This window comes from Saimiri boliviensis, chromosome 3 (genome assembly GCF_048565385.1).
Source record: "Saimiri boliviensis isolate mSaiBol1 chromosome 3, mSaiBol1.pri, whole genome shotgun sequence".
In the NCBI taxonomy this organism is placed as follows: Eukaryota; Metazoa; Chordata; class Mammalia; order Primates; family Cebidae; genus Saimiri; species Saimiri boliviensis.
This window is the reverse complement of record NC_133451.1, coordinates 11,762,517-11,834,605: the sequence shown is the minus strand read 5'-3', so window position 1 is coordinate 11,834,605 and position 72,089 is coordinate 11,762,517.

Sequence of the window (72,089 nt, the reverse complement as noted above, 5' to 3'; positions counted from 1 at the left end):
TGCTGAACCAGCTGTCAAATGCAGTATACCTACCGCCTTGTTCTGTGCAAAATTTTAAAACTCTATTTGGCTAAGTGGATGTAGTGGTTTTTTTTTTTTTTTTCCCTGAAAAATGGCACTGATCATATACCTCATTGACACACCATTGTAGATAAGAAAGAAACAGAACTATTAATAATATGGCATGAGATAATAAGGAATATTAGAATATTTGGACTTTGATGGGCTATACAGTATTTTTTCATTGGGAAATGCTGGAAGGGGCCATTCTACATACAGAAGCAGAAATACAAAGAAGTTTCTCTAGTTCAGCTTAACTAGAGAAGAAAGTATTGGTGATGGAATTGAAATACTATAGTAGGAGAAACTATTAGATAATGTTTTGATTATTGGAATGGGGAAATCAGGCATTTTAAGTCTGCACAGATTACCTTTGATAATGAGGTATAATTTACAGACATTCATAAGAATATGAGAGAAATAAGGGATATCATCTCTTTAGCTCTTCAGATACTCTGGGCTCTGTGTTTGCAGACTGGAATATATGAAAGATACGAAGAACTGAAATAGCACATCCATATTAATTGATTCATGCTCTGCATTCAAGTCACCTTACTTCTCTTTGTTTACTTAATGTTTATTCTTTGCAAAAGGTTTGATTTCATCAGGCATGTTTGTCACTGTCCTATACAAATGCCCTTATTGGAATGAGATTAGCATCAAGTCATTTCAGATACAACTGACCTTTGTCTTGTCCACCTCTACCTAGTTAAATTTAGTTCACTTATGGCTTCAATCACTTGTGGACAGGGTAGCAAAATTGTTTTCTTTCATAAGTGTCATAAGCCTTAAAATTTATCAGAGTTAATTATGCCTATTTTCTTTGAAAAAAAAAAAATAGTAGTCTTGGTTGTGGTAATCTCCTGAGTTCCATAATATCTGCCTACAGTGGGTGAAGTACAAGGATATTGTAAGGTGATAGGGAGAGTCAGTAGAGAAAGAGTGAGTACAAATTCAGAAGCAGGTGAATGACTGAGAGAATAATAGCTTAGAGGAGGCAAGAAGTGATGGGATCAGGCACTCAGATGAGTGGGGTGGCTGGAGCTTACATCTAGTTGAGAGTGTAGTTGGTCTGGAAGCCAGTCTCTAAGATGGCCCAAATGATATTGACATCTCAGTACCAAGTCTCTAGTATATCCCCACTGGAATCACACCAGGGTTGATCTGTGTGGCCAGTAGTATGTGGTAGAAGTTGTAGTATGTCGTTTCCATGATTGGTTGATGAAATACAGTAGTCCCCTCTTGGTTGTACTCTCTCTCTCATCACTTTGTTAGGTCAGGCATGCTAGTGCTTCTTCCCCTTCTTATAAGGACGTTAGTCATACTGGATTATGACTTCACCTTTCTGACTTAACTCAACCTCCATTACATTTTTAAAGGCTGGATCTTAAAATTTATTCATGTTGGAAGTTAGGAGTTCAGTATAAGTTTTGGAAGGGGATGCAATTTCCATAACACTTCGGAGAAATCCAGCAACCATTTCATGAGAATACTTAGACTAGGGAGAGGCCTATATTGTGAAAACCAGAGGTCAATAGCCCAGCCAAGAGCTCTGACTTGACAGCAACCACATGAGAGATCTTGGAAGAGGCTCAGAAGTTCAGAAGCAGGTGAATGACTGAGAGAACAATAGCTTAGAGGAGGGAAGAAGTGATGGGATCAGCCTCTCAGATGAGTCTGGTGGCTGGAGCTCACATCTAGTTGAGAGTGTAGATGGTGTCAAAGCCAGCCAAGACTTCACCTAACTGCAGTCCCAGTTGATCACTTGACTGCAACACCATGGCAGACTCTGTCTACCCATATCCAATATCATCCAACTAAGCCAGTCCTGGATTTCTGTCCCTAAAACTATGAGATAAATGCTTGTCGTTTTAATCTTCTAAGTTTTTGGGTAATTTGTTGCATTGAAGCAAATAACTGATACCAGCAGGTATGGGAAAAATAGACATATAGATGAGAATAATATTGGTTAATTAATGCTAGTTGGTCCCAGATTTTCCATTAGAGGAGAGTGATTTTAGTAGAAGGACTAGAACTGAATGATGAGTTTGGAGTTAGCATAATGAAAAGAGCAGCAAAACAGAAGAGTGAAAAAAAGATCCCTATGGCTGGGCGCGGTGACTCACATCTGTAATCCCAGCACTTTGGAAGGCCGAGGCAGGTGGATCACGAGGTCAGGAGATCAAGACCATCCTGACTAACATGGTGAAACCCCGTCTCTACTAAAAATACAAAAGAATTAGCTGGGTGTGGTGGCACATGCCTGTAATCCCAGCTACTCAGGAGGTTGAGGCAGGAAAATCGCTTGAATCTGGAAGTTGGCAGTTGTAGTGAGTCAAGATTATGCCACTGCACTCCAACCTGGTGACAGAGGGAAGCTCCATTTCAAAAAAAAAAAAAAAGAAAAAGAAAAAAAGATCCCTGTGGGTTCAGCTGATGTTGCAGACCATGCTTCAGTGTCCAGCCACCTAGATGTAGAGTTAGGGTTTTGTGTTTTAGGTGTGGTAGAAGGCAGAGAACACAAGAGGGCTGAGGATATTGGTGAACAAGAACTGTAATCCACCATGGATACTCTGCTAAACTTTTGCTGAAGATTTATCTGCAGTTTGCCATGTGTACATCTTATGCATACCTGCTTCACTTTGACACAGTGGTATGGGCTCATCTGGACACTTGTCTCTCCTTGAGGGTACCATATTACTTTTATGTTCTGGTCTCTGTCATCCTGGGCTTATCACTGCTTCCTGAACTCCCATTCTAACAGCACTCTCAACAATCCTGTGAGATCTGCAAGTCATGGACTGTTTTCCTGAGCTGAAGTCCAGGAAGGCTAAGGGATTAATCCAGACTCCCACAGCTAGCCAGTGGCAGAGCCAGGCTCAAGACTTGGAACTTCTGGCTCCTTGTCTTATACCATGGTTTTAAAATTTCTTTTTAACGTTTTACTTATTCTCACTATAGAAGACCGGACCTAACAGGTACATTGGGAGCAGGCCATTGAAAGATGAGCGAATTGAGCTGCATTTAGGATTTGTGCATCCTAATATCATAAAATATTTTTCTAACATTTTGGGTTTGGCATAGCACATTGTGCCAACATTCCTTTCCTTTCATTTTTAAACCCACATGTATTTTCAGGGAAATTAACCTCATATGTTTCTGATTCATTTACTGTATAACTCATCAAAATATTGTTTTATAACAGTTCTTGGCAGTCCATGAAACCATTTAAAATATAGACTTTTCCCCTCCTGCTACCATAGAAGCCATGTTTTACCAAGAGCACAGGACAAATTAACTCCAAAAGGTTTCCCGGATAACCTTTACATGAACACTTAAAGACTTCATTGCGTTTTCTGTGACCACCTAGAATGCAAGTCAACACATATCCACTGAACATGCACTATGTATATGTCAAATGTGTTGGGATCTAAAGGCATAATGATAAATGAGAGATGGCCCTGGATTTTCAATGACTGCAGTGATGGAGTTAGAGAATGGTGACAGTCAAAATATTTGTTAAGCACTTTGAATGTGCTTGCAACTGGGGTAAGCCCTTTATAAACATCTCATGTAATCCTCTAAACCACTATATGTGTTGCTATCCCTATTTTACACATAAGGGAACTGAGGCTTAGGGAGTTTATCAAGTCCTACAGTTGGTTGGCAGTGGATCCGGATACAATCTCTGGCAGTTTGGTTGTAGAGTTCAGTCTTAAGCTGTTATTTAGATTAAGAAAGGAAGACCAGAGAGGCTGAGCTTCATGCCTAACTTGTTGGAGGTAGAGATGGAACTTCAGTGAGTTTCATTACCATTAATGACATATAATTTACTTCTCTTTAAACTTTAATTTTGACCACAAGCTAATTTCCTTCTGGGTTCTGTGTTTGCATTGGAGGAATTCTTAGGTAAAGATCATTATCATGCAACAAGAAGTACTGCTCATGCCTTGTATGTGGCTTACCTGATATGTCGGCTCCATAATCATGTGAGTAAGTGAGCCTTCTTGAGTAATGAGGCCCTGTAAGAAAAACTGTCACCGGGCGCGGTGGCTCAAGCCTGTAATCCCAGCACTTTGGGAGGCCGAGGCGGGTGGATCACGAGGTCAAGAGATCGAGACCATTCTGGTCAACATGGTGAAACCCCTGCTCTACTAAAAATACAAAAAATTAGCTGGGCATGGTGGCTCGTGCCTGTAATCCCAGCTACTCAGGAGGCTGAGGCAGGAGAATTGCCTAAACCCAGGAGACGGAGGTTGCAGTGAGCCGAGATCGCACCATTGCACTCCAGCCTGGGTAACAAGAGTGAAACTCCGCCTCAAAAAAAAAAAAAAAAAAAAAAAAAAAAAAGAAAAAGAAAAGAAAAAAGAAAAACTGTCATGTGCACACTTTAGAGAAGAATCACATTGTATTCTCTCTAAATTAATTCCTGTATGAAAAACATCATTATTTATATTCATATTATACTAAGAAGATTTTGAATGTTTTTATATATTTTGAATGTTTCTGTATGCCAGACATTGTTAAATGCTTTCTTTAAATTGCCCAGGTTTATCCTCACAAGAGCCCCCCATGGGGTACATAATGTTAGTCCCTCATTTTTCAGAGGAACAGAGGGATAGAGCAGTGAAGTAATCATTAAGAAGTAGTAGTCTCCTATACTCAATAGCATGGGATTTGAAAATGAATGAATGAGAAAACATGATTAGGAATAATCTGGCTATTTATGGTATGGAATTATGCATTTTTAGAATACTGGAGTTTTACACAGTGATGAGATATTTGAGATGAAAAAGACCTACATTAGGGAACTCATGCTTCTCAATAGCCAATCTGAGAACTAGTAGTATAAAAATAAGAAAAATTATATATATGTGTGTGTATATGTATATATGTATGTATAACTTACATAAAATTTATAAGATATATATATGTGAATATACGTATGTGTGCATACATGTGTGTGTGTATATATATATATGATCTGATGATGCATAATAATTAAATAAACACCAGTTAATCCAAGATCTAACACATTAACAAAGCCTTCCATGCACCTGTGGGTCCCTGTCCTGACTCAGCTCCATGCTAACCAAGCCCAGGTAATCACTATGTTTATCCTTTTTCTTCCTTTCTCATAAAATAATATAATGCCATTATATATATATATATATATATATATATATATATATATATATATATAATGTGTTGTCTAATGTCACTTATTTTTGAGTTTTTTATAAATAGATATTCCGTGTATTACGTGTATTAGTGACTTCTTTACTCAAGACTGTATTTCCAAGATTAAACTATATTGGTGCAAGGAGTTATATTTTAGTCATTTTCACTGTCTTAAAATATTTTAATTAGAGAATATATAGATATTATATATATATATATATATATATATGATTTGCCATCTTTATTATTGGTAATGGTCATTATGGTCATTAGGATTATCTACTTTATTTGTATTTTGTTATTACCAACTTTTAAAAAATATACTAATTATTGTAAAGGACTTTGTTTCTTGAGGGTGTGTGTTTCTCTTAGTAATACAATTTAAACCTGCTGGTTATGCAAAGGTCCACAGAAATCAAGTAATGCTAAATCATTTTTCAAACTAAACTTGTTCTTTTAATTTACACTTCCAGTAGAAGAATATAAGGGTTTCTTCATTCTTGAAGCTATGTGAACTATTATTTACTTTGTGTCAATTTGGTTGCTGTATTGTCTTAATTTTTATTTCCTTCTGATATTATTGAAGCTGGACACCTTTTCAATCTTATTGGACATTTCTGTTTTAGTCAAGATCTAATGAAAAATACAAAAGTGACTTCAAGTATTTAAGCAGCGGATATCGTTGTAGAGCATTGGTTAGGTAGGCAACAGCGTTGCAAAGAGTTGAACAAGAGATTAACAACGTCACAAAGCACTGTCACCCCTAGGCTGGCTGGCAGACAAAGGCAGGAAGTCTTGTCATCAGCACCAATGACCGGGGCCTGAACTGAATCTCTGGCTTGATGTTGACTTTGGGGTTCAGCTCTCCTAACTGTCCTAAGGATAGAGGAATGCTAAAGGACAGTGAGAAAGTGGTGAGTTCCACAGTGTGGAGATCTCCTGAGGGTAGAGAACTGATGCGAGGGTCATTAGAGCAAGGACACCCAAGGATGGAAATGGGGATAAGAAAATTCAATATTTAAATGAAAGATTTTGAATGAAGTGCAGGTCCTGGTGACAACACTGTGCTTATGACCCACAGGAGTGAATATGTAAAGTCAGGTGGAAAGAAAACTCACTGGAGATTAGGAAAGTGAGTAATGGGGAGGTGAACAGGGCCACAGTGCTGTGCAACTCTAGGGAGAGCCCTTCACTTAGTCAGCCCGACCCTGTTCAGGCTAAGACACAAAGGTCCTCTCCCATATACACACAAATACGTGAAAGTAGAAATCTTTCCTTTTTTTTTTTTCTTGTTCAACACTGTATCCCTAGCAACTAGAACATGGTCTTCAACAGGTGAATAAACTAAGGCTGATGTCAGTGAGAATGAGAACGAGATAATTAAATTCACAGCTAAAGGCTTTAATAAATGAAGGAAGTTGACTTGGAGGTCAGTAAATGACTGTAACAAATTGGCAATGATGGAGCTAAAACAGAATGGCCTGACTTTTATAAGCAATGGGGGTTCCTTTGCTTTTACGGTATATGAGGTGCATAATGACCTAGAAGCTGAAATGACAAGCCAGCCTTCTCCTAAGCCACATGAGATGTGAGTTAAAAGATGGTTCACTTGAAAACACTGTAGGAGAAATGAACTGAGGACTCAGGTAGATTTTTAGATAAGATGGTCTGGGAGGAGACCAAGGATCAAGTAGAATTTGCTGATTATAGACAGGTAGTTCCTAGGCCCCTCGGACAGAAATAGAAGGGAAGATGTGTTAATCAGAGTCCTGACAGAAACGCAAATTCCACTCAAATTGTTCAACTTTAGAGATTTTTAATGAAGGAGGACCATTTGGCCATGTGTAGGCTGGGTTAAGGAAACTGGCAAGAAAAGTGAAGGCATCCTTAGGCTAGCAGTGATTGACAGCCGTTACTCTCCAAGAGTCTGCAATGGCAAGGACAGGAAACTGTGAAGGAGCCCGGTGAGAGCCGGGAATCGTATCTAAGGGAGCAGAAGACTAGAGCCACTGCCTGGACCACATCAGAGAGCCAGGGAGGAAGCAGGGGAAAATAAGGACCCCCTCTATTCTCTCTACGTAACCTAAGATTTTCTGCTTGAATCTTTCAATGGCTGTACTTACCTGCAAATTAGAGGACGGGGAGCCTGGAAGCTGCCATTCATAGGAGTTTGCTTCTAGGGCAAAAGTGGGTAGATAAGGGCAAAGCATGCCTTTGGGGTGTGGGTGGTGGGAGAATGTAGACTAACCAGCAAAGATGGAAAGGAAGGAGGGCTGAGTAAGAGGAGGGATAAATAAAGAACACTAGAACACTAGAGATCAGAGTCTGGGTGGTAATAAGGGGCAGAGTTAAAGTTGTGTGGGGAACGAGATGGTTTGGAGTACACACTAAATGTGCTAGAGAGGGTGCAAGCACTCCCCTCCTTGCACTAATAAAATCTGGCTCACTATGAGGAGTCTACCTTTTACTTCATGTTCTTGTGATGTGTTCACTGGGAGCACATGCTTTCTTAAGCATTCATTAGAAACACGTGCTATAGTGGAGGCTTTGGAGCTGGGACATGGTCATGCTCTGCTGTTCCTGGACAAGAACAGAAATGGGTAAAGGCAAGGCCATGCTGATTAGAGACAGAGGTTCCAAATTGCTCCAATTGCTTCCCAATTGTACCTCCAGGGTGCTGCAGGGACCTTGCAATATGCTTCCATCTGGAAATAACAGGAGCAATTTGGCCTAGCTAAGCATGATCACTTCGTGAGTCTTTTCCATGTTGAAAACTTAGTTTTGTTCACCATCACAATACCTTCTTCAATCTATCATCACCTCTTAAAATAAAATATGTCCTTTAATATGCCCCAGATTACCATCTATTTCAAGAAGTTTTCCTATTAAAATTCCCAAATAGAAATGGACCTGTGTTGAGTTGCTTTTAATTAGGATCTTGTCTGTAATTAATGAAATTAAAAATTAAGTAATTGATTGTTAGAGAATGTATAATAAGAAGAACACACTGCAGAATGTAGAACACCCAAGTTCTGCTCTGGAAAGCGAGGAATCCGTGTATGTGTCTACACAATGATCTTTGTGTAAAAGAGATTATTATCCTGGTGAGAAGAGAAATGTCAAGGCACTTATAATGATGGTGTCATTGGGGAAAGGGCAGAACATGTAATATTATTCACTGATAGATTCCATTCCAAAGGCTTATACTTGAACTTGGAGTTTTCTTATCTGTAAGAGGAATGTAATAGTATCTATAATGCTTAGGATTGTAGTGCCACTTTCTCTAAGCAGCCTTACCTCATGAAGGGAACATTTGGTAATACATAGGGTGTTTTTTGTTTTTATCAATGATGAGGCATGATGCTGGCATTCAGTGTTTGGGGAAAGCATTAGGCAGCATCCCTCAATGTGATCACAGTCCTGTCCAATGAAGGATGGTTTCACCCAAAATGCTAATAGGACTCCCATTGTGAGATGCTACATCAATTACATGCAAATAAGAGGTTTTATGTCTCCTGGTTCTATGTTTTCCACCCAGAAGTTGCTTCTTCCCATTTCAGGATCTGTGCTCCCACCCTCACTTCTCCTATGGATCCCTGGTCACTTTTCTGTTGGCTGCAGTTCCTTTTGATGGTGTAAGGGGTATATATAGTCTGACCTTTAGAGTTGGAACTATTTGAGTAAAATTTCCAACTCTTCTACTCCTTGGCTGTAGGCCTTTGACAAAATCTATCTAACTATTCTTAGTTTTAAAATACTCCTTCAAAGAAGACACTTAAGTGCATCTTCCTAGTCTTGTATCCTTTGGAAAATCTAGCAAAGTATGCACACATTTAAAATAATTTCTGACCCACAGCGGTCTTACGAAAATTAAACAGATGATATCTGCAAAGAGCTTTATATAGAATATGACACATGGAAGCCATTGGATAAATGGTGATTATTGTTTCCTGTCTGCAGAGTGAATGTAACTGATATTTCATGGCATGATGAAAAACTCAACAGTTAGGTCTTAGAATATCTAGTAGATCCTAGCAACAGAAAATTTTTGGCAGTCAGAGGAGGCAAATATAAGTTAAATTTTATAAATCTGAATAATGAAATCATTTTAGAGGTGGCTAAAGGTTAAGAGGCTGGATTGAGGAGGAAATGTTATTCTATCTGAATGCATTCACCTAATCATGCACATTTTAGGATAATACCAGGTTGTATTCTCCTGAATAGAGAATTTTATGTCTAATTTCCACCACTTGCTTGCAGAGAATGGCATCCTATGTAACAGCTCCACTATGCTATCTGATCCTTGCTGAAAGCTCTAAAGATGGAGCATTCAGGCTTTATTTTGAACTTCCTAGATTGAGAAAACTTTGCCAAGCCCAAATGTTGTTGTACATATTTGAGTGTGGATTTTAACAAAGTACAACTCTTCTGAAATAATTGACCAGCACTAAAATGTTCACTCTTCAAGTTAGACTTTTGTCATTCTTGAAGCAGGAAATGGTTCTCTGCAAATATTTAGAAATGCTGTGGAAACTCTGAAGTTCACAGCCATGGCAACCCTCAGGATTGCAGGCTGTAAAAGGCATCATGTCTTCCTTAACATAATTATTTAATTTCTAAATATTTGTCATAAGTGAAAATATGGGGCTGTCTTAGAAGAGAAAAGCTCTTCCAGTCCATTTTCAGAAGGCCCTGGTTGGCCTCTGACCCCTACAATCCTATAAACAGCAGCAGAAATTCCCTTTCCACTTAAACTGCATCTGCTAGGCAAGGTTTCAATAAAGCAGCAATTCACGAAAAGGTTTCCCCCTTACTGCAAATGTCAAAGTTCTCCTTGTTTAAGCTAACTGTTAGCAAAGTGTGCCTGTCCTCAGCTGTGAACTTTGCCCTGTGGCCTCATTGACAAAAATAGATTTCACATCCAATTGTAGCATGTACCAAAGCTCTACATTTACATGAAGATGATGTGAAATCAAATAGGATGAAAAATTGTATACATTTTATAGGTTCCTGAAATGAATCTGGTCACATATAATCAATTTTATCTGAAAGTTCTTGAAAACTTGTATTTGCCTCTATTTACGTGAGTAAATACACAAAGATGAATGTACCAACAAATACCAAAATAAATGTACAAAGAAAAGCCATTTGGCGTGGAATCAGGAATCTTGGTTCTAAAATACATCTTTGCTTCTTTATTGGCTAGAATTTTATTGATTGACTACATAGGTTAAAGATAACTTCTCTTTTTTTCTTTTTCACTGTGTCATTGAAGAGATAGACCATAGAGCTATTTAAGTCGGAGAATACAGGTGAGAGAGAACTCATTTTTTTGTGAGAAAGATAGTTACTTCAGTTTTGTAATTATATTAAGCTTGAGGTTGAGGCCCCGTGGAATGTTTCTCGTGGAGTTGGGTATGGTCATACGACTTTCAAAAAGGAAATAAAGTTTGGGTATTATTAACATTTAATGAGAGTTGAGGTCTGGGTATGGATGTAGTCACTGAGGGTGGGTTCTTCTTTTCTGAGAAGAGAAGAAGTCTAAGGCTAGCATGTTAGCTTAAGAGGCAATGAAAACAGCAAAGCCAGCAAGGAAGGCTTACCAGGGATGGGTCCCCTATGGGTGGAGAACTGGGAAAGCCTTGTCAAAGGAGACATCCAAGGGGGAATGAATTAAGACTGCTGGATGCATCTGAGGAGTGCAGTGAGGTCAGGGTGGCTGTTTGAGCAGTTTTAGTGAAAGTGGATACCAGGCTGCAGCAGGGTGAAGAATGTAGTCATTTAGCCCAAAGAGAAGAAGGATTATGGCTGCCTTCAAATGTTTGATAACTTCTTGTGGACACTAGCTCTCATCTCTTTACCTTTACAGGACAAAACAACGAGCAATGCAAGGTCAGTTTGGTTTATATTTAAGCAAATATGCCTAGCAGTTAAAATTGCTAAAGAAGTGAAGTAGCGCCTTTAGAAATTGGTAAGGTCCCATTGCAGGAGTCATTTTGGCAGAAAACCAAGAGAGAAATCGAACACAGAGATGGTTCATTGCATTCTGCCTCTTCGATTCTGTGAGTCTATCCTAAAACCATTGAAGAGCAGGGGTGGTGCAGCCTGTTCATTATCCTTGCAACCTTAGGTAGCCAGCAGCTTATACCCTTGTTCATCCTTCCCAGACCACAGAGGCCTGTAAGACTAATTATTATCTTTTCCTGTAATGTCCAATATCAATGGGACAGAATTCATTGTGGTGAGCTGTTGAGTGTTGAGCTCAGACATGAGAAAGCCCAGGACTGTCTCAGACTTTGCCAAGACTCACCAGGGGATTCTCCCAGCAACTCTAACCTCATTTTGCTGCTGCTTTGGGAGAAGACCCTTGGCATTTATGTATGTCTGTGCTGCTTCACTAGTTGATTAAAGGAAAAATAAACACCACTGGGTTGGAGGTCCAACTTTTACTTGGGGCAAGACTACATATAGCTTCTGAGTTTCTCAGTGGGTATCTCAGAAGTGGCTAATCATTGTGCTAGTGCAGAGATTTTTCAGGTTGTGAGAGCTTCTCTTAGTAGGCATTGCAAAAGTACAAATTAGGAGCTTTGACAGCAAAAACAAAACAAAACAAAACAAAAAAGTTAAAAAACTCCAATTCAAAAGAAAAAAGAAGCAGGAACTCATCTAGAAAAAACATGAAGAGACAGCCAAAAGAACTTCAGTGACTATGAGCACCAAAAACATTATGGAGCCCCATTCCCCTTCCTTTGTATGAAACTTATAAATAGTAATTTTAAGAATGTCAAATGAAGTTTTTATTTTTATAATGATGATTCTCATATTTAAAAAACATTCAAAACCTTTAAATAATGATATTCATGCAAGGTTTGCTTGTACCTATTGCTGAAAGTATCCGTGTGTCAATGTGCACCTAACACATGATTGTAAGTTTGCAGACTAGAAATGTAACATCAACTTTAATAAAAAGGAATTATGTATCTTTCAGAATTAATTATGTGATAAATTTAAATACATGAAGTACTAGATGGAGGGATATAGATGTGAAAAAGACAGTCAACATAATTGCCTCAAAAGACTCCCCATCATTTCTCTTTAAGTGACTTTGTGGGTTTTTTTGATATATACAACATATAAGCATATAAAAAATATTTCCTCTTATTACTTCCTTGAGTTTCTGTGAATCTCAGATATTCTTTTGAAATAATTTTAAAATATTAAATTTAAGAGACTGCAATTATATTTCTGATGGCTATTTCAAATAAAGTCAACTCACTAATGTACAAAAAAATCTGGTGGGTAAAGAGTTTCAGAAAATAGCTTATTTAATACAGAAAAATTTTGATGTTTATGTGGGAATATAATACTCAATTTTCCATAAGTCTCCAAGTTTGCCAACACTATCCAAGCTCATAATGTCAACCAAGACACTTGGAAAAATTGACTTGGCACTGTGGCCAAGTGCCTGTAATCCCAGCACTTTAAGAGGCTGAGGTGGGTGGATGTCTTGAGGTCAGGAGTTCAAGACCAGCCTGACCAACATGGCGAAACCCCATCTCTACTAAAAATATTAAAATTAGCTGGCTGTGGTAGTGCACACTTGTAATCGCAGCTACTAGGGGGGCTGAGGCAGGAGAATTGCTTTAACCCACAGGGAATAGGTTGCAGTGAGCCAAGATCATGCCACTACACTCCAGCCTGCAAAACAGAGCAAGGCTCCATCTCAAAAAAAAAAAAAAAAAAAGACATTGAACTAAAATAAGTAGACAAATTAAAATGTCTATGTAGTTATTTATACTTACGTATATTTATGTACTTGTGTGTATACAGGAATAAACTTTATGGAGAACAATGAACCTTAAGTAAACCATGGACATCAGTCAATCCTTCTAATACCTTTTGCTATGAACATAATGTTGTTATCATCCCAAAATTTATATGATAAAGTCCTAATATCCAAAGTATTTGAAGGTGAGGACATTGAAAATAATTAGATCATGAGAGTGAAGCCTTTATGAATGGAATCAGTATGCTTATAAGAAGAGGCATGACAGAGATCATCTCTCTCAGACATGTGAAGACACAGCATGAAGACAATTGTCTTCAAACCAGAAAGATATCCTTCACCAGGCATTGAATCTGCTGGCACCTTGATCTTGCACTTCTCAGCCTCCAGAACTGTGAGAAATAAATGTTGCTTAAACCACCTAGTTTATGCTATTTGTAAGAGCAGCATGAACAAACTAAGAGAATAATTGGTACTGAGAGTGGAGGTGCTGCTGTAACAAATATCTGAAAATGTGGAAGTAGCTTAGGAACTAGGTAAAGGGTAGAGTCTTGAATTTCATGCTATAAAAAGCTGATATTGGCCAGGCGCAGTGGCTCACACCTGTAATCCCAGCACTTTGGGAGGCAGAGGCAGTCAGCTCACGAGGTGAGAAGATTAAGACTATCCTGGCCAACAGGGTGAAACACCATCTCTCCTAAAAATACAAAACTTAGCTGAATGTGGGGGCGTGCACCTGTAGTCCCAGCTACTGGGGAGGCTGAGGCAGGAGAATCTCTTGAACCTGGGAGGCAGAGGTTGCAGTGAGCCGAGATCACACCACTGCACTCCAGCCTGGGCAACAGAGCAAGACTCCATTTCAAAAAAAAAAAAGGTGATACTGCCATGAAGAGACTTTTAATAGCAACTTGGGTTTGGGTAAGGGCTCAGAAAAGAAAGAGGAAAGCTGTTGTGAAAGTTTCACGTAACCATGTCTAGAATGTTGGCAGAAATATGGATAGTAAGGACCGTTCTAATAAGGCCTTAGGTGGAAATGCAGAATGCATTACTGGACAATAGAGAAAAGGTGATCCTTGTTGTAAAGTGGTAAAGAAATTGACTGAAGTGACCGGGTGCAGTGGCTCATGCCTGTAATCCCAGCACTTTGGGAGGCCAAGGTGGGTGGATCACCTGAGGTTGGGAGTTCAAGACCAGCTAAGCAGTATGGAGAAACCCTGTCTCTACTAAAAATACAAAATCAGCCTAGAGTGGTGGTGCATTCCTGTATTCAGGTACTTGGAAGGCTGAGGCAGGAGAATCACTTGAACCTGGGAGGTAGAGGTTGCAGTGAACTGAGATCATTCCATTACTCTCCAGCCTGGGCAATAAGAGCAAAATTTTGTCTCAAAAAAAAAAAAGAAAGAAAGAAAAAATTGGCTGAAGTATGTTTATGTTCTGGTGTTTTGTGGAAGGTAGAAGATATAAGCAATGAAATTGGATGTTTAACTGAAAAGCTTTTCTAGTGTAGTGTTGAAGGAGCTGCTTGGGCCCTCGTGACTGCTCATAGTAAAATGAGAGAAGAGATAAATAAACAGAAGACAAATTTGTTATTCAACAATGGTCCCAAACTAAAAGATTTAGAAACTCCTTAGCTTGTTTATATTATAAAAAAGTGAGAAATTATGTTTGGAAGAAAACACCAAAGACATGGTGGGCCAACCATTGATAAGGAGATTAGTGATGGTGTAAATCAAAGCACTAGTCAGTCACCCCAGCAGAACACTGCCAGTTTAAATGAAAGAACTAAGATGAGACAGAATGGAGGAAGAGAATCAGAATTCTTAGATTTTACAGGAAGGGCTTATAGGGTTATTTGACTGTGAATGTGCACTGTTTTTCAAGACAAAAGGACAACCATCAAAGGTTATTAATAAATAATTAGTGTTACCTCCTTGATTTCAAAAGAGAGAACCATTGTCTTGATTTCAGCAGGCCAGACAGTCTCCACCAAAAGCCCTGGGCTGAGGCTACCCAGGGTCATGAGTGTGGGATGCCCCGTTTCTCACTGGGCAGAGTCCTGGGGACCAGACTCCTACCTCCAGAGATGTAGGACAGAAAATAGAGGCAAGAAAAATTGTTCTTGAGCCTTAAGTATAATGTTTTCCTTGCTACGTTTTGAACTTGCTTGAGACCACTTTCCTATTTATCTTTCTTTCCTGTTTATCAGTTTTGAAATGGGGATGTATATCCTACACTTCTGCCATCGTATTCTGGAAACACATAACTATTTTGGTTTTCTAGGTTCACAAATGGAGAGGAATTTTGACTTCGGGTGAATCAAACCTGAAGTGTCACTTTCATCTGATTTAGATGATATTTACATGAGACTGTAGACTTCAAACCAGAATTCATGCAAAAATGAGTTAAGACTCTTGGGGCTGTTGAGATTGAATGAATGTATTTTGCCTGTAAGAAGAAAATAAATGTTGGGTGGACCTGAGACAGAATGCTATGGGTTAAATATGTGTGTCCTATCAAATTCATATGTTAAAGTGTTAATCCCAGTGTGATGATATTTGGAGGTAAGTCCTCTGGGAGCTAGCTAATTAGATCATGCGGGTGGACCTCTCATAAATGGGATTAATGCCATTGTAAGAAGAGACATAAGAGAGATGTTCTCTCTCTCAGCCATGTAAGGATATAGCAAGAAGGCAACCATCTTCACAAAAAGAGGAGGGCCTTTCTAATACACTGAATTTGCAGGCACATTGATTTTGGATTTTCCAGGCTTTAGAACTGTGATAAATCAATTAAACCAACTTTAAAACAGAAGATAATCAAGAGAACTTTATTCCCTAAGATGTAGAAGACCATTGCACTATGAGCTCTGAGACACCAGGGACTAATTGTGCTCTGTTAATCTTTGCATCTCTGCCTTTGAGCAGAGCTGGCATGCACCTCTCACTCAATAAATATTTGTTGAATAAATATGTTGATCAATTGGTTGGTTATACCAGTTTAACAAGAAATCGGTGGAGTTGTGTAGTAAATTCTCATTAATTACAAAGTATCTGAAAGTAAGATGCTGAGAAGTAGGGCAAGGGATTAGAAATGCAGTGATCCTGGGGGCCAACACTTAGAGGTTCCCAAACTAGTAAGGCTGAAGAGGCATTGTCACATGGAAACAAAAGGAAATACGTATTTTTGTGTGCCTAGTATTTGAGTAGTTTGAAAATCTATGGTATAAACGGCACAGCCTGATAATCTGTTCCCCAACCTCCCTTTTAGTGTCATATCCAAGTATCTTATGAGCTGCTAGAAATGTTTGTAGGAATGTAGGTTTCAGATTGATCATTGTGGTGTTAGAAATAGTGGAGAAGCGAAGAAAGCATTGATAGAACATAATGGAACCTGCCTCCCAAACACCTATATGTGCTATGAATGGCTTCTTCCTAGGCTGGCAGGTGGGCTTGGATTTATTCTGGCTACATGGTTGAAATATCTGTTTCTATCATGAGGGATGCAAATATAAAACTAGAAGCACCATCTCTACCCAAACCTCTTGGGATCTTAAATTAACACAGGAAAGTGTCAAGTTTGTGAGGATTGGTACTGAAAAGCAAAGACAGCATTAATGGAGAGCTAACTATCCCTTCACCTTTCTAATCCCTCCGTTAAGAACACTATTCCTTCACTCCTCTGCTTGATGAGTTACACTTGAAGATGCTGCTCACGTGTCCTAGGTGGCCTTTACACTAATTCCTCAGTTAGAGCTAATTGCTTTTTCCTCTCCATTTTGGAGAGAGGTTTATATTTTCTTTTAGCAAAAACAATTAGGGAAGTTTCTTGTATGGCATCTGTCATACAATTTTTTTTTCTGTGCTCTCAGACAAAGTCACATGGTACATAAAAGAAGGATCCAGTCAACCCTGGTGAATTTACGAGTAAGTGAATCACAACACCATTGTCTTGGTCATCCAGACATTTAGAATCATCTTTGATGGTTTCTTCCTCAACGACGTGACTCATAAATATTTGATGAATTGAATCAAATTGGCACCAAAGTTGTGTGTATACTGAAAAACAAAGAAACATACAGCCCTTTATGATCTGCTGCTAGGAGATGTGTTGGGTTGCATCTCAAGAATTTATCATTCAACATTTATTTAAATAGGTACTTATTGCGCTGGAGATAAAACATGAAAAGAACATAGTATGATTCCTGGCCTTCAGTGTTTTAAAAATATAGGAATACGGCCATACCACCCTGAATGCACCCGATCTCGTCAAAAATGTAGGAATAATGTTGTTGTAATATATCAAAGAGAAATGCTAACAGCGGTGTTTAACTTTGAGGGACAGTGGTATTTTTAATGGATATAATTTGAACATGTAAATATTAGACTGGTATTAAAAAGAAATTCTATCATTTAATAACTCTATGAGAAAAGTCTTGAATGCCATAAAAATCAGGAAATAAACAGAGGATAGAAATACATTTGATTTGGCTTTAACATAAAAACAAAGCATGGGTGCCCTTGACTCTTCCACATCTCTCCCCTTAACACCCTGCTGAGTTATAACTTATATTTCTCGAATTCCCTAGGGCATTGACAGGAAATAATACATATTTTATGAAATGTTTCCAAAGTGCAGCTGGATAAATTTTTTAAGAGTTTAATCATGCTCGCCATCATTTTGAAACTCAGAAGACAAGCAAAGAATAACACAAGACACCTCGAGATGACAGAGTAAAAAGTTATCCGACCTGACTGCATGACCATTGGTTAAATTTCCTAATAGCCACATATTAGGAAATACTTAAGCACTTTCTTTTCACTTCCCTTTTCTTTATATCATGTAGACTCAACAGCCCCAGCTGATAGCTTCATGGAGGTGCTGACAGGCACCCAGCGGTGGTGGGGGGTGATTAACTCAGTGTGCTGCTGCAATTAGCCCATCAAAGTCACTGGGGGATCAGTATTTCTCCCACTGTCACAAGGCAAAACTGAGCTGGCTTGTCAGCCCTTGTCTGGCTGGGGCCCGCTGGAGGTGTGGTGGTGTTACAAAGCGAATGGTCAGTGTGTCTGTAAGCGATGAGAGCAAACAGGGCCCTCAAACAGGTCTCTGCTTGTGAAACGGAGTGCATGCTAAACTAAGCTGTCCTGTACTTGACTTGGAGAAAGGCTCCTTTTCCTGTGTACATTCATTTTATTTTACGGCCATGTAAAAACAACTCTGTGGTGCTGGCTGCAATGGGAAAATCAACAGCAACGCTATAGAGCAATCCACAACCAAAAACAGCTGAAGAAAAGAGAAAACACCAGGAGAAAAATATGGAGGCCGATCTTCCAGTCACCTCCACAAGCAATGGCCATGTCAACAGTGAGAATAATTGATTCTGACAGAGAGGAAAGTAGTAATTGGAATGAAACTTGTTTGAATAACAGCTTAAATGTTTCTTTCCTTGCTCTCCAGATTACATGCACTGTGAAGCCAGATTTCTTTCTCCTGGCTAGTTCACAGAGGACATTCTGTATCCAGGGGGCTTGTGAAAAGAAAGGAAGAAAAAAACTAAACTTGTGAATTTGCCTCTTTCTGCATGACTGTTGGGTTTGGATTTCAGGCTCACATAGACAATTTATTGATGCTTAATCCCAAATTTTATCTGTTACAACGTCCCTTATAGGCTATTTTTAAGAGGTTGAGAGGCTGGATAGTGTCTGGGTCATAGTGTTTCATCCACTCAACTGGCTAAGAAAAACTAAAGTTAGAGCTTTTTCACAATCTGGCTCCTGTATATCAGTATCCAGTTACAGTGAGGGAACTATCATTACAGTTTTCCAGGTGGCATTAGTCAGGATTTTTTAGAGAAACATAAGCAATAGGAGTTTATCTATCTATCTATCTGTCTGTCTGTCTGTCTGTCTGTCTGTCTGTCTGTCTGTCTGTCTATCTATCTATATCTATCTGTCTATCTATCATCTATCCAACTAGCTAGCTAGCTAGTTTTATTATAAGGTATTAGCTCACACAAATATGGAGGTTGAGACATCTTCTATTCTGCCATGGACAAACTGGAGAACAAGGGATACCGGTGGTACAATTCAAAGTCCTGAGAGCTGGAGAGCCAGTGGTGAAGATTCTAGCCTGAGTTAGGCCCATGAACCAGAGAATGTCAAAGGCAGGAAAAGATCAATGTCCTAGCTCAAACTGTTGGACAGAGGCAGGACAAATACAACTTTTCTCTGCCGTTTCATTCTATTTGTGTCCTTAGTAAATCAGATTCTGCCCACTCAAGTTGGGAAGGGCCATCTGCTTGACTCCATGCGCAAAATAAAATGCTAATATCTTCTGGAAAAATCATTAACACACCCAGAAATAATGTTTAACTGGATCTATGGGCATCCTGTGGCCCAGTTCACACAGAAAATTCACTAAACTTCACTGTTCACACAGGTGAAAGTCCAAATCTCGTGGTGAGGCATGTTGGTCCCTTACTGACTTCTACTGACTGGCTACTACTCTAGCTTCTCCACTCTGTGCCTCTACTGTGTCAAACATTTGTAGCATTTACATGATCTGGCCACTTCTCCTCTCTTTGATCATCTCTCTTTCCATCTAACACCCCATTCACAACCTCTAGCCATGTGGGCCATTGACCTATGTCTTGAGTCTTCCAGGTCAGTTCCAGTCTCCGAATGTTTTCTCTCACTGCCAGAGTGTTCAGCACCCTGATCCACATGGATGAATTCTTCCTAACATTTGGGTTTGACTTTCATGGCCAAAATACACATTCTATGATGATGCTCCCATCTCTCAAATAAAATAGTTCTGCTGGAACTATACCATTAGCTCATTTTATTTTCTACATTGTATGTTTGGTTTCTAAAAATACCGTTAACATTGATTTGTTTGTTTATTATCTATGCTTCCTTTCCTCCATAGCCACATGAAATCTTCATGACAGCAGAGACTCTGCTCCACTATTCTCTCTTGTTGCATGTATGCTGGGAATTCAATAAACATGTAAATAACAGGTTTTCCAGACAGGATGTGTTTCACTATGCTTCCTTTTCTTTGCCAAGTCAGTGTTTCTCCCTCCACTCCGTCCACTTGCTCAGTCAACCCTTTTTCCTGCTTCAAAGAGCCAGCTTATATGTTCTCTTTTAGTAGAGCCTTCCTTCACATGGAGGAGCAGGTGTTTCTTCTACATTTGCCTGGTCCCTGGTGTGTCCATTCATTATAGCAATTACCATGTTGCATTTCATGTGTTTATGGATATAGCTTGGCCTGGAAATGCATGTTTTTTGAAGTCAGGAATTATGTCTGTTTCTATGAATTAACACAGGTATTGCAGTGAATGTATATAGTAGATGTTTTAAAATGTTTGCTGAGTAAATTAATAGTCATTACCTCAGTTGACAAGACTTTGAAATTATGGCATCATTTTGAGGCTCTTCTGTGGTTCACAGACTCCGTGATTTGGGTTTTTTTTTTTTCTCGTGTTCTTTCTCTCAGATGTATTCCTATCATTTAAAGCAAAAGCATATTTTGGAAGCTCTTAAACTGGCCAAGTATAATAGTTTCCTAACTCATTTTTTCCTTTTTGGTCTAATTTCCCCTTTCCTCTAGTACCTTCAGTAAGGAAAAATCTCAATTTCTTATCACTGCTGCTGTCCTTTAATTCTCAGATAAGGGAGAAGACATTCTTAATCTGATTGGTTAAATTAGCAAAAACTCATTTAGGCTTTCTCTAATAGATCCCAACTTTCTCTGCCACTCTATCTTACTTTCTGACTCTTCTCTGAAATGGAGAAGTGGCAGAGTGAATGGACTCTGGAATTTCCAATAACCTTTCTCTCCTTTCTGTAGGCCAGAGTGGTAAGATCCCAAGGGTTAGCTGTGACAAGGGCTAGTGAACAGGGGTTTGGCTTTAGCCTTGAGCTTCAGCTTCAGGTGTCTAAAGAATCTTCAGCAGAGCTCTGTCATGAGTTATCAGTTGCTCATTTCACTGTTAATAAAGTAGTATCTGACTCTATGTTTCTGTTACCCTTGTATGTATAATAAGTGACTTTTGTATGCTCTTCATATATTTTTGAAGGAAAAAACTCCTACTATATTTGTCTTTATTTATAGCAGATTACACATTAGGCCATTAACATGTTTACTGAATTTGACTGAAGAAGAGCTGAGTTAATTTTTCCCTCTCTAAGGAGCATAGTGATTGGCATCTGATAGATGCTTAGTAAGTATCTGTTGAGTGAATAGATGGATTAATCAATACCTTCTGACTCTTCCTGAATTGCTAACTTAACTCTGTTTCCATCTCTGCTCCACAGATCAATCTGTTCTGGAGTACTGTGGTCTCTACAGATACACTCCTTAAAACCACAAGACAGGCCCAAGTGCTTGCCTGTGAGGATTGAGTATCGACTTGGATCTTATCATTTTACTGAAACTCTGTAACACCTTCTACCTGACTTACCGAAATTGAAGACATCTGACTTCACATGTAGCAGCTGATAATTTGAGGATTTTTTCTAAATTTATGTAAGAACAAGCCAAAGCAACATTCAAAACTTCTTTTTAAGGGTGAATGGTCACTGATCAAAAATTAGGAAAAACTTATTTTTTTTTTTTTTTTTTTTTGAGATGGAGTTTCGCTCTTGTTACCCAGGCTGGAGTGCAATGGCGCGATCTCGGCTCACCGCAACCTCCGCCTCCTGGGTTCAAGCAATTCTCCTGCCTCAGCCTCCTGAGTAGCTGGGATTACAGGCACGTGCCACCATGCACAGCTAATTTTTTTGTATCTTTAGTAGAGACGGGGTTTCACCATGTTGACCAGGATGGTCTCGATCTCTTGACCTCGTGATCCACCCGCCTCAGCCTCCCAAAGTGCTGGGATTACAGGCTTGAGCCACCGCGCCCGGCTGGAAAAACTTATTACTAACAAGTTGGACTAAGCAAAATCACTTCTGACATAGTCATGACATCCTAGCCAGCAGGAGTGATATTCAAGGAGATTATGAGTGATTTCAACACCACATGACATCAGTTTTGTCATGTTGTGGTAATGTACAGAAGACATCATTCTTGCCTTTTAAAATGACTTGGTAAGAAATAAAAATGCAAGATGACTGAGGTGATTTTTCTACATGTACATATCTGAGCAAGTGGGAAAAACAAAAACCCTCTTTGGGAAATCTTGCCTGCCCTTTAGAAATTAGTTCAAATTATGTTTTGATATACTCTTTGGTCCAATCAAAGTACTTACAGACATGGTACGTTGGAGCTGAAGTGAAAATACAACCAACTTTTCTTTGGATTCTTCAATGTGAGAGGTATTTTTACATTTATTATCTCACCACATTCTCATAGGCACACTGTGATTTCAGTATTATAAGCCACATTTTCATAAAAGAGGAAATAAAAGCTCAGAGGAACAAAGGGACCTCCCTAATATCACATAGCCCAACAGTGAGTGACAACTTGAATGCAGGTTTTTTTGTTTATTTGTTTTGCCCCAAATCCAGTGCTCATGGAACCAAAAGTCATTGCCTTAGAGATCATTCTTGCCAATTCTCCTGTTTATAAATAAAAAATTAAGGTCCAAAGAAGACAAATGCCTCCTGATGCTCTCACTAGTGATGGGCACATTGATTCCATGGAGATTCAGTTTGCAAACCTTAAAGAAGGGTTCAGTTCCTGTTTACAAAATACTTGTTTATGGGGCGCTCCTATGAAAATGCAGAATTTGCAAAAAAAAAAAAAAAAAAAAAAAAAAAAAAAAAACGAAACAGAAAAGGCACCAGTATTGTGATTCACTTGTCTTGGAGTGTCAACAGAATACTTCCTCAATCTATGGGACAAATAATATTATGGAACGTTTTTGTTATCTGATACCCAAAAAGTGACTTATTTGATTCTGCATACTGTTATCCTAAATGTTATACACTCATTATCTTAGTTTGCAGGGCTTTCATAACAAAGTATTATAGACTGGATGTCTTAAACAATAGAAATTTATGTTCTTATACTTCGGGAAGCTAGAAGTTCAAGACCAAGGTGAAAAAGAGTTTTTTTTTTCTTTTTTTTTTTTTTCTCTCTCTCTCTCTGAAGGCTGTGAAGGAAAGAGCTGTTCTAAGCCTCTCTCCTTGGTTTATTGAGAGCCATATTCTCTGTCTTCACATAAGTATTCCTCTGTGTATGTCCATGTTCACATTTCCTTTTCCTATAAGGACAGCACTCATATTGGATTGGGATCCACTCTTATGACCTCATTTTAGTTTAATTATCAATTTAAAGACCCTCTCTCCAAATATGGTCATTTAATGAAATGCTAGGGGACAGGACTACAATATATAAATTCAGGGGGATAGCACAATTTTCTCCACAACACATGCATAGACACACACAGTTAAGCCTCATTAGAGAGAGGTTTTCCGAGCTAGTTATTTGGAAAGTACAACTTTGAGAGGTGGAGTTGAGGATGGTTAATGGGTAAAAAAGAATAATTGGAAAAAATGAATAAGACCTAGTACTTGACAGCACAACAGGGTGACAATAGTTGGTAATAACTTAATTGTATATCTTAAAATAACTAAAATAATATAATTGGATTGTTCGTAACACAAAGGATAAATGCTTGAGAGAATGGATACTCCATTTTCCATGATGTGATTATTACACATTGCATACCCATATCAAAATGTCTCATGTATCTCATAAATATCTAAACATACTATCTACCCACAACAATTAAAAATAAAAAGATAGAAAGTATAACTTTGATTTTCCCAAGTACAATATGTACTATTGTAAATCTTTGAGCTCTTGGTCATGATTCTTTTCATGAGTCAAGACTTTGCTAGGAAAAGAAGTAGAAGTAGAACAAAAAGGAAAACATATAAGAAATTGTATATTTTATCTTATACATGCCAGGCTGTCAAGAAGAGACTTGGGTGTGGAATCCTGCAGTCTGGGCTTGTGCTGGGCTCTGTCACTTGAGGGCTAGATCCTGAGCACCCTGCAAGCTTGCCATTTTTTCTTTCTTCTGGAAAATAATATCTTGACATAACATGGCTGTTGTTAAGAATTAAGTGAGTAAATTTTGTACACTCTATAGAAAAGTTAGAATTTTAAAGATGGGCACGTTTTCTTAACGGCAAACTTAAAGCACAAATATAATATTTTAAGGAAATGAAAGCAAACCTGCCCAGGTCAGAGAAGCAGTGAGGCGTGCAGCTGGAAGGTGGTGCTGAAATCGCTCAGCAAGCCCCACGTCTACTAACTGAAGTTTTGTAGGGTCTTTGGGGCTACTACTGAGCATATTTTTAAAATGATTACTTTAGGGTCCTAAACAAATGTTAGTTATATTTGATTATGATTTTTTTGTTTTTTTTTTTTATTTCTATTTTCACCTCTCTTCTTCCTTATTATTACCTTTTATTGTTTCTTGAAACGTGTGAGGTAGAATCCGCTTCTTGTTTTCAGTTTTTAAATGTGAGGAAGCTAAAATCCAGAGTGGTCAAGTAACTTCTGATATACTGTGTGTGACCTGACATTTCTTAAAATGATCTATAGTGGAATAACATTTTTTTAATTTTCAATTTTCATGAACTGATGCATCTGTAAAACACAGCAAACATAAATTGCTAGACAAAGAAGGCCTGTAAAAAACAAGCCCAATTTTTTATTAGCTTCAACAGACAGAAAATAATTCTGTTGAATTTCTATAAAGGTTTCTATAAGTCTACTTTCATTGCATATGGTTAGTTTGTATGTGACCCATGCTTTGGGTAGCACTGCTGCAAGCAAAACGTGATGGTCCAGGGCTCAAATACATGTTTTGTATTTGGGTCAATATTCTTCTACTTGACATCATCATGTTTTCAGTATAAATGTGTATAAATAATATATAAATATAATGTAAACATATAAATGCATATAAAATGAGCCCCAATTTATATATCTATGAAATTCACATACTAACTCAACTCTTGTGTACCTCATAGGATTTTAAAGACATTTAGAAGACATACATTAAAACTTCAAAAGCTTTAGGAGCAAAACAGTATTAATAGTTTTGGCCTGAAATTTTTGGCTTGAAACTGATATAAGCTGGTATAAGCAATGATACTAAAGAACACTTAGACTTTACACACTACACTATCCTGATAAAATATCTTAAATAAACTATTTGCAAAATAGGCTCCTTGTGAGAGATGTAATTGATTATCCATATGTTAAATTTTTAGCTGCATCTAGGGTATTTACGTCCAGTTTGTCTGGGGAATTCCTGGTCTATGCCTGTTGTCTCATCTAATTATTGTGCATATTTTTCCTCTTAAAACTCTTAGTTTGGGCAAAAAATATTACGTGGTCATCCAGTCAGATGATAGATACTACAAGAATCTATGTTATTAGTAATAGAATGGGTGCTTTGATGGCTTTTAGCCACTGATTTTGGAAGTAATTAGATGCCTACAATCATTTCCCTATGGAAATAGTATCAGGCTGAAAACAAACAAAAAATATTCATATACACTTTATGATATTAAAGCCAGATTTTAAAATTAAATATTTTAGACAAAAAGATAGAGGATAGAGAAAGAGACTAAGAATTCAAAAGGGTAAAAAGGTGAAATCCCAAAGAACTTGTGGTGCATGAATTGCCTTTGGTCAGTTCCAAAATCTATGCTCAGTTGTTTTTGTCTATTTTCTCCCATTTCATTTCCACTTAATATTTAGGTAAATTCAACTTGTCTCAGCTGTGAAAAAAAGGAAGAAAAATATGTTTTGTTGTCCTCCTATGCTTGAACGAAAGGTGGAAAGGGGGAGCTGTTACCCACCGGGGGACCCAGAAGATGTCCCGTCCGTCATACAGAGGGAATTCAGGGAGAGACTGCAAGGAGAAAGCCGAACCTCAGTAGGGTGAGTCAAGGCTTCCGCTAACCTGGGGGCTCTGGCATTTACCATCTCTTGCCAGATGATATAATGACCTCTGAATTGTCTCCTGGCTTCTTTCATTCTTCTCCCTTTGAATTCATTTGCTACAAAATCATCAGATGGATCTATCGCATTATGTCAATCTTCTACTTATAGCTTGTCAATGACTCCCACATTTTCCTAAGTTTTATCCATGTCTCTTCATATGCTAAGTTAGTCCATCTCAAATTTGGTCAGTTCCTTTGTTTTCAGCCTTAAGACCGCTTCCTTTTCTGATTTTCTCTTCCATTGTATCAATAAATATAAAAAATCTCCATGTAAACAGATCAAAAGTAGTCAAATATTAACATCTCATATGGTTTAACCCATTAGAAAGACAGATGGCTTTGCAGTTTTTCAAAAGGGCCATTGATGTCTCACCTTCCCCTGTCACTTGCGTCTGTTCATGTGATTCTTTCAGCATTCACTCACCCTGCAAATATTTATTAAGTGCCTGGTGTTTGCCAGGGTCTCCTCAAAGAGCTGGGAAGGCAGTGACAAATATGATTCATAGAATCCCTGAGATTTTAATTCCTGTGAATGCGTAGACGATAAACACTATGTATATACCATAATATCAGGTAGGTGATAAGAGTTACTAAAAGCAATGGAGGAGGTTGAGGCGATGGAGGATGATGGAAAGGAAGAACAAGTTATAATTCTGTGTCTGAAATTCTTTTTCTTCCACTTTAATTCCTCAGCTTTGTTACATCTTCAACAGTCTACCGAGGCCTTACCTTTTTCATGGGCAGTCCACCCTGACACACCCAGTCATAGTAGTGCCTTCTGGAGGCTCATGTCATGATGTCCTCTAGTTCTTATGTATGGATTTGGATTTAGACATATGCTGTGTCTAATTGTTTCATTTTATCCAAGTCTCAGTGTGCTCCTCTGTATAATTAAGATATTAAAACTCTTTTTGCTTCATAAGGTTTCTGTGAACTTCATATGAATGAAAGCACTTTGAAAATTACAAATTACATTGCTAATTTAAAAGTATTATACAATTTAATCAGCTATTAGTATCATCTTGCTACAGTGATCGACTGATGATAGGTTCAAGAGCAACAAGGTCATTTGAGCTGTAAAGATGCTTTTAACTAAATGATCAGTCATTCATTCAAAAAGCATTGTGCATGTGCTTTGTGGTAGTTTGTGTTCTAGGTATGCAGCACAAAAGCACTTTTCCTTCATGGAGTTTACTTGCACTTTATTTGGATAAAAACCAATTTTAAAATATACAGACTACTATAGTAGATAATGCTAAATGCCGTGCATAATATTTTATAAACTCAATTTGGCCTTCCTCTCACATCAGTAATAATAAATAAATGTTTTTTTCCAATTAAATCTATATGGAACCACCAAGTATTAAATTATATGGCCTCAGGAGATATAAACATAAGTAGTTTAACACCAAAAAAAGCAGAGTAAAAAATAACAAAGAATTATTCCCAGTAATGGTGTCAACTATTCTACAAAGTTAATTAATCACTGCAGATGAATGTGGCTGGAGCAGGTAACAGATTGGTGCTGACTGAAAAGTCACAACTTTGAAAATCCCAAGCAGATAACATAATTTATTGGACATAATCACAAACACACTCATAATTTGTAACTCTTTCAGAGAACATAGGAATTGAATGAAAGAAAAAATTAACATCTAATTTATATGTTGAAAAATCCTTGTTATCTGAACATATGATTCCATGTTTTATAAGGTTTGCTGAATTAGATAATATACCTCAAAATGTTTTCAACATGGAGATTTTTATTTTCCATTTCAAAAAAGTTTTGGAAGAAATGTCTATCAAATTTTGTGGCTCAAACTCCAGCTTCATTTTTAATTGTGCACAAAATTTAGTCCAAGGGACAGTTATTCCAAAATATTAAGAGGATAAAAATGATAATTAAAATAGAAATACACATGAGCTATTATCAGTAATATTCTTCAGTAGTAATATATTTTTCTTCAATATTCCAATCTAGCTAACTATTAATAAAACTTACCTGATAACATCTGTGAGTGGCTCCTTTTGACAAGAGACTAGCATTCCATTGCTGTATTTGTAACTTCTAAAAAAATCTACTAAATAAATGAGATATTTATTTACAGAATCCATGGAAACATGTCAATTCAGTCAATTCTATAGTTATTATATATCTGATTCTTCATAATATAGTGCCAAGAATAAATGATTTAAAATTAGGAGGGCTGTGAGTCTGTAATATTTTACATTCAATACTTGTAAAACATAGATGGTGAAGATGGTAATCATAATCATTTATGCTTTCCCTACTTGACAAAGGTGCTAATTTCCTGTTAAATAAGACATTATTGCCACTGATAAACATGTATGACACTCTTAAACTAAACTTATGATGATGATTATAAACTTGTGATGATAATTCAAAGGTAAAATGCAATAGCTGAACTCAACAAATTTATAGATAGGTAAGAAAGACTGCTAAAAAGAATAATGGAAGAGTTTAATAAGAACTACAAGGGAGGTTTTAGAGTAGCCCAGTGAGGAGAAAATTTAAAAATCAGATTCAAGTATTGAGGGATCACAAACATTTTAATAATGAAAATAACAATGATTTGCCATAAGTTTTAGATTTTCCCCTGGACACCAGGTTGTTTACTTATTGGTCTGTTTTCAAGCTGCGGATAAAGGCATACCTGAGACAATAATTTATGAAGAAAAAGAAGTTCAATGGACTTACAGTTCCAGATGGCTGGGGAGGCCTCACAATCATGTTGGAAGATATGTCTTCTATGGCATCAGACAAGAGAGAGTGAGAATCAGATGAAAGGGGTTTCCTCTTCTGAAACCATCAGATCTCATGAGACTTATTTACTTCATGAGAACAGTGTGGGGGAACCACCCCCATGATTCAATTAACTCCCACTGGGTCACTCCCACAACATGTGGGAATTATGGGAACTACAATTCAAGATGAGATTTGAGCAGAAACACCACCAAACCATATAACTTGACATCTCCACTTCATTAACTAATGAACAATTCAAACTTAACATAGGAAAAAGAGCCACCTAAATATCCTCCAGACTTCCTTATCCTATTAAACAAAACCTAAATTTTTTTTTCAATTACTCAGCCAAAAAAGTAGATGCTCTTTTAAAACTTTATTATATTTTATTTTAAATTCAACATGCAAGACCTTTACTATATATTCTCATTTTGATCACTCCTTAGTGTCTCCAAAGCTACAACCCCAGAGCAAGCTATTTTCTTTCTCAATCACCTGAAAGATTGTGGGAAGCAGTCTCTTTATTACCACTATCTAGTCCTTCCCCTAGATAAAACTGCCTTTTATAAAGGATATGTTAGATCTCCATGCTTCCCTGCTTATAACTCTAATGGCACCTTTTTATGTTAAAAAAAATAAACAATAACAAAAATATCACCAATTCAACCTGGTAAACCCCTGCTCATCTCCTCTGGAACACTTGTATGAACATCAAGAGAACTCAGTGAGTTCCCACCTCCATTCCCTAGTCTGTGCTCCCACGATGTACCATGCATATCACACCCATTGCACTTTCCACACTGTACTGCAATAATCTGTGTATGTTCCTGAAGTGCTGAGAGCTCCTTATGCGTCTAACATGCTGGGAGATTTATGAGGGCAGATATCATGTTATTACTTTGTATTCCTAGTACCAACATAATTTATGAAACCTCTGCTGATTATTATTTCTGCACCTGTATGTTTGTGAAAATTTTAACTTATCTCTGACTAGTCATGATTTCCTTGAATAAAACCCAATAACTCCCCGAATCTCTGTAAAAACTTGGGAGTAAAATTTTTCATCTAACAAGAAGTTATTGTGATGGCTAATTTTATATGTCAACTTGACAGGGTCACAGGATGCCCAGGTAGCTCATTAAACATTATTTCTGGGAATATCTGTGAGGATGTATCTAGAAGATTATTAGCATTTGAATTAGTAAACTGAGCAAAGCAGGTAGGTTTCCCCAGTGTGAGTAGACATTATTGAATTCATTGAGAGACTGACTAGAACAACAAGGTATAGAAGGGCTAAATTAAATCTACCTGACTGATTCAGCTGATTAATTCAGGGCATTGATCTTTTGTCCTCGGTGCTTCTGATTCTCAGGCTTGATACATGAACTGGAATCTACCCCACTGGCTCTACAGCTTTCTGAGTTTTGAACTACACTGCCAGCTTTCCTGAGTGTCCAGCTGGCAAATAGCAGATATTCAGCTACCATAATGCAATTTTCAGCCTCCATAATTATGATTTGAGCCAATGCCTCATCATAAATCTCTTTATAACTGACTCATATTATTACAAAATATCTTTTCCACTGGCTAAGTGCTCATTCCTTACCTCTTTTTGCTTGTTTTTCTCCACTCTAGAAGAAGAAAAATACTTGAATGTCATGCCTCTCTTGCAGCTAAGAGCAACACACAAGTCTAGTCCAAGTGAAAGTGATAGTATGCTAGGGGTGTGGATGACATCAGTTCCTATTCCATAGGAAGATATATATATATATATATATGTATATATATATGCATATTATATATATATATATATGCATGAAGCAAACAGTAATTTGATGCATACTAATTCTGAGTTCAAAGTGCTCTACAATTATTTGAAGGAAGATGCTGTGGCAGATTAAACTAGAAAAATACTCATCAAAGTTCCAGGATATAAGCTGGACTATGAGAGAGATGTGAGAAAATAGGATGGTAGGCATTTTTAAGTCTTCAATTTTTTTAATCTCTGTGACAAGATTGGAGGCATTTCAAATGGGAGTAATGCTTAATCAAAAACAAAACAAGAAAAACAAATAGATGGCAACATAAGTTCAAAATTAACAACCGGGAACACTTACAAAATATGATGTGCTACTATACAAAGCTTCTCTGTTGTAAGCTGTCTCTGGTTTTTGATCTTCTGATTTTTTTTTTTCAGACACTGTCTCAGTTTTTGTTTCCACAGAAGCAGAGCTTGATCCAGGGACTTGGGTATGGGTGGTTTATTTGGGAAATCATTACATGAAGCATGAGTGAGAGCCTGAGGAGACTGAGACCAGAAGGAGGAAAAGCCAGCAGGAGTGGCATTGCTGCCATAGGCCATGGGGGCTTGGTTCTACTGGGACCTCTGAAGAACTGATGCATCCCAGAATTTCTGCCCAAATAATGGGAAAAGGGGGACATTTATCCACTGGCTCCTATACTGTGTTGGTTGAGGGTGTTCTTTGGGGTATGAATAAATCTGCCCTCTGGGCTGCCCTTGTGCATAGGGGTCATTCCTTCAGCCTCAGAAAGGCCCCTTTCTAAGGTGGATAGTGGCAAGACTGGCTGGAGAGGAGAGACTCTGTTGCAGTCTAAGTGTGAGCTCGTGTAGAGCTGTCCATCATGGTAGTGAATGCTGAGTCTGGCCAAGAGGGGTGTGCTGCAGGGCACAAAGAGCATCTGCTACTGGCAGCAATCCCTGCCCTTTGAACGTCACCAAGCTCCTTTCCTCAGTTCTGGCCTCTGCCACTCCCAAAGACATGGGCGGTCCAAAAAACCATTCTGCCCTTCCCACCTGTGGCCTCATAAATTTCCCAAATTACTTCCTCTTGACCTTAAACCCTTCTGCAGGACAGACTCAGTCAGTAGTTGAATGTCACCAGTTCTGAACACTGAGCCCCTGCCACCCTCAAAAGTAGAGGATGAGCTACTAAAGCAACCTGGGACCTGGAGCACTTCCTTTGCCTCACTTCTCGTGCTGGAGAGCTCTGGCTTTTATTATAAACATCATTTACCTAGCACTGCCTGTGTCACTGATGCCAGGTAAAATGATTCATAAACATGGCCTTATTTTATCCTCATATCAGCTATATCAGCCATTATGAAATGGTCATTGTGCTCCCCATTTTATAGCCAAAGAAACTGAATCCAAGAGGGAGATCATGCTGAATTAGTAGGTAGCAGAATGAAAGCTTGAACCCGGTTCATGAAAACTGCACAAATCATAGTCTCAACAATACCACCATGACTGTTTGCACTCTTCGACTCCAAGTCTCACTCCACGCTGCCTTTGCACCTTCAGACTGTGCTCTGCTGTTAACGTTGAGGGCTTGTTATGCTTCGTTCACTGAGGTCCATTAGAATCCTGCTCCTTATTTTCCCCCAGGAGTCCTCTCCCCTGTGACGGATGTATATCTGCTCTCTGCCTTGAATGGCCCCAATTAGAGTGACTTCATGCCTTCTCCTAGCAGTCTGTTCCATTGCCTAACTGCTCCCAGTGGTCTAACATTTTCCCTGATATTTAGCTTCGATACTCCTCACTGCAGCTTACAGCTTGTTAATTCTCATTCTGCCCTTGTTGATTAATAAGAAGACTGATCCCTGCCCTTCTCACAATATCTTTTTATGAATGTGTCGGCAGAATGATGGCTCCCTTCAGCAGCCCTCCCTCAAGCTTGAGCTGCTCCAGCTCTATTAACCTCCCCACAGAGGTCTCACTCTCCAAGCCTGGGACTATTTGAGTCCCTCTACTCTCAACTGTGTCAATTAGCCTATGTCCTTGGATAATTTATAGTGTTCAGAAGGGAGCCCAGGGTTGGAGAGGCAGCCAACTCCAGGCAGAGACAGGCACGATGCTGTTGAAACTCACTTACTCCTTTTGCAAAGTGATATCTTAATTATTTTTTCCCTGAGGCAGGCAGCCAAGATTTCTCCTTCTCAATGTCCTTTTTATGAACTTGGACTAAGAGTGTGTGGAAGCTGGTTGAGACTCCCTGGATCATCTTCTTTATTTGGAAGTGAGTAAATGGACGCTTCGAGAGGGAGTGAGGACGGTGCCCAAGGCCAGTCAGTGGCTCAGTGATCCAGAGAGAATGAGGACCAGCTCTGCAGCTTTCCAGGTCAGTATTCCTTTCATGACATCTATGAGACTGGGCTCCTGAAAACAGGATACAACTGGTTCTACCAAAAGAAAGAGAGCCCAGGAGTGTGGTGTCACTTCAGGCAATGGAGCAAAAAGAGGTGTACGGAGAAGAGCAGTGCCCAAGATCTGAGGTCAAGTGAGGTATAGACTGACAGGGCACCAGTGGATTTGGCAGTGGAGAATCACACGATGCCTTGGGGAGCATATTTTATGAAGACATGGGGACATGTACAAATGGTTTGGATTTGACATGCTAAGGAGTGGAATACTGAGGAAGAGGCATGCAGGCTTTTGACAGGCTTCTTTGAGAAAACATTTTAAGATAATGGTGTAGTATAATCTAATAGTTAAGAAAACAGGCTTTGGATTAGATGGATTTGATTCCATAATCAAATGCTAATTTTTTGGATAAGGTAGATTTGACTTCATAATCTACCATCCACTGTGTATCATTGGTAAATTTATCTAAATTATCAGAGCCTATTTTCTCTTCTGTAAAATAATAGCATAACAAAAGTAAACATCATGTTTACTTTTAAAAATATATTATTTATATATATGATACAATATCCTGTATGTCTATATATGACACATTTATTATGTTACATATAATATGATACTATATAGAATATATTATGTTTTATTCAACATAATATATTATAGTACATATATTTATAATATAAACTAATGACAATTGAAAATAATGAGATCTACTTCTCAGGGCTGATATGATAGCTATACATGATAATAGATCAAAAAAATGCTCAATATTATATATGTGGGTCATGACAAATATTAGCTACAGCCATTAGCATTTATTGTCCTTACTGTCATCATCATCATCATCACTTTCATCACCATTATTCCAGTGCAGGATAACTAACATCTTGACCTCTTTTCTAGAGTCATCTTCCTGACCATCTACCTTCTCACTCCTAGCATATAATTCTTCCTGCCTCCCTTATGTCAAAGAGAGAACAGATCATTAGATACAAAATACTTCACTTTGCTCTTCTTACTACTGACAAATTTACCAAGTCACATGTACCCTTCTACCTTTGTTTATCTTCTTATTGGAATAGCTGTTTTCTTTTTAATGTTTGAGACTGCCCTCCGGCTCACTGCTTTTTCTATGACACTTCATTGCTCTATTATAATGTCCATCTTTAAAATATTATATTGCTGCAACCTGGCCTTCCCCCCAGACTATACATTCCTGACAGTGGATCTCTTTTTGTTTTTATCATCTTTTACAGTGTGGATAGGCTGAGGATTTCCTAAGTCAACAAGTTCTCTTTCCCTTTTGCTAAACAGTTTTTCCTTCAATTTATCTCTTTTCTCTTGCTTTCACTATAAGCAACAAGAAGAAATCAGTCTGGGTCTTCAATACTTTGGTTGGAAACCTCCTCAGCTAAATATCCAAGTTAATCACTTTATCACTTAAAAGTTCTGCTTTCCGCTTGGTTGTAAAACACAATTCAGCTAAGTTTTTTATTCCTATAAACAAAGACTTGTTATTTTTCATTTGTCAGTAACATGTTGCTTATGTCCTTCTGAGCGTTCAACCTTAATGTCTTTACTGTTCTTATTTCCACCAACAGTGTGTTTAAGGCTATCTAGGATTTTATTTTTCTTTAAATTGCATCTCAAAGTTTATATAGCCTTTAGCCATTTCTAATTCTAAAGCCAATTCCACATGTTTAGGTATTTATTATAGCAGCATTCCCCTTGCTAGCACCAATATTGTATTAGTTTCCTGTGGCCATTGTAACAAATTACCATAAGCCTGGTGGCTTAAAACAATAAAAATTAATTCTTTTACAATTCTGGAGGTTAGAAATATAAAATCAATATCATTGGGCCAAAATCAAAGTGTCAGTAGGGCTGTACTTCCTCTAAAGACAGTAGGAAAGAATCAGTTTCCTCCTCCTTTAACTTTCTGGTGGCTGCCTAAATACCTTGGCTTGTGGCCACATCCATCTGTTTCCATGATCACACTGCCGTTCTCCTCTTCTGTATGTATCATATATTTCTGCCTTCCTCTTAAAAGGATGCCGGTGATTATACTCATGGTCGACCCAGGTAATTCGGGATGATCTCTGCATTTCAAGACTCTTAACTGTCATGTTTACAAAGTTATTTTTTCCATACAAGGTAACATTAAAGGTCCAGGGATTTGGATCTGGTGTCTTTGGGATCATTATTTTACCTACTATACAATCTGATCAATTTCTAAAGAAAAAAATCTATTTCTGAAGTTATCCTCATATCACAGTGTATTTTTTAAAATTTGAAATAAAAATGTGTACAGTATTAAGACAATTATTAGCATGAGCACATAAAATTGCTCAAAACTGTGGAAGACGTTGGATATGTATGATCTTGTTTGATTCTTAAAATGATACTTCTTGGTCAGTATTTTTATACCCATTTTTACCCACTTTATAGTTGAAAAGATTGATAAACTGCATAACTAATACATTGTCTACTAGAAGTTAAACTGGAGTTCATCTGATTTTAAAACCTGAGTTCTCCGTAGGCCTACTCTACTCTGCTCTATGCACTTTGGTGTTAGGGCCTTTTGGAGGCTTGAGGTATGTCATCCAGAAAGCAAACAAAGAAGGCTTAGAAGCATAAGTCTCAAGAATGACGTACATTTTTTATTCAGCGTTTTTCAACAGTGGTGCTGCTGTCACTCATCCTTGGCAGTCTATCATACATGTGTGTGGCCACGGGTGTACTTTCAGCTGACCACATTGGTCACCAGGCTGTGACCACACAATTCACGAATGGAGTCAGAAGCTCAAAGAAGTCTTCATACATACAGGGCCTTCTCAGAAATAGTCTCAGTGACCACACCCCATCTATCTTCCCAGGTTTAATGGGCTGAGTTTAGGGAATATCTTGGTGTGGCTATAGCCTTCCATTCCTGCATAATTACCCAGTTTTTTTTTTTTATTTGAGTTGTCCCAAAAAACATGTTATGATCTTGCCAAGGGAAAAGAAAGTATATTCATATTTCCATAAAACAGGAGTAGGAAGTGCTCTCTAAAGAGATAGGTAAAGATGAAGATTTAGAGATAGGTGAAGATGAAGATTTAGAGTACACAGATGAAGCAGATGAGATTTTCAGCTTTTTGGGTAGGTTTCAGAAGGAAATGGTAATTATGGGTAACCTCTAAATATAAGTAATATTTGGCTCCATGAGTATTGTAAGATAAGGGAAAAGCATTTTAGTTAGGTTTAAAGACAAGAATGCATAGTGTCTTGAAGAAAAACATAAATTATTCATTTGACTAGAGCACATGTCAAGAATGAAAGAAGAAAGGGTTAAGGTTAGATACATAGGTTCAGGATTGCCAGACTACCTTTTGGTTTTTAGATTTAATTCTGTTTGAAACACAAATTTGGGGCAGAGTACTCACATCATCAGGGATATTCATAGTGTACCAATATTCTGACAGTTGTTGGTAGAATTCATAAGACAGAAAGGTCTACAGACAAGAGAAAGGGTTAGGAGGCCAAGTTCAGGCAGGAGGTAATGATAAACTAGAGCAGTAGCAGGGAGTGGGAGGAAAGAAAAGAAGACCAAACATACTTTGTAAGTGATGAATAGTGTGGGCTAAGGAAAGGGACCTGAATTTCGAGTTCCAGCTTACTTGACTGAGGTACAGACATTCTACCTAGGGTTATTTACAAGTCACAGAAACATGCACTGGCTCACTCTAACAAAAAGTCTTTTTAAAATGACTTTTAAGGAAGGATTGGAAAGTCACTCAGAGATTAGAAGGACACATTAAAACGAGGCCCCCAAAAGGGACAAAAATGAGAAAACTCTAGTAATTAAAGCATAGTCTACTAAGACTTCACTCTTCAGGATAAATCAGGTTGACTCATTTAGTCTACTTAGTCTAAAGATTGAAATTTCACAGAATAGGAGGAGAGAGACAGAGAGACAGAGAGAGAGAGACAGAGAGAGACAGAGAGACAGAGAGAGACACAGAAAGAGAAAGACAGAGAGACAGAGTGAGAGAGAGAGAGAGAGACAGAGAGAGAGACAGAGAGAGAAGAGAGAGAGAGAGAGAGAGAGAGAGAGAGAGAGAGAGAGAGAGGAACAAGAGAAGAGAAGAGAAGGGAAGTCACGTTGGTTGGTTGCATGCCTACTTCCTGGACAGAGGGCAGAACAGCTTGATTGTTAGGCCGTCAAGATTGCATACAATAGGTGAGAGATTATTTCCCAAAAAAGAACTTGTTAGAAAGTGGAAAGGATGCTAAGTGAAAACTAAGGATATCCACCTCTGAGGGCTAAAAATAATATAGAAGTTTCAGACTTCAGAGTCAGAGCTTGCTCTGTGGGTATCAACTCTTTCTCTTGCCTATTGAGTAACCCTGTGAAAAATCACTTAAGCTATCCTTGTGAAGACCATTAAGAGAAAAATGAACATAATAATAGAGGTATTGTGATTTATCTCCTGTTTGATTTTAAGGAAACTATTTGGTTAGGGTAAATTATATTAAGGAAAAATTCTTCTATTTCTAATAGACTAAAACTTTGTTTTCTGGGTCATGAAATATTGTTAAATATATACCTGACAGTGGTGTATTATTCTTTTACCATACAGTGTGCTAACTATCCTAAAATTTTATAGAGAATGTTGGGATCACAAATCATAAGTGGTAGTTTCTGTAGTTTAATTTTTAAATTTTTTAAATTTTAGACTCACTTTGTTAGGTTTTTGCATCATGATTATACTTGTATATCTTCATGAATTTAGAGGTGTTCTTTGTATTCTCTGAGCCAGTTTAAATGACATATAAACAATCTATAACTTTAACTTGAAAAAGTGTAGTCATGAAACCATGTAAAATTAGAGTCTTTGGGGAAGTAATTTATTCTGTGTTTTAAAAAATTCCATAGTTATTGATAATTTTAGGCTTTCTAAATTTTCATGTGTAAGTTTTATTAATTTAGGTTTTTCTCAGGGAAAACATACATATCATCAAGGTTTACAACACTTTTTGCATGGAGTTATTTAGACATAAAGCAGAAAGAACATTTGAGAAGATATTTGAAAATGTATAGAATTAAGGGAGGGAGTGTCAAATTTGTATATATTTAATGAGATTGGGAAGATCAGAAATAAAAACATGTAGAGGAAGGTGATAAGGTTGAGTAGGAGGCTCCAGAATTTGGGGTTGAAGCACTAAACCAGATGGGTTGCTTGAAATAAACAAAACTAAAGTCAAAATCAAAATCATAGTCAGAAAGAAACACTAAGAATAAAGCCAAGAAATTGAATATTAAATATCATCCTTAAATGCAGTTGAGGAGACCAGAAGGCAGGAAAGTAAAACTGAGTCTGGGCGCAATGAATGGAACTACAGGTGGTCAAGAACCAAGATCCTGGAAGAATTCTTGAGGAATATTTTAATGTCCTGTGATTCTATGGGTTAGAGACATAACCATAGAAGAATGATACATTTATTCATGATTCTTTGGGTTTTAAAAAACAAATCTGCTAGCTTACTCAAAGGAAATGAAATGGCTCATGTGACTCAAAGCTATTTAAGGGTTAAAGCTATCTGCGGGAAAACTCTTCATCCATTGTATCCACTTTCCATTGTGTTGTTTTCAGTCTCGGGCAGATCATCTTTTTGTTGTATTAAAAATTACTCTTGCACTGCCAGGCTCTCTCATTTCATCATTTCTGTGTAATCTCAAAGGTTACAACCATGCCCTTTCCAGATCGTTGCACAAAATTCTCAGGTAAAATTTTGGCTCTGCTTTGGTCAGATTATTATGCTTGAACCAATGCTGTGACAGGGAAATGGATATATGCTAACTGGCCAGGCCTGGAGCACATGCACAACACTGAAGTGGGCAGAACTAACTAGGATAATTAATAATGGGACAGGTCGGTCTCTCAAAGAGATGGGCAGACTTCTCCTCAGATTGTGTGTGTGTGTGTGTGTGTGTGTGTGTGTGTGTGTGTACACAAAGCTTGCTGATTCCAAGCAACTATATATATATACAAATAGGTTGCTGATTCCAACTACACACACACACACACACACACACACACACACACACACACAAACACACACACAGTCAGTTCCTTGGTATCCATGGAGGATTGGTTCCAGGTCCCGCTGGAGATACTGAAATCTGTGAATGGTCATTCTCTTATATTAAGTGGAGTATTTGCATATAAACTAGACATAACTTCTTGTATACTTTAAATCTTCTCTATAAATTACTTATAATACCTTAATACAGTGTCTACACATCACTTTATTAGCATGGATTCAACATAGTTCTTGGTGCACGGCAAATTCAACTTTTACTTTTTGGAACTTGGTAGAATGTTTTTATACAAATATTTTTGATCCTCAGTTGGTTTACTCTATTGGTGTGGACCAACAAATATGAAGGGCTGGCTGTGTGTGTGGGGGGGTGGTGGGGGAGTTTGTGTGTGTGTGTATGATGCTGGAATGTATAGAATAGATAAAACAAAAAGCACCAGGGAAATGGTGTAAATTAATTAGTTAAGGGGTTGACTGAACAAAGGATTCATGAATATGTAGAAGTAGATTAAAACTTACAGTGAAAACAAGTATGGTAGCCAGATTTGTGTGCCATTCATCTCTTTTGCCTGCAAGGAAAACAAACAAAAATAATTTAACAAGTTATTTCTTGCTCTAGATAAACATGAGGCACTAAAAGCAGCAGCTTTAGAGAAGGGTTTAGAATATTTGCATCCACAGATCTGTTCTCTCATGGATTAACTATGTGACTTCAGATAAGTCATTAACCTCTCTGTGTATCAGAGGCATGACAATTCCATATTTTATGGGATTGTTGACAGAATTAAATGAGATGCACTGGTTAATAAAACTGGAGATGCCTAGCACATTGCTGGTACCCAAAATATATTAGTAGATTGAAAGGGGAATTTAAAGATGCTAGTTTATTATTATCATCATTATAAGTCCCAGTTTTAGTAATTACATTGCCAATATATTTTTTATTTAAATTTTTATTTTTTAATCAGCTTTATCCTTTATGGGGAAATATTGGAACCATTTAAAATTAATTCTTCTGACTACCTTTCCATGGCTCCCTTAAGTAGCTGAGTAGAATCTCAGACACATGAAATAATGACCCAATTTAAGTTGCTGTGTTTTTTTAAAGCACTGGAAAAGAGGAAAGCACTTCAAAGTAATTAACATGAACATGCTCAATTACGTTTCTGTATGACATGCCAACACCACTGACTGGAAAGTCTGAAATTAGAAATCTCAGAATCCTCAATTGCTGACACAATGAGGTCCTAAGGTGTCCCCTTCTTTCCTCTCAGGATGGTCTTTTAGAGAATTATTAAGTATTAAAAGGTTAAAAACTAAGAAAACAGTAGCATTAAGGGGTAAAAAAGCTCTCCCATCAGGCTAATGGGTGGAAGGGTAGGGTCACTGAATGTAGCCTTATTTCTGCTGGCTGGCCATGTTTCTTTCCTACCCAAGCTCCAAAGTAAGCGGACTATGTAAGCGGGAATGAAATACACAACCCCCTTGTGACTGTGAGCAGCAAAGCATTCTCCGTTTGTGGTTTTCTTCAAATGAGGCTGCTTGGAATATGTGTTTGAAAACACTGAGACTCTTTATTAATCAAGCACTTCACTCTCCCTGCCAGCATAACGTTTCATTGATGTCAAAACTCCCTTAAAAATGGTTTTGGAGCCACTTCTTGTACACAGACTTCAACAGAAGAAATATTTTTGGAATTGTAAATAGAATAATTGAGGCAAATATTTGCCCATTTGGAAAGCTTCTGTAATGGCTTTAATGTCCGGTTGCATTTTAAATATGCAGATCTGGTTATGGGTGGTAGATACAGGGACGAGGATGAAGTATACCCCAATCTCTGGGTTTGCCTTCGAGAGTTAAATCACAAAATGGGCTGGATGAGAGAAGACATAGGAAAAATCTCTTTGAACAGATAAATTTGTTTCTGGGCAGAAGCAAGCAGTGACTAAATCAGTTAACTGCTTAGAAAGGATATGCCAATCAGATTTGGGCTTGCTGAGCAGAAGCTAAAGAAAAGAGGAGTCATAAAGACATACATTGGCAATGCCCATTCAAGAGCTGCACTGAATAGAGGATGTCTGGTTCTTGAGATACGTGCCAAGACCTAGGAGCAGGTCCATTTTGATGATACAGATGGTCACATAAGGCTACTACTGTTACATAAGCTGAAACATTTGAGTTAGATAGGAAATACCCCTATTCTAATTCCATGTACTTGGAAATCTCTTCCCAAGTCAGTCTTCTTGTAAGAAGATAACGTGCAATTTAGGCCACTTGGAAATTGTGGTATAAATTATGGTAGAGCATCTCTTTGTAAATGAGTAGATAGGCATCTTGTGTTTCATTGATCCCTGTGAACTTGTGAGTATGTGTCTACCAAAACAGATGGATCTGCTCTCCGTGCTGGTAAATCAGGTTTCTGGGCCTGCAGGTTGAGGGCTAGAACTTGGGCAGTGGTAAATCCTTTCAGGTAACTGATTCTCTGTGAGGAATTCTGGCAGAAACAAGATGGGTTTTGCTACTGATGACTTTTGCTAAAGACGGTATAATCTTGAGTAAATTAATCTCTCCAAGGCTTACTCTTCTTATCCTGTGGGAAAGAGATGCTTACTTTTCAAGGACACTGTAAGTTTTGGGGACATTATCAATGGTCCTGATAATGCTCCTGAAGCCTCTTTCTGCTCTAAAGTTATATTATGATGCTCCAGATAGACAAGTTGGGATGTCTACCAGTCTGTGACTCTGCTTTGACAACCTCCACCTCTCATTCCCCAGAGTGATTCCTGCAACAATGTTTTTACTCTCTGACTCTCATTCCCTACAGGTTAGGACACTTGGTTCAGTAGAAGTAACACTGGATCAATCAGTTTATTTCTCCCATAAATATTAGTTGGGCTCCAGTGGCTCTATCCAATCTCTGTTGAATACCTTAACTGGTGGGATATTAGGGTTACCTGCTTCATAGTTATGTGAAAGTTATACACAAAGAAAGATGAAGGGCTCAAGAAGCATCAATAAAACAAAAACAAAAACCACTAACAAAAATCTACGAAGCTGAGAGAAATGGAGAGAACATGGTTCTCAACCTTAAAAATTGTTCTTTTATTGACCTCAGTGACTTATGGGACCCAGCCACATTCTCTGCTTATTTTCCATGAGACATTTCTAATATTATTCCATTACTCTCATCATCCCCCTCAATGAAGTGCAGTTAATTGGAACTGGTTTTATTACATGACAACCTGTGAATCTCTGTTCTTCAATCTCTGATTTGAAACCATGAGATGCAAGGCAAATGTCACACCCTTGGTGTGGAAACTTCTCGAGAAAGCACAGGATAATCTGCTCATGAAAAAGAGCTGACAAGTAGGCCGGGTGCGGTGGCTCATGCCTGTAATCCCAGCACTTTGGGAGGCCGAGGCGGGTGGATCACAAGGTCGAGAGATCGAGACCATCCTGGTCAACATGGTGAAACCCCGTCTCTACTAAAAATACAAAAAATTAGCCGGGCATGGTGGCGCGTGCCTGTAATCCCAGCTACTCAGGAGGCTGAGGCAGGAGAATTGCCTGAACCCAGGAGGCGGAGGTTGCAGTGAGCTGAGATCGTGCCATTGCACTCCAGCCTGGGTAACAAGAGCAAAACTCCGTCTCAAAAAAAAAAAAAAAAAAAAAAAAAAAAAAAAGAGCTGACAAGTAATCTCTTCTTCATGGGAATTCCTGCTGTCTCAGAAGCATCTCTCTTCAAACACATTTCTGAGGAGCAACTGAAAAACACAAGTGTTGGGCTGTGGGTGCCTTAGAAAAAGGTCAGTGTTGTTCTAACAGGCCCAGCTGAAGTTTTTATCCTCATGATGGACAAATTTACTAATTTTCTTCCATCACACTCTACACTAGACTGGGGAGAGGTGCTCTCCTGATTCTTGTTCAGGTGTGTTTCAGCGGAGAAAGACACTCTGAGCCTAGCTGTGCCCTGATGATGCAATGACACCAAGGACCCCCCAGTTGTCAAGGCCCTATGGGAAAGGCCCACCAGCCAGGATCTCTGTGCAGAAAGGAATGAGCTTGTGGCATGAAAATCCCCGGAGTCCTGTACCTAGCACTAGAGAAGGTCTCCAGAGTGAGAGCAACAAGCTCCCTTCCAAGCTTTCATTAGCCTACTTGGTGAGGATCCTATTTAAGACATTCCTTTCAGATATTTCTGTAAAGAGACAACCTTTACAGAAATGAGAGCTGGGCAGACCTGGGTTGAGGTGCTCAACTTATTGGTGGTCTGGCCATGGGCAAGCTGATTAACACCTTCCAGCTTTAATATCCTCATGTGTAAAATGGGGACATGGTGGTGAGGACCAAGTAAGATAATGGAAATGATAAAGAGTAATGGAAATCAAGAGTATGCAATACTCTTCAAATCTCCCTTTGATTACTCTTTTCCTTTCCGATAGTGAGTAGTTGTCCATTGATTTTTCTGCTAGAGAATTTGATTATCTTTGCTGAATCATTGCTGTTTTATAAATATGGTCTCAAAGAGCCTCTGAGGTTTTTGTTTTTATGACCTGGAGTCTGATTCTATGTTTTTTTGTATGGCTCTTGAGGGTACATCTATTTTCTTAATTCTAATTCAGTGTAGATACTGGGATGAGATAATAATTGGTATTATTCATTCAATTTCTACTAGATCCAAGGCATAATGCCTTCATTAATTCTCCCAGCAATACTTTAAAGTAGGTGCTACTGTTATCTGCATTTATGTTTTAATTCAAAAATATACTTAAAAAGCAAGCCACACAATAGGTTAACAACTTGTGTTGAAGCAGAGAGATACTAAGTAGCAAGGATAAGGCTTAAACCAGGGCTATTCAACTCCAAATATCCAACTCACCTCACTATGGCATAAAATATCATGAAATTTTGTCATTATGGGGATATTGACTACATAAAATAATAAGTCAGTGATGCATGATGGTGAAGGGAAATGAGGGTGGGAGAAGGTGAGAGAACAAAATGATGTTGACGACTCAAAAATTGGGTGTTATTGCAAAGCAGAAGTTAGTTTGAAGCACAAGATCCAAAGGCTGTCCCACACTCAGAGGTAGGGCAGTGACTGTATGGGTCTAGCCCAATGCACAGATCATATAAGCAAAAGATACATGGGTGTCACTGGTTAATGTTGTGAGGCAGATCCATGTTGGGGCACTGAGAGATGTGTCCCAGTAGGACATCAGCCAGCAGCTAGGCACATGCAGACATGATTTAGTTCTTTGGGGGAGGTAATAGGGCAACAGCAAAGAGTTGATGGTAATGAAAGGCTCATACAATAGACAATGGGTCCATTGCAGGATAATCGAACAAATTCTAAGGTAATTTAACCTACTGGCCCCATAACAATTCAACCCTTGGAGAGTTTCTTACTATCATTGCTTTCTACCAATAAATGAACTACCACCATTCCTTCTGACTCAGAGAAAACTACTGTGGTGTCTATAAAGAGGGAGTTGGTTGGAAAGTGTAGTTCAATTCAGTTCAACAAATATTTATGGAGCACCCGCTATGTGCCAGGCACCATGCTAGGCACAAGGATACAGAGATGAATAAGATACAGTCCTTGCCAGTAATGGCAAATACACAGCACAAATGTTGCCACTCCCTTGTCCTCCCTGCAGCAGACATCATTAATCAATCACCACATGGTTCCTGCTGATTCTGCATCTGGCCTCCACTCTCCTAAGCAGGCAGCTACTATCCATCAGTAGGCGATGCCAGGTCAGTCAAAACGAGTTGACACTTCTGCTTCAAAAGGTTATTAGTTTTGGTAAGGGAGAGAGATTGAAATGTGTTCTCATGTATATTAATCTGCAGTGTTTGGGTTCAAGGTAATAAAAGGGAAGTTTGGGGAATCCTGAGGTCTTAAAAAATGTTCGAATTTCCTTCATATCTTATTGTTACTATTTTAAAAGATTAGAGTGGCTGGGCAAGGTGGCTCCTATCTGTAATCCTAGCACTTTGGGATACCAAAGCAGGGCAGATCACCTGAGGTCAGGAGTTCGAGACCAGCCTGGCCAACATGGTGAAACCTCATCTCTAACCAAAATACAAAAATTAGCTGGGCATGATGGCACATGCCTGTAATCCCAGCTATTAGGGAGGCTGAGGGAGAAGAATTGCTTGAACCCAGGAGGTGGACGTCGCAGTGAGCCAAGAATGTGCCACTGCACTCCAGCCTGGGAGACAGAGCAGGACTCTATTTCAACAAATAAATAAATAAAAATAAGTAAATAAACAAATAAGGGGATAGAGGGGAGAATTTCTGTTAATAGAGACATGGTGTCTTTAGGGAAGCATTTCTCTTTAAGTGCAGAGTTAGTCTCATCAGAGAGAACTTCTCTTATCATACAGCTCAAGGCAAAATTAAAATCCATAAACAGTTTAAAAGAGTATGAACTCTTGCTAGAACTGCAATGTATCTACCCCAGAGGTCCTAAGAATTTGCTAACCCCTGACTGCCAGTTCTTCTGCAGCCAAGAAAATCAAGCATCTAAGAACTCCTTGGGGAAGGAAGGGTGGTGAATGGAGACCTATTATAAAATATACACCTTCAAGAGAACAAGAATTACAGGTAACCTCCCTCTTCTCCAAAGCTAGTGGTGGTAATAGAACTCCTCTCTGTGGACACTAAGAAGGCTTTGCTTGTTCTGTGGCTTTGACCATTTATATTTAATTTATGTTTTTAATTTTCTGGAAAGAGCCCAAAGGAGCCCACTGCCTGATGGAGTGCATGATACAGGTTTGGTAAATACAAGTTAACATAAAATAAAAATACTCCAGTGCCTTTAGATGTATCTAAAACAACAGAATTAAGAGACTCTAAATGCTAGGGTAATAATTATCTTTCAGTTTATCTTAAGTGACAAAGTGCAAGGGAAGAAAGATGGATAATGAAAGAAATGGAAGGGGGCTTTAAAATGACAGGATATAGCATTAAGCATGGTTGAACTAGACTTAAATGTTGGCTCTACCAGCCTTCCTGAAAATGGAACATTATAGCCTTGCAAAATTGGATTTCACGGGGAGAAAAAAATCAAACATAACACTTCTCACTCTGAATCACTTTACCCAAAAGAGGGTTTTGAATTGAAACCTTCATTACTGCCAATAACTGAGTTTACCTAAATAATCTCTAGCACTTTGGAAAGAGGGTAAGGCCACTGCTGTTTGGCAGATTTAAAAAAGACAGGAGTGGTGTCCTAGAGAAACCTTTTCTTCCCTTGAACTTTTTCAAAAACGCTCTCTTACTTTGGGCCCCCATCTCCAGAGTAATACATTGTGCAAAGTGTAGAATATAGACCCATAGAAATATTGGCTTATTAACATGTATTTTTCTTTGGTATTGTCCATGTAGGCATTATATGCAGACTTTTTTATTCTTTGGAAGGGTAAGGCAAGCTATTTAAGCCTACTTGATTTCAGGAACTACCCAAAGAGACATCCCAGACCCTGAAGAAACTTGCATCTGTGTTCAAACAGTTGAATTTAGACAAACTGATGACATTCTAAATTATATTCTTAGATTCCACACTTAGTAAGCAGCTTCTAAAAGCAAAGTACTATGCTTAATGTACTGTGAAACTTAGTAAGATTTTTATACCTGCAATTCCAAGTCTTTGTGTGCCACTCTTAACCTGATTGGAATTGCGTATGAGTTCCCGGATTGAGACTTTCACTTTGCTTGTACAACAACAGACACGGTCAACAACAAATAATATTCAACAGCCTCTGGGTGCATTGGTGTTTACGTAATTCTAATGATTACAATAAGAGCAGACACTTTAAAAATTCCTACTGTGTGCCATCCTGTGTCCTATGCTCTTTACTTGCACTAATTCACTTGATCCACGTAACAATCTTATGTGGTTGTGATATTAGTTTCCTAGGGCTGTCTTAATCAATTGCCTGAAACTGGGTGGCTTACAACAGAAATTAATATTTTCACAGTTCTGGAAGCCAGAAGTTCAAAATCAAGATGCCAGCAGTGTGAGTCACTTCCTTCTGGAGTCTCAGAGGAAGAATCTGTTCTGTGAGTCTCTCCTTCTTTCTGGGGACTTCCTGGCAATTGTTGGCATTTCTTGGTTTGTAACTGCACCCCAATCTTTGCCTGTCTTAACATGGCCTTTCCCTCCATGTGTCTCTGTGTCTTCTCCTTTTCTGTATCTTAAAGGATATTCATGAGATTTATGGCCACCCCAATACAGAATGATCTTATCTGGATATACTTATCTTAATTATATCTAAAAAGATCCTTATTCAAAATAAGGTCACATTCTCAGGTTTCAGGTGGCACTTATTTTGGGAAGCCACTATTCAACTTACTGTGATCTTCACTGCACAGATGAGGAGGTGGAGTGTCAGTTTAGGTAGGTTGTACAAGGTCACGGAGCAAGTGAGAGGGAAAATCAAGGTTTGAGCCTTGGTGTCTGAGTCCAGAGGCATTGATCTTCACAATCACAGTATCAACCATTCTGCTATGCTATGTTTTTTTTTCTCCTCTACACTTTTCTGTGAGGAAAGAGTCACCCAATATGGTGACTAACTAAATTCCTTCAATCACTGCAGCATGATGAAATGAATTGATGTGGGACCACATAGATCTGAATGGTGCAAAGGGCGGATTGCAATAGATGCTGCTGATCCCACACAGATACACTAATATCCTCTTAACTAGTTTGGTTATTGTGCTCCAAGTTCTGTAGGTGATTCTGCTAATGGCTCACATCTACAGGTTTCTCTGGGAGATTGTCCAGTGATTGAAGCCACATTGCCCAGAGGATGTTAAGCTAAGGCTCCGTCTCCCTGACATACAATAGACTTGACTGGTTGGGGCAGGGGTACAAAAATCTCACTCCCTTATCTCAAGACAGGACTGAATCCTCTAGTGGGCTAGACTTCACCTGGCCTCAGATTCTTGCATCTCTGCATCCCCTTCTCTACCCTGCTACTCTTCTTCTTTCCACGGTTTTCTAAAGAGATCTCCAGGAATAAATCGCAAGGTACCCAAATCTTCACATCAAGCTGCGCTGCATGGATCAGAGAACATTTTTTCTAAGTCACTTCATTTAGTGACAATAACTAGTAGCCTTAACTATCTCTGCTTCAGAGGTCGGGAAATGGAAATTCAGAGAAGTTCAGGGATATGCAGAGGGCTTCATAGGAAGTACGTGATGGAGCTGGGTTTCAAAGTTCGGTTGTCGGCAAGCCCCACTTTCTATTAAACTTTCCTGTCTGCTTAGCAAAATACTCAGGCTCAAGAAAAGCATGCTCTTGGGAATTGTTCTGGTCTAATGAAAGTTTTTTGGGCTTTGGAATCAGTCACAATTGAGCACTTAATAAATAGAGGCTATTAATTTTTTTTTTAAAAAAGTACACATTTGAAACATTTTTTTAAGAAAAGAAATTATTTTCCTGTTTTCTAAGGCTGTGAGAATTGTCTGGGATGATGCACGTTTGCACATTAAGGGCTTTGCATTGCATTTGACACATAGAGCACACTCAGAAAAGGCAAGGAAATTAAATATTGTAAATTTCACTCCTGTCCAATGCCACAGCTTCTGAAACCTGAAGTCTGTGACTCACCAGTTCTGAACCCGAGTCCTGATGCGGCACCTCCAGGAGACACTTCAGCTTCCTAAGTCAGCTGGACCACCCATGACACAACCACTTCGAGGCAGTCATCCATGGAACTGCCAACCTGAATTCAGAGTCAATGATAAGGGAGGCTTCCAAGGCAGAGTGAAAAGCACACACCTGAGAAATGAAAAGAGGTGGCAAAGGTCACAGTTCTCAGGATGAATTGCACTGTGTGTGACACCCTGGCTGAAATCCTATCCCACAGGGCCATCAAGGGAGCAATTTTAAAAAGTGGCTGAAATTGCTTCCATGTTCTTTTTTTTTTCTTCTAAAAATATCTATGCTGAGAGTTTTACCCCGTGTGTGTGTGTGTGTGTGTGTGTGTGTGTGTGTACATGTGTGTGTATACATGTGTGTACCTGCTCATGCTTATGCAGGCCTCTGTGCTGTATTTAGTGTCTTCATTCAGACAGCACTTCTTTAAGGTTTTGCTTGATGTCTGCCTCTCTCTTCCATTGCCTTTTCTCTAATTCACACTCTACATTGCAGCAAGAACGTTATTCCTCTGTTTAATATACTTTCATGGGTCCTCATTTGTCTACACCTCTTCTCATGGGACACATTCACTGCCTTCTACTTTTAACTTATTTAGCTACCTTCTTTTACACAATGACCACTTCTTCCTTAAAGATCCAGTGTTGACATCATCTCTTCCATTCATGGAGGCTTCTCAACTCTTCCAGGCAGAGTGAGTCATCCCCTTCCCTGGGTTCCTCTGGCATCTTATAGAGACTTCTGTTGTGGATGCCTCTGCTCTGTGCCACAATGATGTGTCCACAAGTTTCTCTCTCCCACAACATACACTGTGATATTCTTTAAAACAGAGATGGTGTCATGAATTTCTTCTTTGGCAGGTTTGAAAATATGAAGAACATTATAGTTTTTTTTTAAGAAAATAAAAATGAATAAACAGAAGGATAAAGCATTAGGCTTAAACTCTATGTCTGGAATGCTGTATCTGTAAAAGGAGGATGATAAAGATACCCAGCTGTGGTGGATTAAATGATTGACTGCAATTCTTTACTGTTTCTTTTTGTGCCACATGGGCAGAAGCTTGGGTATGTTACTCATGTTGGCCAAGAACATGTGGGTAGACATGAGAGGGTGCCAGTTCTAAGCCTGTACCTTAAGAGGAATCACAGTGTCTCCTTACCCCTTGCCTTCTTCCATTACCATGAGAAGCATTCTGTCTCGATACCTGCTTTTATTATCTCTACAGCCTGGATTGCAGTATGAAGACATGTGCAGAAGAAATGCTGACGCCGACCTCAGACTCACAGTGAGAAGCAGAACAGCCCAAGGAAGCTCAGCCTAGGGCCACGGAGACAGCCTAGTTAAACTATGGATCTGGGACAATAAATGTTTCTGTTTTTAAACCACTGAGTTCTGAGGGATGATTTGTTACACAACATTATAGTGGCAATAGCTGATACTTCAACCTTATTTAATTTTTGTGGGGGCTAAATTTGATAATTCATGTCAAAAGTCCTAAAACATGGTAAGAACAGATATTAGGATCCACTATTATTAATGTTTGATCTTTATTAGCTTATAAAACTAAATAGTTTTTAGGAAAGACCAGTTGGAAGAAAAAAAAAGAAAGAATCTATTTATCAAATTCAATGAGGTTCTCATAGCTGAACTGGCAATTTCTTTGATATTTGCTAAAAGCTTTCATAGAATGTGAGGCAAGATGATGTGCTGTGCCTGGGAGACCTCAACAGATTCGAATTTAAGCAAAATAAAAACAGTCTTGGCATGGTGGCTCTCCAGCATGGGGGTTACATACTCACTTCTGTCAACATTGGGATGCTCCAACAGCTTTCTTACAACATTTTCATTTTGCAAAGCACTTTATTTGACAATCCCTCATTTAACCATTCCTTGGAGCCAATCTGTACACAAAAATAGGCAATTAATTCTTAGATACTGCCGAAAAGTGAGACTTTTAAAGCTTCAGCCAATAGCCTCTCTTTGTTCATTGATGGGTCCCATATTTCCATCTTCACTCCGAACTGCCCTTCTAATCTCCAAACTAAGATGTCTAATTGCTGCTACTAATCCATGCCATGAGGTCTCAGACTCACATCACACTTAAGATGTCAGAAACAAGAATCCATCATCTTCTCTCTGTATCTTGGCCCTTGGCCCCAAGCTGTGGCTCCAATTGGGTCCTTATCTCAGTACCCAAACCAGAACATGGTGACATCCATGACTCCTCTCTCTCACTTTCCCTTTCTCTATTCCTTTTCCCAGACATCCAAGTTTTAATTATTTCTCAGATCACTTCACCTCCCGTTATCACCTCTTTTATGTCATCTTTTGCCTGGTTAATAGTAAAAACTTCCCTCTATGTCTCCCTGTTTCAACTTCTCTTCTATCATTTCTCTGTCCTCCAAGTTGAGCTCTTTCTGCTTTTTTTTATATTACTTATTATTGATCAACATCTTCTTTTTACTGTGTATATCTGTCTATGTGTGTCTGTATGGGTGTGTGTGCATGTGTGCATGTTTTTCTAAGTATACTTTATTCTCCCTATTGTATTGTAAATTCCTGTCTTCAGGAGTCATGCCCAGAATTTTGTTTACACTCAAGAAAAACTTGGAGACCTAATCAAAATTCACATTAGATATTTAACCAAACTCTCAGGATGTTTCTAATCCTTCATTCCCATTCATATTAGTCCATTCTCACATTGCTAATAACGGCCTTCCTGAAACTGGGAAATTTATAAGGAAAGAGGTGTAATTGACTCACAGTTCCACATGACTGGGAAGGCCTCACAATCATGGTGGAAGGCGAAGGAGGAGCAAAGTCATGTTTTACATGGTGGCAGGCAAGAGAGAGCTTGTGTAGGGGAACTCCCTTTATAAAACCATCAGATCTCCTGAGATTTATTCACTGTCATGAGAATAGCATGGGAAAAACCCACCCCAATGATTCATTTACCTCCCACTGGGTCCCTCCTGTAACACATGGGAATTATGGAAGCTACAATTCAAAATGAGATTTGGGTGGGGACACAGCCAAACCATGCCACCATTTATTAAAGCAGAACTATTTTAAGGGGAAAAGCAGCAATGAGTTCAGAGCAAATATCAGTCTACTAGGGATCAGTTGAATCCCAGTTCAGAGTACAGCTGTCTATAATAGCTTGTGTAGGAAAGTCTCTTGATAGGAGCAAAGGCTGAAAGGGATATCAAAACATAAAGTGAAAGAGTAGTTGGGCATGGTGGGTCACACCTGTAATCCCAACACTTTGGGAGGCTAAGACAGGCAGATCACTTGAGGTCAGCAGTTTGAGACCAGCCTGGCCAAAATGATCAAACCCTGTCTCTACTAAAACTACAGAAATTGGCTGGGCATGGTGGCATATGCCCATAGCCCTAGCTACTTGGGAAGCTGAGGCACGAGAATCACTTGAACCCATGAGATGGAAGTTGCAGTGAGCCAAGATCATGCCACTGCACTTCAGTCTAGGTGACAGAGTGAGACTCTGTCTCAAAAATACTACTACTAATAATAAGGTGAAAGAAGAGGAGATGCTAACATTACAAAACACATGCTGATTCCTAGGTGCTGCTCTGGCTGTTTCTCCCCCTTTATCTGGTTCATGTTCAGCGGGTGGGAGGTAGGAAGAGGGACCAGCAGGAGGTTGAGAGGTGAGGCCATCTGCAAAGCTCTGCATCCACAACATGCTAGCTACATTTTTCACCATGTTTATAATACAGTTCCAACATACATAATATGGGGATGATGGTTAAAGTATTTACCTTTAAAGTCATTTTGAGAAATACATGAAATAAAACCCCGTACAGTCTCATGCAGACCTCAATGCCACTATTTAGAGGTTGTTAATATCCATTTTACAGGCAAGATAAACCCTCTCAGAACAGCTTGGTGATTGATATAAGAAGAGTAAAGTTGAGAATCCAGCCCTTATTGAGCCTAAAGTCCAAGTACCTTCTGCCTTTCCAGTATGCTCTCAGTCTGGGATTAGAGGGACAAGATGGGAGGTGACATGCAGGAACAATCTCTTGGAATTGTCCCTTATTACTCACGACCCTCCCTCTCTCTGAACACCTTTCTCCACACATTTTCCTCTTTCATCTGGCCAAAGGTTTTCCTTTCTTTAAGGACCACCAGAAATAGTGCTTCCATGATGATGTCAGCCAAGCTCATGCTCCTGCCCCGTGGGCTCTACCTCAGACCCTGATTCTGTCATTCTCTTTCCAAACCTTGAGATGACAGTTACTGTGTCAATTGTGATTTTTCTTTTCTTTTTCCTTTTTTTTTTTTTTTTTGGCTGTCAGAAGTCAGAAGTGTTAATTTTCTGAGGACAAAATAATCTTTTCAACCATCTTATTATGCATCATTTTTCAAGGAAGATGTTGGGAATTACAGAGAGTGCACACAAATGAAATGATCTTGGTACTGCTGACAAAGTCTTGGATCTGCTCTGAGTTTAAAGTGAGAAGACGAGGATGCTCCAGGATACCCGAGCAAGCTGACTACCCTAAGGGGGAGAATGGCTGAGTCCTAACTGTCTTTTAGAAGTCAAGTGCATTTTTTCTCCCCTGAGAAAGAGACTGCTTTGTTTATGATGTGGCTTTGGGTGGATTAAGTTGGGCAGGCAGCACACAAAAGAATCCTCTTAAGCCTCATCTCCTCTGAGGCCCCGTTTTCCATTTTCTGACAGCACTGGCTGTGACTTCAGTCTTACTACCTGACTGATCTTTCACCCTAAGACAGAAACAAAGGTGATGAAATTGAAGGCTCAGGAAGGGAGTCTGGCTTTTCACCTTGCAGGTGTAAGGAAGAAAAGGCTGGTGTGGGGGAGGGAACTGTAAGGAATGCCGCTACACTCTGTGGTCAGCTTTTCCAAACACAACCCAAAAAACCGGTATAGAGTCAAACGCAACCCACCCTCTAGCAAAGTGCCACGAGTCAGAGTGAGGGGAGGAACACTTTTGAGAATGCAGCTGGCCGTCATTTTAGCTCTTAGCAGAAGAAAAGGTGCAGACAAAATAAGTTGTCTGGACAAACCACGAGGTGGATTAGTAATGCCTGAACTTGACGAAGAAGCCAGAGCCCAAGGTCAAAGGATAAACTGATTGGTGGGATCTTTTCTGATGCCTGAATTTTAGTGAAGCGATTAATGCCAATTAGAATGACGCTGGAAAAGAGGCTGGAAAGCCGGGGCCTCCGGAGCATGTCAAGAGAAGGGTTTTGTCAGCTGAGGAGCAAGAAAAGATGGGTGATTAGGAAACATAATTTGCTCAATTACTTGTGATTTGGCTCAAGCTGGTTTTTAGGACTATTTTTGTAACCTGAAAATAGGGGCCTTAGAAGCCTTTGAAATGTAGAGTGAAATCATTTCAATCCAGAGCAGACTTTAAGAACATAAAATCTGCCAGGCTAGATTGGCATCACTGTGGGCCCAGGCTGCCATTTTGTCTTTGACAGGGGCACTGGGGCAGGTGGGAGGTGGATAGGAAAAGGGCTGAACCGTCAAACACAAGAATTAAGGAAGTACCCTAGATTTCTCTAGCTGTTGTAGTCCATTTGTATTGCTATAAAGGCATTTCTGATGTTGGGTAATTTATTTTTTTTAAAAAAGGGGTGTATTTGGCTTGCAGTTCTGCCAGCTGTACAAGAAGAGTTATGTCAGCCTTTGCTTCTGTAGAGGGCTTCAGGAAGCTTTCACTCATGATGGAAGGTAAAGCAGAGCTGAGGAGCGCATATCGCATGGAGAAGGGAGAAAAGAGTGAGTTGGAGAAGGTGCTAGACTCTCTTTAACAATCCAACCTCTCAGACACAAACAGAGCAAGAACTCACTCATTGCCTCAAGGACTGGCACCAAGCCATTCATGAGGAATCTGCCCCCGTGACCCAAATACTTCCTACTAGGCCCCACTCTGGGGATTACATTTCAACATGAGATTGGAAGGAGACAAATATCCAAACTATATCAGTAGTCTATCATGGACTGTCACCTAAATCAGCCACTGAAATTATTCCCAAGCTATCATTGTGTTTGGCTTTCCTGCTTTTTGGAGTAAAATGGTGCTATGTTGACCCGACCCCTTACTAGCTGTATGGACTCTGGCAAGCTACTTAAACTCTTAGTATCAATATCCACATTTTAAATATAGGTCAAATAATAGCTATTCTCATAGAATTGTTTTGATCAATAAGTGAGGAAATAATAAAATATGGGTAATAATATTATAGCACTTACAACTTACCACACACTGAACTAAACAACATACACATACGTTAACTGATTCTTCTTCACACACCTATGAATTTGGATTCATAAACCCCATTTCAGAGAATAGGAAATTGTTCCTTCTACACTTGGAATTACCTTGGCCATAGAACTAACAGCTTTGTCTTCCAACCTTTGTATCTCAGGATCTGCTCAACTCACAGAGTAGAAGGTATGAATGAATGAACTGGTTCTTACTTCGGTTTTAGTTGTTTCAGAAATATGCATTCTCTCAGTTGCCTAAAAGATTGGGCAACTCAATGTGATAGAAACTGCGACAGTTGCATGCATATTATCCCAAATAATGAAGAGTCCTTTCTGAGAAATAGAAATAGCTGGCCTCAAACTGTATTTATAATCACTTTCTCCTGGGCTTAGCACCCAGAGTCCAAGAACCACATTAACCAAACTGTATAGAATAAATTAAGATATTTGAGCTTAACAGACAAAATATTGTCTTTTAAAAAAATAACTTGGAATAATACTCACTGGTTGCTTCAGTCTCACTTCGTTTCTTCAAAAAAATATATATACGTTTTGAAGAAAACTGATAAATATATTAAAATATATAAGAAATATGTATTAAATGTATTTGAAATAAATATTAAAAGTACATAAAATATCTATTAAATATATTAAATGTACAAGAAATATATATGAAATATATAAAATGTATATACACATATATACAAAATACATATGAAATGCATACACAAAATGTATGTATAAAATGTATGAGATATACACACAAAATATATACATGAAATACAATATATTTCAACTTCCTTCAGAACAGTATGAGACCTAAAATATAGGGATGTGTAAACTTTTATGTAGTTCTTTCTTCTATGTTTTCCACATGTATGGGAGAAAGTATACGCATTGCAGTAGTAACATTTTATTTCTAGTGATTGCCTATTCTAGACAACTTGATGTTGTCAAGCAGATAGAAGAACTCATTTTAAATAGTGGCAATAGACATGAGTAAGATATCTGTTAAAAAGGCACAGAGAGAACCAAGAACTAAGTTGAACTGTCATCAGCAAAGATGCAAAGTTCATTGAACGTTAAAAGAGTTGGGTTGGCCAACTCTGGTAATCTGACTTGAGTATTAGAAGGATTTAACTATTAAGCTGCATTAGAGTTGCTCAGACTCAGCACTATTGAGATCTTGAACTGGGCGATTCTTTGTTGCAAAGAGCTGTCCTGTGGCTTACAGCATGTTAGCAGCACCCTTGACCCCCTTCCATCAGATGTTAGTGGCATCATCGCCCCTCACTGTTGCAACCCAAAATATTTCTAGACATTGCCAGATGGCTACTATGGAAGCAAAATCACTCCTCTTAAAAATCAGATTTAATTTATATTTGACTTACATTTATACCAGAAATTAGCAATTTTTTTTCATTTTTGCAGAGTAATAGAGTAAATATTTTTGCCTTAAGACCTACTACTATACTAGTCATTATTGTGCAAAAACATATATATATATATATATATATATATATATATATATATATATATATAATATGTAAGTGAAAGAGCATGCAATTGTTCCAAAAAATCTTTATTTAGAAAAAAGCATTAAAAATGTGACTGGTTTTGACCCATGAACTGTAATATGCTGACCTCTGATTTATTTTACTGAGAAATAACAGGGCATAAGATAATATAATGTGTTGCTTGTACTGAGTGAAAAAGAACATTTCCACTCAAGACTCAAATAAATGCACTGGTAGCTCTGTTCACAGATATCTGCTGCAGTCTTCTCAATACACACACACACACACACACACGTGTGTGTGTGCATACATACTTTTTTGTTAAGGACACAAATTTGAAATCTTACTATATAATTATAACTTTGTATCCTAATGTTTACCTCTTGACATTATTTATAATATAAGTAATTTCTGGTGTTGTATATTCTTAATAAACCCAATTTTTAATGACTTGGTAAGTCATTCATTTTACTGATATTCCATAGTTCATTCTTTATTTCCTATAATTAGATATTTGTATTGTTTTTTCATTTTTTCTTATAATGTGATAAAAGTGCAATGAATATTCATTTATCTGATAATTTTTATAGGACAGATTTCTAAAAGAAGACTAAAGAATAAAAATAGTTTTAAATTTTCTTGATCATTTTTAGAAATTGACATTCAGAAATTATCTGATGGCTTATATTCCCATCAGAGAATTAGATATTCTGAATTTAGTGGCATCCTAGATTGTAAACTTCCAGCAGGCAGGGTCACAGCTTTTCTACTTTAACCATTCCCCATAGTACCCTGCACAATGTCTGCTATAACCCTCCATATATAGAGTAGAACGCAGAATTCCAAAATTGAGATATATGCTATTGTAAAAAATGTAAAATTTATTTCCATATCTTCCAAAAAGCTCTGGTTTGCAGTTCATGAGAGTGACCGATTGTACGTGGACTGTCCCTACAAGTATGGGACAAGCAGTAAAGGCAAGAGTCTCAATATTCAAGTTGCATAAATGAACATGTCACAAATTGACTGGGTGTAAAAAAATGACATAGGAGTCACATAGTGGAGTTATTGACATGAAAGGAAGATGAGAAGGGGTCCCATTTCCTTGCACAATTCTAGGGTTTGTGTCCTTTAAATCTGTGGAATATTACCATTAGGAAAATATCATTTATGTGGATCATTGGATTTCCTGTTTTTAATCCCTGCAAGCATTCTGGCAATCTTGAGAGGTAGCAGAAACCACAATCATGCTGTACAGAATCTCCAGCTTGTACAGGCCACCCATTCCTATGGGGAAATTTCTTATAACTGGTTCTTTCTCACAATTCTTGCAGGCCTACGTGAGACAGCTGACCAGACTGCAGACCTGGGCTCTGTGGAAGGAACAAGGGAAGCTAAAATCTAGCACGTCTTGTGTTTTAGCCTCCAAGGGTTGTGTCTAATATGGGATGAGATGTCTGAGCCACACAAATTTTTCCAGAGAAAACTGGAGAGAACTAGTACTTTACCTCCGAGTGCTTATTTCTGTGGCTCTTTGGCAGTATTCCTTGAGCTCATTTCACCAGAACAGACTGTCAGTATTAGACCAGTCCTCCGAAACCTCTCTCTTTCAATCTCAGCAAAGTATATGTATATGCATAGGTATATCTATCTCTGCAAGTGTGTTTGAAAATTTTAAGATCATGATGTAAACGATGAACCCAGTACCCTTTGTTTACAACCTTATCACCCTGATCATGTGCTTTTAAATGTTTAAGTTACAGATTCTTCAGCCAGGAAATCAATGCTGTCTTCAATGATCATTATGCACTATTAGCTCTCAGTGATACTAGTTACTGAACGGGCACAGAGAACAGATTCTGAACGAACTGTGACTGGTTTTGGTGAAAATGAGTAAATGTGACCTAGCATTTTGAAAAGAACACATGTCACCTGTGTCAGGCTCTCTGCTTGGACTGACACTCTTGGCAGCATCTTAAGGCACTTGTAGCCTGTCTTAACCCTTCACTGAGAAGGTGACATATGATTAAAGCCCTCAGTTCCGTTACACACTTACATAAATGCCATATTCCTGGATAAGGGACTTGGTGTTGCTGGAGCTAAAATTGCAGCCCGTAACCCACACTTAGCACTTTCTGTTTTCCTTCTTGGCTTTACTTGCCCCTGTAGGACCAATCACTATTTAACACATAATAGATTGACTTATTTACACTGAGTATTGACTGTCCTCCTCACTGAACTCTAAGCTCAGCAAGGGCAGGTTGTGTGTGCTTGTTTCTGTTTTTATTCACTATGTGGAACCATTAAGTAAAACAGTTGGCAATGTACTTTGATTGCAGAGCACACAACAGTAGCTAGTGGATAGGCTTCCTTCTTGGATAGCTTAGGAGCTTTGAGAGCAGCCATTACGTATAGGAGTAGTGAATGTTTAATTATTGTGGCTATGATAATGGCTTTCTAGGAGAGCCCTGACTGGGGAACATTAAGTTGAGGTACATCAATTAGGTGTGAAATGGGTAAGGCAACACAACAAAACAGAGAATGAAAGAAACATTTGATCACTCACAGGTCCATGAGAGAAGAGGTGTGCCCAGGAGTGCTGACTGGAATTCTGAAGACAGCATGCTGTTCAACCAGTGGGTGGACAGCAGGAGCCAGAAATGACATACAGGATGAGGCCTTCATTAAGGTCCATGTGTATTATCCATCGGGCTTTCCTATAAGGATTGTGGATTGGTCAATTTAAAGAAAACGCTTGTGAATAGGATTGCTTATCTACATGATTCTGACATTGACCACTGAGTTTTATCACGGACAGTAGCTGTGGGATTTTAGGCTAGTGAAATACGAATAAATGGTCCACACTGCAAACAACAACATGGGAAAGAAAAGTTTTAACTAAGCTAAAGGTGAAGGGATATAAACAGGTTTCCAACAATGAATACCAGGTCTAAAAATGGATGCCAAGGCAACAACTATATTAAACAACTTTATGACATGTACATTTGTCATATAAATAGTCAGTCCTTTTGTAAGAAAAGTAACCAAATAGAGTACATTTGTCACATAAATAGTCAATCCTCTTGTACGCAAAGGAAATAATTTAATCAAATAGTCCTTTGTATGCAGAGAGAAAGAATAAAGATTACTACGTAACATCGTTAGATTTTTTGCTTAATGGATCTGCTTTTAAATGAGGAGGTTGCACATAAGCCACACTCTCAGTACTTGCCAACCATTATTTCAACTTTATAATGGCCCTATGAGGTCAGTTTTATCCTTTTTTTTTTTCCAATTAAGAAAATGAAAACTGAGACTACAAGGTGTAAAATGATTGCAAAAATTAGTGAACTGTACAGCTTTTCCACAGTATGAGGGTGGCCCCAAGAATTCCTCAAGAGCTGTGGAGTAGGAGTAGCTTTGCATTTATTACGAAGTCCCACAGGCACAAAAGTGCCCTCTAAAGGCATGATTTTTTTTTTCCTGAAAATTTTTATTGGGTCAAGACACAATAACATGACATTTTTATAGGACTTTCATCTCAGAATCCCAGAGCAATCCCAAAGCACTTAAAACAAATTAATTAGCTCTCACTACTTACAAGGTAGGTAGCAAATTATTTTCGTAGGAAATTAACTATAATAAGGCCAGCAGCAACAACATAACAAGTGCTAGTGAATTGCCTTAAAACAGGCGTCCCCAAACTACGGCCCGCTGGCCGCATGCGGCCCCCTGGGGCATTTATCCGGCCCCCTGCCACACTTCAGGAAGGGGCACCTCTTTCATTGGTGGTCAGTGAGAGGAGCACAATATGTGGTGGCCCTCCAACGGTCTGAAGGACAGTGAACTGGCCCCCTGTGTAAAAAGTTTGGGGATGCCTGCCTTAATACAATGCAAAGGACTCGTCTACATTTCCCACGTTAGAGGAGAGGCTACTTATTAAAGAAAAGTGGAGCAGGAACAAGATTTGAGAAGCTCTAGAATCTCTTTCCATGGATGGATGACTTAGAGGTAGCAATGGTTCTTGTGCTATGATAAGTAGTGAGGTTGACTTTTAAATCTCAACAAACATACGGTCATATATCCAAAAACATATATTTTTGAAAATATAGTTAAAGAGTTATGTGCCTCATTCAGTTCACAATATTTTACACCACTATATAAAGTTTGTAGGGTGATAAGTTTTGGCTATTTTTTAAAACATCATTTTCTGTCTACTCCTGTGCATGGCATCTGAGTAGAAAATGCCAAAATGAGCTTTTCCTATGCCAAGATTCCAAGATATCTCTTTTCTACTGTAATGATAGAAATATTTAGCGGGGCATGATGGCTCACACCTGTAATCCCAGCACTTTGGGAAGCTGAGGCAGGCAGATCACCTGAGGTTGGGTGTTCAAGACCAGCCTGACCATAGAGAAACCCCATCTCTACTAAAAATACAAAAATAGCTAGGTGTGGTGGCACATGCCTGTAATTGCAGCTACTTGGGAGGCTGAGGCATGAGACTTACTTGAACCTGGGAGGCAGAGGTTGCGGTGACCTTAGATCATTCCATTGCACTCCAGCCTGGGCAAAAAAAAAAAAAAAAATTGTGAAACTCCACTCAAAAAAAAATATTTAGCAATATTTATTGCAAGGCAGATTTGTCTTTTCACTTACCTCTTTACTGAAGCCTTGAGAATAATTTCCAAATAGAATCACAAAGTTCCATTAATCTGAGAAACTCTTATGATTTGTCTATTATAACTGGATTATCCCTAGAATAATTAAGAATCATTAATGTAGTCCATGTTGTTAAAGGTGATCCCATGTGGAAGACAGGTGAATTTGCTTGAGTAAAATAGAAGCACATGGAGATAAATGGCTACCAAAGTTACTGCAGCTAAATGCTGGTGAAGATGAGATTCACCTTTGACCTCTGACTCAAATCTGGTGCTCTTTCTCATTTACCCCACTGATAAAGAAAACTGACTTTGATTTTACTTTTTTTTTTCCCCCAATGGCTTAGCCAATTAACTTATTGTGTACAACTGATAGGTACAGGGGTCAGAGAAATTCTAGGCAGAAAAAGGCAGGTCCCTGGTGAAACTCCACCCTGAAGCTGAAAAGCCTGAAACCGTGGTCCAAAGTGAGAACTTATATCTCTGTTTTCTCACTTGAATGTTGCCTTTTCCTAATCTACCCATGACCCTCTTCCATCTCATCGTGTGCCTATAAAACCCCCAGACTCAGCCAGTAGATGAGACTATGGCTGGACATCATAGAGAAGCAACTTGACTTCAGAGAAACAGCTAGACCATGTAACTTTGGAGAATATTTTGGCTGGAGATGGCTGGACTTCAGGGGAAGATTACCTTCCCACTCCATCCCCTTTTCAGCTCCCCTTCTCACTGAGAGCCACTTTCACTGGCAATAAAATCCCCCCTGCATTTACCATCTTTCAATTTGTTCATGTGACCTCATTTTTCCTGGATGCAAGACCTCAGAAGCCATGAATGCATATACAAAAGGCTGTCACACAGGCCTTTTGCCCTTGCTGGCAGAGGGCAAAGCCAGAGGACCCACTGAGCTGTTAACATTTAAGCCAGGCATCCCCAAACTGTGAACCGTGGGCTGCATGCAGCCCCCTTAGGCCATTTATCCGCCCCCCCGCCACACTTCAGGAAGGGGCACCTCTTTCACTGGTGGTCAGTGAGAGGAGCACAGTATGTGGCAGCCCTCCAACAGTCTGAGGGACAGTGAACTGACCCCCTGTGTAAAAAGTTTGGGGACACCTAATTTAAGCTGTCCATGGATGGCAGAGCTAAAAGAGCACTGTAACACACCCTCTGGGGCTTCAGGTGTCACAGGCATCCCTGCCTGGATGTTGCTGTGGAGCCTGCATGGAGTTTTGCTAAAGCATCTGGCTGGTTCCTGTACCTGCTTTCCTGTGTGCTCCCTCCCTCGAGGGGTGGAACACAGTGGGTATGAGTGAGTGGACTTCCATCCCACTGGTGCTAAAGCAGCCAGCCTGTTGAGCTCTCTTTCACTCCAGTTCCCACACTCATTTGGTCACACGCTCTCTCCTGAACCTTGGGACATTATTTACTTGATCTTTCAAAGGGATCACCTGACCTGAGTTTAGAATTTATGTCTGTGGACTCAAGTTGGATGTATTTGTTTCCTAGGGCTGCCATCACAATGTTCCACAGACTGGGTGGCTTAAACCATGGACAGTTATTTTCTGATGGTTAAAATTTGAGATCAAGGTGTCAGCAGTGTTGGTTTCTTACTAGACCACTTGCCTTGGCTTGTAGATGGCCCTCCCCCTGTGTCTTCACATAGCTTCCCTCTGTGTCTGTGTCCTCCTTATCTCTCTTCTCATAACAACATCACTCATACTAAGTTAGAGCCCACCCAGAGGACCTTATTTTAACTTAATTACCTCTTTAAAGACACTGTCTTTAAACACAGTCATATTCTGGGGGGTTAGGACTTCAACAGGACATACATGAGCCCATAACACTGGATGTATGGAAATACTGAGCTCTATAACCTGGAGGTGAGATTATGCCTATCATAATAATAATAGGCATTTTTAATTGTATTTCACCACATACCAGGGAATGTACATGCTTTATATCATCTTGTGTCATTAAAGCCTCACAAATCATGTCTTACTGGGCCTGTTTTCTAGGTTAGGTAGCTATGAGAAGGTAAGTGATTTCCCTGAGGTTACACAGCTAGTAAGTGGCACAGGCTGAGATTCCTGATGACCTCCAAAGCTCCTGTCAGTTTTTCTTGAGCTGGATTCAAATGCTGCAGCACACTCAAGGGGATGCCCTTGCTGAAACACAACACCAGGTCTGTCACTCAGAGCCTGAGTGTTCTTAACCCATGAGAGTGGAAGCCCCAGTAGTGAGGGGAAACAGCCCAGACCAGAAGCACTGCAACTCTCAATGCAACACCAGAAGTCTTTCATGAAAGGTCACTCAGCCAGGCCCAGGAAGGCTGAAAGACATTTAAGTACTTCATGTTCTAGCATGCAGAAAGAAACAGCTCTCTAACAGGCAGGCTTGAAATCAAAAGCCCAATGCTATTGCCTCTCTGAGGGGCAGCCTGTCTCCTAGGAATGTGGCCATGATAAACGAGAAATATGTATAAAGTGTGAGCTCTTGCCCCAAAGGGTGCTGAATAAATGCCGGGTATTATACTATTGTTTATTTGGGCTACCCAAGTGCATTGGACTGAACAAGAGTATTTCTTTCACTGACAACCGTGGTCATTGTGGTGAAAAGATTTATGTTAGGACGTATGAATGATGCCTCTGTGTACATGTGTGTGTTTATGTGTGCGTGTGTGTGCAAGTGTGTGTGAGTGCTGCTAATATTTGGTGTCCTGTGTGGGGTAATGGGGGCTGCATTTATCCTGGAAAATGAGCTAGAAATTTCAGGAAAGTTTTGGTTACCCACAATTCCCATTTGACGGCCTTTCTGAAAGTTTTAGATTTAATCACAGAATCTTTAATTTGAAGAGGAGCTCAGGGATTGCCTAATCCTTGTCTCCACCTAGTTTCAAGGCTTTACTATAACAGTCTGGAGATGTGGTTAAACAACTTCTGATTGAACGCTTCTGCTGATTGTCTGCACACGATCTCTGGAGGGACATTTGTTTCTTTTGCTGACAGATTAAGGGAACAGAGGAAAACAACCTGTATAGGGCACTTTGGATGTTTCAGGCACTGTGCCCAAAGCTTTACATGTGCCATTGCATCTACTTGTCTTCATGACACTTGACGTAGTTTTTACTTCTATTATTATTATTACCAGTAACAAGACTTACTAGGAACTGCATATACTTCTTGGCACTTTATAGACAGTAAGTCATTTAATTTTTTCTAATAACCCTCTGAAGTAGCTGCTTTTATTTGTTTCATTTTATGAATGTTGAAACTGAGGCTCAAAGTGGTTAAACAGCTTGTCTGAGTTCACATAGAAAGTGGATTTTAACACCGGGAGTAGGATCCAGAACTCACACTTACATAGTAACACTCTGCTGCCTCTAATCATCTTTTTTTCTCTTTGGGTAAATGTTAAAGGTTTTCCTATAAAGGTTTTACATATTTTGTTATATTTATTTAAAGAAACTTTACACTTTTAGTTGACGTTGTAAAGGTTATCTTATAATACTGGTTTTGAACATAAGTTTTTTAACATTCTAATATTTTTTGTGTTTTATTTGCATTTTGTTATGTTTGCAATTATGTTTTCACAGTATGTTTTGTGGAATTTTTGCCTTCTGGGAAGGTGCAGCAACTATAGGGGTCTTGAGGTGGGAGTGAATTCTGATGCAGAGAGAGCAGGACTCAGGAACCCTCTCCTCTACACCACCTGGATCTCCTCCATTCTAAGCAAAATTATATATTAGTCATTCATGTTTGAAAACCATGCTACCAGAAAAAGTACTGTCATATATAAAAGTGTGTGTGTGTGTATCTCTCTCTCTCTCTCACACACACACACACACACACAGACTGTAGATAACACTACTTATGGGCTCTGATTACACCATTTTATTTATTTTTGTTTTCTGAAAACTTGAAGAAGTAGCCATCTTTAGTAAGTACTAATCTCTGGTCTACATCATCTTCATCCTCTTTTTTATTTATTTCAGAATTTCTAATCCAATATAATAATATTACTGAATTAGACCCACAAATTAAAATCCATTGTTTGAAAAAAAATAGACACTTTAAAGTGATAGTGATTCACAAAAACAAAAGCTTTACCTCTCACTTATGCCATACATTGATGTCTGTCTGTTGGATCTGGCTTCATATGTATCTTTATTCTGGGATCAGGCTGAAGGAACTTCTCTTGCTTAACTATACCACCCTCATGTCAAAAGAGATTGATGGGTGGACCATGCTATGGCTCTCAATGTTAAGAAGTAGTATACTCCATGTTACACCTGTTCCAGAATTTAAATCAGTTTTTATTTTAATTTTTAAGACATATGTATATATACAGAAGATTTTGCAAAAGTGACTTCAGAAGCAGCAACATATTTTAGTTTTTAAAAAATTTTTGCATAAAAATAGAACAAAAATAGCAAAACCAAATAGGCACAACAATTTTAGTTCCAAGCCAATACCAAGGTATCCCCATGAACCCCAAAATGCAAATGAATGGGGACCTACAGCCACCAACCACAAGATCTGTATAGAATTAGCATCTGTACAGGAGAAGAAGGAAGCAACTGGATGGGGTTGAGAAATCAGAACACAAGAACCTCCGCAATGCTGCAGGTATTCCCTGAAAGCATGGTGACCAAATGAACTGAAGAATGCCAGGGCTCACAGTGGGAGGACGGAGAGGCTGGGGCAATCTGACTGCTATGAACATTCTGAAACTGATTTTCTGAGGTTCCCTTCTAGGGCAGGAGTCCACAGCGAAGGGAAACTTCTGAGAGTGGAATCAAAATTTGTGAAGCTGGAAGCGATACAGACAAAAGAGAAAGTCTAGACCAAAGAAGGCAAGAGGAGGTTAAAAAACAAGGAAATCCAAGGAACCAAGCTACACATTTTAGTGCACTCTGCAGAAACAAAAAGGAACTGAAGAATTTGAAAATATTTCCTGACCACACCTCTTCTTAATTCTAAAAGATCACAGAAATTTATTTCTTATTAAAACATACATCAGGAAGGTACTGAGGTAAAATCTCATACAAAGTTACTATAATAATAAAGTGAGTAAGTAGCAGAATAACAGTCCTACAGAGTGAAAACATGTGAGAAGATAAGTTACAGAATGAAACCTTAACTTATCATTTGAACATGAGTTAAAAATACATTATGAAAAACAGAAGACATGAAAGCATAGTACAAATCAAAATTATAAGAACTAAAATTAGTTGACAGATCTCAGGAAAGAATTAGAAATAGAAGAAAAAAGTTTCAGAATGAAGGTAAACTAGAAGAGAAATTTAACACAAGATAATGCTTGAAGAGAACTAGAGAGTGAAAAATTTTAAAAATGTTAAAAATAAATTCATAAAAGAGGGAAAAGGATTCGGAAACAAAAAAGATCAAAATGCAAATAATCAGAATGCTTGAAAAAAGAAATCAAAACAGGAAGCAAATAAATCATTAAAAAATAATTCTCAAAAATGTTCTGAAAAAATAGAATAAGGCAACATATTGAAAGTTGTACCTGAGACTACAGATCCAGAATGATCAACACCAAAATATTACCTGATCAGATTATTGAACCTGAAGTCATCTTTAGGCATCTAGAATGAAATCACAATTACTTTTAAGGGAATAAAATTGGATTATCCTCAGACTTTTTTAAAACAATACTTTATTCCAGAAAAAAATGAACTAATTTAAGATACTCAGGAAAATAAAATATCTTTACAATAAACCTGACTTCCAGTATAAAGTATTAAAGCTGTACTCAACCTGTAAGCATTCAGGGAATATTCCTCCCATGAGCCTTCTGAGGAATTTACTTGAGAATGAGCATTAGGGAACCAAAATGACTGGAGAAATAATGACATCATAACTGGTGGTGAGTTTTAAATATATCAATATTTGTATAAATAAGGCTAAATGAGAGTTAACAGGGAGAGACACTGTAATAGCTTTATATTCTGGAAATGAAGATGTAGCACAACTTTTTATATATGAGGGGGTAATGGGGATCATATACAACAATCATTTTAAATGGTGTTAGTCATCATAGGTGATACCGGTTTTGTTATTTTGAGACTGTTGCTTGTATAATATGAGATGAAATAAAATCATGCTATGAAGCATTCTAATTTTATTGTTCCCCGTGTCCTGGGAACCAAAATTTTCAAGGTTAAAGACAGGTGTCAGATGTAATGGGGAAGAGGTATGTTAAAGCTATGTAATTCTGATTTTGAATTGAAAGTGTCAATAGGTACTTATGTATCTACATGAACACATATGTGTATCTTCTTTGCTCTGTTCACTAAAAATCCTCAGGACAATTATCAACCCAGTAGCAATAAGCATTCCTAGTGCCCAGATAGTGACTTTATCATATAGTTTTATGCTATATGTCATTATGAAAATTAGAAATACAGCTAATTCTAGGTCTCAGATGAGAAATGTACAAGATGATCATGGAACTATGGAAAACTATTAGGATCATGTTAGAAGACTCAAGATCCAACTTGAATAGATTTTCACTGGCCAAATATGGCATTATTTGAGTTTCTCTAGTAAGAATGATTGCAATGAATGGAAATCCATCAAATATGTTTATATCCATTTGGGAAAAATGATTTTTATAAGAGGGAGAATGAATGATCACCTTATGAAGATGATAAGAAATCAATCCATCATTTTGAAAACTAGTGAAAGGACACTTTAAACATTTATTTTACTTTTCTGTTATGAAAAATATCATTAGGTAACCAAGTAGACAATGAAGGCAAGGGTCTCTTTATAAAAGTATTCAACTAACTACAAAGATAATTTGTTGAATTAGAATTTCAGCAGCTTGCAATGAATTTACAGATACAGCATTATATATCAACAGATGCTAACCACAAAAAGGACACAAGAAGAAAATATCTGTCTCCTATAGTCTTGCTAAACACCAGCAGTCTTTCCAAGGGTATCAAACCTGAGTCTGACCAAGCCTTTGGATCTACTTACCAATTGGCAGGAAACCTGGAGGACAGAGGAACAAGCTGATCTGCACCATGTGTATGCAGTCAACAAGTTCAGTTCAAGTATCTTGGATCCTTCAGCAAATAATGTATAAGGGACATAAAAGGTGGAGAGAAAAAATCTGTGGATAAAAGAAGACTTAAAAGAAACATCAAAATTTAAAAATAAGACAAGCCTAATTATATCTGGTAAACATGGATGTTAGAACTGCTTTTAAAAGCTAGAAAGTCATTACTATAAAAGTCAGGAATGATTACCTGTGTGGGAAAGAAAGGGGTCGTGATTGGACTGACACCTTGGTAGTTTTGGATGGTGGGTAAAGTTTTATTTCTTTACCTGGTAGTGGTTCTGAGGCTGTTTATCTTAAGATAACTCATTATACTACACTTTTATTTTACATGGTTTTGTCTGTGTTTCATCTTTGAACAAAGAGATTATTTTTAGTACTACATTGTCATAGAACGAAATTGAAATATTCTATAATAAAGTGAAATGTAAAACGTTCCTATTGTAGCTAATTTTTAGTTTTACTTTCCAGAAAAAGTCATCAGGATCAGTTGCTCAGAAATCATTTTGAATATTTCATCTATATTTGTTTTACACAAGTGGGATGACATCATTCATATTGTTTCAATATTTAAAAAAATATTTACTGAATCTATACTATTTCCTAGCTGGGCATGGTGGCTTATGCCTGTAATCTCAGCACTTAGGGAGGCCAAGGTGGGCAGATCACCAGGTCATTCTTTCATTCATCAAACATTTATTAAACAACCACATTCTTTTAGGCATTGCAAATACAGAGATAAAAAGAGCAGAGTGCCTAAACGAGACACAGTTAGTTAAAATAGCATTTGTAAATAGTCCAGAACACCATGGGAGTGTAAACAGAAGATGAACACCTACCTCAAACTCAAGCCAATGCTTGTTCTGAATCTTAAAGTGTCAGAGGGAGTCAACTAAGCAAACATAGATGATAGAAGAAGGACATTGAATTATGATGAAATAGTGTGGACATATGCAGATACAACAAAGAGCTTTTGCATTTCACAATTCTAAGAAGTTCCATTCACATTTTATTCTGTGTGCACCTGAATTATTGCAGCACAGCAAGAATGTGGGAAATAGCATAATTTAATTCCATTCGAATTTGGAAAATGAAGGAGCTACAGAAGTAGGCAAAGCCTACTCATAGAAGAATGTTCTGGATTTTAGAATAATTAACACAATGCAGGAGATTCATATATGGGTAGGATGAAGTAAGAACATTCCATCCTAAGTCTTCCATGGAAAGCAGCTGTAAAACCTGGACCAAGTGCATGGAGAAGATACTTTTAGTACTCTAAAAAATAAATAGTAGCAGAAGGTTGGCGAAGATGGCCAAAATTTAAATTATCACTGAATCAGCAGTAAGTTATTAATTCTTTTTCACTCTGGTATCCAGATGGCCTGGTGCAACCCACCCCAAAGTCTGAAAGAGGAGACAGCTTTGGACAAAAAGAACTCAAGAGAAATACTCTAGGTATAGCTTGAGTAGTAAGAACAAATTTCCTAATGGCCAGAAAGAATATGGTAAATGCTTATTCACAAAATATCTTGTATTTCAGCCTGTAGCTTCTCACAAACACCTAGAATTCTGGGGGAGTGGATCCTTCCTATTGGATAAAGAAGCTGTGCTTTGAAGAGGGAGGAGAAAACTCTTATTTTTGTACCCCTACTCCTACCTTTTCTGTCCTCCACAGCCTAACTCCAGAACTGTGCATAGCAAAGGGGAGAATGAAAGACTAGGGTGAATAAATCAGCTTTTGTAATGGTAGACTAAAATGGAGAGTCTTAAGAAATGAAAATATTTTGAAATTTCAGAGAGGGAGGACTTCCAAAAAATCACCTAAAAATTATTTGTGAATTTCTGGACATATCCCAAGCTTTGCATGCATAGATCTACTAATACTAAAAGCTTAAGATTATCCATATGGTTTAAGCAAGACCCAGCATCTCATAAGTTAATATATCTTATGAGATGCTGGGTCTTGCTTAAACCATATGGATAATCTTCAAAATATCTACAACACAATCCAAAAATTACTCAATATATGAAGAATCAGGAAAATCTTAATGGAAACAGAAAATCAACAAATGCTAGTTGGAATTATCTCACAGACTCTAAATGGCTATCTTTAAAATGCTTCAACAAGTTAAGGTAAACACTTTTGAAACAAATGGGAGGGTAGAAAGTCTTAACAAAAACAAATAGAAGACAATAAAAAAAAATGAGTGGAAATTAAAAACAGAAAAACTCATTAACCAAAGTAAACGTATCACAGAAGGGGTTCACTAGCAGAATGAATATGATAGAAGAAAGAGTGAGTGAACTTGAAATATGCCATAGAAATTATTTGATATGAAAAACAGAGAGAGAAAAAATGGAGAAAAAGGAACAGAGTCTCAGAGACTTATGGTAAAACACAAAAATCTAACATTAATGCCAAAGAAGTCCCAGAAGGAGATAAAAAACAGTGTGCAGAGAAAATATTTGAAGAAATATAGTAAGAAAGCCTCTCAAGTGTGACAAAACCCATAAACTTACAGATTTAAGAAGTTCAACAAATTCCAAACAGAAAATAAACAAACAAACAAAGATATTCACACTTGGAGACATCATAAAGCTGCTGGAAAGTAAACAAAAAATATTGAACATGACAGAGAAAATGATTCATTACTTACGAGAGCAACAATTTCAATGACTGTAGATTTCTTATCAGAAAACATGGTAGCCAGAAAGAAGTAAACAAACATTTTTCAAGGGCTTAAAGAAAAACACAGTCAACCACTATCGAGTGAAAAATACCTGCAGAAATGACAGTGAATTAAAGCTGTCTCAGATAAACAGGAACTAAGAGAATTTGATGCCAGCAGACTTCCTCTAAAAATAACTGTTAAAAGAATTTTTTTTTTCCAGAACAAAGCCTTTCTTTTAAGAAGAAAGCTGTGGTTAACACCTAGCTATATTAAGATCAGACAAAGTAGACTTCAGAGCAAAGAACATTAAGAACATTATGTTGGGATAAAGTGAGACATAATGATAAGGTCAATTTCTCAAGAGGACATAAAAGCCCTCAATGTGTAAAATAAATACTGACAATAGGACTTCAAAACATATGAAACAAAATTTGACAGACTGAAAGAAGTATACAAATCCACCATTATATTTAGATATATTACCTCTGCTCTCAGTAATTCAAGCTCTATTCTCAGTAGTTGATAGAATTAATAGGTACTGAGTCTGCAAGGATATAGAAAAACTGAACAGCATCATCAAAACTGGATGTTTTTACACTTAGAGAACACATCAACCAACAACAGAAAATGTACATTCTTGTCTTCAAGTAGACAGAGATCAATCATCAAGATCGAGTATATTCCAGGTCACAAAACTAACTTAAAAATTAAAATCACTTGAAATCATACAAATGTTGCTCTTTCATTCTAATAGGTTAAACTAAAATCAACAATAAAGATTACAGGAGGCTCTCAAACACTTGAAAATTAAACAGTCTGGGTATGGTGGCACATGCCTGTAATCCCAGCACTTTGGGAGGCCGAGGCAGTTGAATCATGAGGTCAAGAGATTGAGACCTGCCTGGCCAACATGGTAAAACCTTGTCTCTGATCAAAATACCAAAATTAGCTGGGCATGGTGGTACACACTTGTAGTCCCAGCTTCTCGGGAGGCTGAGGCAAGGGAATTGCTTGAACCCCGGAGGTAGATGTTGCAGTGAACCAAGATCACACCACCACACTCCAGCCTGGCAAGAGAGCAAGAATCCATCTGAAAAAAAGAAAGAAAGAAAGAAAGAAAGAAAGAAAGAAAGAAAGAAAGAAAGAAAGAAAGAAAGAAAGAAAGAAAGAAAGAAAAAGACAGAAAGAAAATTAAACAG